The 72,089-nt window shown below is 36.3% G+C and overlaps 1 protein-coding gene and 1 pseudogene across 2 annotated transcripts; both read left to right on the forward strand.

Moving 5' to 3' along the window:
- Positions 1-42,641: 42,641 nt before the first annotated feature.
- On the forward strand, positions 42,642-45,082 carry LOC148192668 (uncharacterized; annotated as a pseudogene).
- A 2,550-nt stretch (positions 45,083-47,632) lies between these two features.
- LOC124821812 (uncharacterized) lies at positions 47,633-51,484 on the forward strand. Of its 2 annotated transcripts, none has more exons than XM_088098356.1 (5): positions 47,633-47,729; positions 48,532-48,671; positions 49,323-49,410; positions 51,025-51,091; positions 51,179-51,484. In XM_088098356.1, exons 2-5 carry the CDS (start codon positions 48,566-48,568, stop codon positions 51,230-51,232), a joined length of 315 nt encoding a protein of 104 aa, XP_087954482.1. In that variant the 5' UTR covers positions 47,633-47,729; positions 48,532-48,565; the 3' UTR covers positions 51,233-51,484. The 2 variants fall into 2 exon arrangements, with proteins under 2 accessions (XP_087954482.1, XP_087954483.1); XM_088098357.1 differs by having other exon boundaries at positions 47,640-47,729; positions 48,535-48,671.
- The last annotated feature ends 20,605 nt before the right edge of the window (positions 51,485-72,089 follow it).

Consider the following 72,089-nt stretch of genomic DNA (forward strand, 5'->3'; position numbering starts at 1 on the left):
TTAGACCATTAATTCCAGTTCTGTCCAGCCTCCATAACATCACCAAGATCTGATCCCAACCTTGTCTCAAGCATCAAAACCGAAAAATGCAAGAAAAGAGTTAAACCCACAACACCCACACATCATCTTAAGCTCTCTTCAACCTAAAACTACATAGAACTTCATTTTTATCATCCAACCATATAGAATGAGATAAAAACCGAGAGGAACAGCAGCAAAGGGAGAGGAAAACGAAATATAAAGTTACTCAAACCCAACATCCACCATGGAAATGCAAAGACAAGCTCCAAAACTCAAACTCCAAGCATCAAGAACAAGCAAATGGAAGTGGAAATGAATAGTTTTTCACCACCAATAAGCTAAGACAACCAAGAGTAAATTAAGAGAAGAAGAAAATCTGCATCTTGCTCATTGAAATGGCCAAAAACGAGACACCCAAGTCAAGCTCTCCATAAGAGTGTTCATACAAGAAACCCTAAGAGAGAAAAGCTCCAAAACGTAAAAAAAAATTAAGTGTGTAAGAGTCTTTTTGTGTGGTTGGCTAAGGCTCTCTAAAATGCCGAGAGTTTTTCTTCCAAATGGGGTCCACAATCAATTAAAAACCATAATCAAAAAGGCACATGTCCTACAAATGGGTCTTTTTACAAAATTGCCCCTAAAAGGGTCCAAAACACCTAATTCTAATTAAGGGCTTCTAGAAAACGAAATTACAATTTTAATTAGAATCTAAATGACTAAATGTTGAGCCTTTGAGTGTGTCACGCCATATCCCAATGCTCCAGATGATGTTTCCACAACTTTCCTACAACCAGAAATGCACTTAATCAGCTCAGAAAACCCAAATTAGCACAATTACGAATTTTCGACCAAATTAAGCAGAATTCAGAAAACGGGAAAATAATAGACAATTAAACACAATTCCCTAGTTTATTTAAGTGCAATAAACTAACTATAATTCAAGAGAACAATACTTGGTCTTACCAAGTATATTACTTGAAACGATTCGGTCACACTTGCCGATTGTTGAACAAGTTTGTGGCGCCGTATTTCGGTGTTCATAAATTTGTCATCACTCCTCTGCCCATCAACGCGTCTGGATGTCACATCTGCCAATCGTGTGACACCTCGACCACGTTTGGTCTGTCCCGATCCTGAGTCGAAGGCCGACATACCTGAAAAATTATACAAGGTTAGTAATAATTCAATTATGATGAACATAAATATAAAGTCAATACAAAAAATATCACAACCTATTAAGATATTGTTTTCTCCCAAATCCCTTCATTGTGATCATTACGAATTGTCTAGATGACATCGACAACGTCATCAACTGGGTCTTCAATGGGTCTAGATGCAACAGATGTTGTCTCAAGTATATCAAGAGAATCGTCATCGTCATGTCCATGCATGTTTTTTCCTTCTAAAACCACTGACTATTTTTTATTCGCTGGATCATTTACGTAAAATATTTGTCTTGCTTGACTAGCCATGATAAAAGGTTCATCAATGTAATTCATCTATTTCAAGTCTACCAATGTGAAACCAAAGTCATCTGTCATGACACCAGAATTTATATCAACCCATTTACACTTGAAAACTGGGACTCTAAAAGTGACATAATCAACTTCCCATTGATGCGGCTGTCGCGGCCCATCAAATTTGATGTGCATTAAAAATGCAGTATAGTGCTAGGAAGTGACTCCTAGATTGTCTCTCAAGGACCAAATGTGGTTCGAGAATCAGGTCAAACACGAAGTGGGGGAGGAGGGGGGCTTTGTGGAAGATTTTGTGAATGCAAATGACGATATTAAAAATGAAAATTAAACACAGCCGAATACAATTGAAGGCATTAAAATGCATGAAAACATTAAACTTAACATTGTAACAAATAAATATCCAAACACAATTCAAGTTATTCTAATGCAACACTTAAACTAGAACATTAAATGCACAATGTTGTAAGCTAAACATAAAAAGAAATATTCATCACAGAAATGACAAAAAGTAAACGCTTGAAGAGTTAATTTAAATAAGTGAGTAAACTGCTATAAAATAAAATTCGTTCTGAGCCATTTTTCCATCCGAGGCCGTGCCACAACTCATCCTCGTCCAACACGTCATTTCTCAAAGCAAAAATGAGATGAACTTCTAAAATAAATCTCCAACCATGTCGTGTCCTATCCAACTAATCTCAAAGCAAATGCATTTCTTCACTCTAAATGAAATCACGTGCCTTTCCTCCTCCCAAGACGTGACAACTGCCTTCTACTTTGCTTGATCGTGCCACTTCATCGAAATATCAATCTTTGTGTTCTCCTTTTACTGGACCTGGCAATGATGACTGTAACCTATGCTTAGAAAGAAAAATTAAAGCTTCTGTGCTGCCCTCTGGACGTGACAACACACCACTTTCTCCATGCCAAACCGTGACACCTACTCCTATTTAATCACCTAACGTGCTGCTGGTGCTCTCTAAATAAAATCAACCCTTCTACTTTCTAAAAGCAAAAACCAAATTCTCCATAAATTGAATCAGCTCCTTCTCTCCAAAGATGTGACAACGCTACTTCCACAAAACAAAATGAAAGTGCTTCCCATCACTCAAAACGTGACACCATTGTTGGATGTTAACCTCCGTGCTTCCCATCTATAGGTCGTAACATGTGTCCTCATAAATTGAAGGTAATGAGTGTTCCTCAATGCGTTGCAGCTAGCCCTTGTGTGAAGCCCTGCGTGTTGTGCTTTCTAAAAGCCAACAAAACCGTGCACTTCTCTCAAGGTGGCTGCTCCATCAGCTCCAGGCCTAGACACGTCTCCACCAACGTGCTATTGCCACTTTTTCTCCCAAATCAAAAACTGAGAATGTCTTCACAAGTCAGCGTGTGCACACCAAAGTTGGACATGAACCTCCAATTAAATGCCTCATGCCCCACCGTTTCTCCATCAATTAAACAACACTTTTAAAACAACCGTATGCATTATTTCAATCTCAAAAACAGCCAAATGAGTTCGGTGCAAGCTTGAAGCTAATAAAGAAAATAAAATCTTTGGATCTAACCCCTCATGAACGTGCAGCTGTGTGCTTATACATTTCTCCTATCAATCACCGTGCAACGTTGGACAATGCAAAGATAGACTTAAACATCAATAACAAGTGTATGAACCAAAAAAAATGAAAAGGCCAATGAGTAAATCATCCAAATTAAAGTGAAGCTCTTTCATTCATTTTCGTAACAACGTTCAAGGGCAAAGCAAATTGTATCCGTGTTTGATGTAGGAATGGCATCCTCTTCAGGGAAAAGAATGAAGACCATGGCATCCAAAAGAAAAGAAAAGGAACCAGAACAACCCCATTCTAGTAGGTTCCTATCTCGCAAACATGAGAAGCACTTTAAGGTGGTCCAAGATAGAAGACTCCTTATGGAGAGAAAGGTTGGAATGATACCTAACTTTGCTTCTCAATTTGGAGAGCAATTGTTAGGGAATGATTGGGGGAAGCTAGCCACATACCCTACACCTGCCAATATAGCTGTGGTGAAAGAATTCTACACTAATGCACGAAAGATTGGTGATTATCCAGCTGAGAACTACCAAGGCTATGTTAGAGGCCATGCTATTAGGTATGATCCTGATTCCATCAACAACTTCTTGGATACTATGTGGGCTAGTGAGCAGTGCTAGTTTGTTCTCTGTATGGAAAAAGGCACTGATTTTGATGATGTGGAGAGAGTTCTATGTGTACTTGGAGGACATTTTCAAAGGAATAGAACTGGCTCTTGCTGAACATTAGGAGGACTGAGTTGACTCCTCTTGCAAAGTATTGGATGGCGTTTTCTCATGCCAACATTCAGACATGTTCTCATGTGTCAGACATCACTCTTAGCAGGGCACTCCTCCTTTACTATGCAATCAAGAACTTGAATGTTAATATTGGGCAGGTAATAGCTGATGAGATCAGGGTGTGCGCTAACACAACAAACAATAAAGCACCCTTAGGACATCCTTCTTTAATCACACACCTCTACAAGATAGCTGGGGTGGATACTTCTGCTCCACCATTTGAAAGGCCAAGGAAAGCAATTGATGAGGCCTATTATAAACAATATTATGGAGGTGAGGAAGCAGCTCAGCCAGTTCCACCACGCCGTACTCGCAAAGAAAGAGGGCAAGCACAGAGTCGGGCATCTGTTGAGACACATGAAGCAGAACCTTTCCAAATGAGGGACATGTACATGTCTCTTATAGGTGCACAATTACAGTCTATCCATAGAGGGCAGGTGGCCACTACTGAGATGATTGTTGGAATGTATGATACACCTCCAGCTCACAAGTGGACTATGAAGGAGTTTCATAATGTGGTAGTTTAGCCAGAAGAGCAGGTACAAGGAGGCAGAGCTGAAGCAGCTAAAGCTTCAGCTATGGAGATGGATGAAGATGATGATGAAGATGATGCATTTGAGGATGCTGAAGATCAGGAAAAAGAGGAGGATACAGAGGACAGCTCATATTGAGGAGGATTTGAGATAACATTTACTGATGAATGCTATCATAACTAGAGCAAGACTTATACTTTTGTTTGGTTTAGTGTTCTGAACTTATTTACTTTTGTTTTTAGAATAGGGTTTGATGTACTCAATTGGAAACTTTGTTTGTTATGATGGTTTGCTTATGATTGTGATTGTTTAATAAGTAATGGTTGATGATGCTTTGAGATTGATTGATGTTGAGATGTGCACATTAAATGCTTATACAGGTGATTCACAAGCTTTGTTAACAAATGCATGATGTTGTGATTATGATTGTGATATTAAGCAGGATGTGTATGTCAAATGTGAATGAGCTTATATGTGAGGTTTTGAGATTGAATGCTATTACTTTGAAAGCATGAATGATTTTGCCCAAGTTTTCTATGATTGAATCAATTGCTTGTTTGCATCATATGATCAAGGCCATTTGTTAGTAACCCTTTTATTAGCCAAATTCATGAAGTTAGCCCACTAAAAGAGAACACTTTGTGTTCTATCCTTTGAACCCGTAGCCTTGAACATGATTTGAAAACACTTGTTGAAAAGATTTACCTTGAGTTAAGTAGAAAATATTTTGTGGTATTGACAAATGTTCAAGTTTGGGGTTGTTAGAAAATAGAAAGGGAAATTGAAAGCATTAAGCTAAGAGTTAAGAAATAAGTATGTGAAAAGAAAATGAAAAAGAGAAAGAAAAGAAAAGAAAAAGCAAAGCTCAATGCAAAGGAAAGTTGGGAATAAGTAAGAATGGTTGTGTTTATATGATTTTCTTAACTCAAGGGTTTTGTGATCTAGAAAAACCAATTTTCTTGTTAGCCCAGCCACATTATAAGCCAATGAAAAGTCCTTGTGATGATTCTTGCTTGTAAGTGTTTCTGATTGTGGTTAAATGAAAGACAAAGTTGATTCATGTGACATTGTGATAGTAGAGTGAATGAGTGAATACCTCTTATACACTTGTGTTTGAGTGAAACACTTTACCTAGTGAGGAAATATTCCATGACCACATGAACCTCTATGCTTAGTTGATTGATCATTCATGAAAAATAGCATTTGTTGGATATTAAGTGACTTTGTGAACACCAAAGCATGTGCATGTCTTGATTGAAATCTTTGTCATGAGTTGAATTGAAGTTTGTACTTATCTTGAAAAGAGAAATTTTGAATGGAGTGAACCATTGTATGGATTGGTAGAAGATTGAGTTACATCTTGTTTGCTTGAGGACAAGCAAAGTTCTAAGTTTAGGGTTGTGATAACAGTTGAAGAACTGTTATTTTCATGCTTAAAATTGATATTAAAAGCAACCTTTAATACTCAGAAACTAGCTTGAAATCATGCTTTTGGTTATATTTTCAGAAATAAGAGAGTTGGCCAGGTTTATGCTTGATTTCAGTGTTTTATGCAGGTTTTAAGGTGAATTTAGTGAAAGAAGTTCAGAAGGATAGAAATGGAATCAGAAAAGACATCAAAAAGTGCAAAAGGAGAAGTCGAAATTACCGCTCAGCGGTAGTTTACCGCTGAGCGGCACTCAGGCAATCATGGTGGATCCGCTGAGGGGTGAAAAGGCCGTTGAGGGGAAGAAAACAACTCACGCACAACATATTCATCCAACAACATACTCATCCATCTAATTCATTGAAGTGTTTGTATTCTATTTTTCTCCATTGATCAAATTCATGCATACATATTTAATTACTGTCTTTTGCATTTAAACCTACAATCAATTTGTTCTTAAGTCTTAAATAATCAACAAATCATATAGCTAAACTAGGTTGTGAGTCCTTTGGGAGAACGATACTTGGTCTTACCGAGTTTTATTACTTGATACGATTCGGTCACACTTGCCGATTGTTAAACAAGTTTTTGGCGTCGTTTTTCGGTGTTCATAAATTTGTCATCAATGGCATATAACTTGAACAAAATTCAATGGCTTCCTCTGCAACGTATCGCTCTATGATTGAAGCTTATGGTCTATACTGATTCTTCACATATCCCTTTAAGATCTTCATGTATCTTTCAACTGGGTACATCCATGTTAAGAAGATCGACCCACATATTCGAATTTATCTTACTAGATGAACAATCAAATGTACCATGATATCAAAAAAAGAAGGTGGAATATACATCTCCAATTGACATAGTAGTCTTATTCCTTCATTTTCCAATTCATCTAAACCTCGAGGGTCAACAACTTTCTTGCAAATGGCATTAAAGAACAAACTCAGGCGTGTCAGAATACCCCTAACAGAAGGAGGTAATATGCCTCGAATAACAACATGTAACAATTGTTGCATCAATACATGACAATCGTGAGACTTTAAACCAACTAACTTTAACTCTTGCATAGAAACAAGGTTACTAATATTTGAAGAATAACCTTGTGGAACCTTCAAACTTCTTAAACAGTTACAAAAACTTTGTTTTTCTTGTTTAGAAAGTGTGTGACAGGCTAGGGGCAGATAGGTGCGTCTTCCTATTATTTGTGGATGTAAATCAGATCGGATTCCCATGTCAGCCAAATCTTGTCGCGCTTTTATTCCGTCTTTGCTCTTCCCTTTGACGTTTAATAAAGTTCCGATGACATTGTCACAAAATTTTTTTTCAACATGCATCACATCAATACAATGTCTAACATGCATCACACAACCTCATCCTCAGCACTTCCATTAAATGTTTTTTTCAATCTTCGATAAGGGTGATTACAAGGAAGGAATTTTCGATGTCTTGTATACACCGTCTTCCGTCCATGCTTCAATTGAAGGTAACTAGTGTTTTCTTCACATATGGGACATGTAAAATGACCTTTAACACTATAATCGCTCAAGTTTCCATACGCTGGGAAATCATTTATAGTGCAAAACAACATTGCACGCAAACAGAACTGTTGTTGAACATGTGAATCAAACACGTCGACCCCTTCTTCCCATAACAATTTCAAATCATCAATTAAAGGTTTTAAGTAAACATCAATGTCATTTCCAGGTTGTCTAGGACCCGATATCATCATGGACAACATCACATATTTTCTCTTCATGCACAACATAGGAGAAAGATTGTAAATGATCAACATAATTGGCCATGAATTGTGTTTGGTACTTAATTTTCCATAAGGATTCATACCATCAGTTGCAAGTGCAAGTCTTAAGTTTCTTGGATCTGCACCAAATTATGGAAATTGTTCATCAATCTTTTTCCATTGGGGTGAATCAGCAAGGTGTCGAAGCAGATTATTGCACTTTCTTTCGTCAAAGTGCCATTTAAGGTTCTTTGCATCTTCTTTAACAGAAAACATACGTTTGAACATAGGTATTATAGGCAAATACCACATCACCTTAGCAAGTGCACCATCATTACCTTCATCAGCAGTGTTTCTGTCATATTTCTTTTTAAAACGGGATAAACCACATGTTGGACAATACTTTAGCGAAGCAAACTCCTTTGTGTACTGATAACAGTTGAAAAACTGTTATTTTTATGCCTAAAATTGATACTAAAAGCAACCTTTAAGACTTAGAAACTAGCTTGAACTCATATTTTTGCTTTAGTTTTGTGAATAAGAGAGTTAAAAGTGAATTTAATGGTTTTGTGCAAGATTCCCTTGATTTTGTAGGCTAATTGAATGATTTAAAAGAAGAATTGAAGTACCGAATGATTGGAATGCTAAAAAGTCAACTAGAAACCAGAAAAGTCAATCAGTCAACCAGAATGCTGAAAAGTCAACTAGAATACAAAAAAAGTTTCGTTGAGCGGTAAAATACCGCTGAGTGGCACTTTTCAGGTGCCAAAATCACCGTTGAGGGGCAAAAATAGCAGCTGGGGGCAAAATGGATCATGCGCTATTACCGCTCAGCGGTAAAATACCGTTGAGCGCCATTCTAAGTGGGCTTGGACCAGTTTTCTGTTACTTTTATGGGCTTGGGCCTAATTTTCTGTATTTTTAGAATAGTATATAAGCTTTAAGACGTCCTAGGCTTTGTATCTTTGGTTGGGAGGAAGCAGAAACACACTTTTCACCCCTTGGGGGTAGATTGGGAGATGGTGACGACTCTCCTCTTCTCTTTCTAGGGTTTTTCTATCTCTTCCATTCTTTCATTATTGTTCATCTAGTTTCACCATGAATATGGTGAACTAAACTTTGTATTGTTGTTGGAGAATCAATGTAGTCTTGTGAAACTCTAATATATGGAATTTGTGTTAACATCTTATTTTAAGATACATGCTTTCTTTCATCATTAGTTAGGGTTTTTCCTCTTTGCTTAAAGCTTGCATTGTTTAACTCATTCAATGTCATGATTATTGATTTTGTCGATATGGGAACGTACGGGGAAATCTAGATCCGGGGAATTTCTCCCGATAGCATATTGCCTAGACATAGGAATATGAGGGTTGGTTGCCGTTAAGCTTCTGCACTTAAGAATTAATTACTAGGAATGCTAGGAATTGTATGAACTCGTAATTAAGGATAGGCCGTCTTGCAAGGTGATTTAGATAGTGGCATTAGCATTGATGGAAAGAATGATGAATTCCTAAAAGTATACGAGAGTGGATAAGATGAAATTGATAACCCCAACAACATACTCATCCATCTAATTCATTAAAGTGTTTGTATTCCTCTTTTCCATTGATCAAATTCATGCATACATGTTTAATTATTGTCTCTTGCATTTAAAACCTACAATCAATTGTTAATAAGTCTTAAATAATCAACAAATCATATAACTAACTAGGTCGTGAGTCCTTTGGGAGAACGATACTTGGTCTTACCGAGTTTTATTACTTGATACGATTCGGTCACACTTGCTGATTGTTAAACAAGTTTTTGGCGCTGTTTTTCGGTGTTCATAAATTTGTCATCAAGTTTTTGGCGCCGTTGCGGGGGACTCGTGGTTTAACTAGTTTATTTGTGTGATTATTGATTATCTTTGACTTGAATTTTGAATTTTGAAATTTGAATTTTTGTTTTTATTTTCTGTTTTTATTTTTCGGTTTTTATTTTATTTTATTTTATTTTATTTTATTTTATTTTTTTATTTTTTTTTCGGTTATTATTTTATTTTATTTTTCTTTTTTTTTCTGTTTTCTCTTTTTATTTTTCTGTTTTTATTTTTATTTTTCTGTTTTTATTTTTTCATCTTATCTCTTATTTTATATCTTCTTCTATATCTTTTTGTGCTAACAAATTTTTCTAGGGTCTTGTTTTCTTGTGTATGCAGGAAGCAATTCAAACTAGAAGCAAGAAAACCTCGGAACCTCTTCTTGAAGGCTTAGACGAGAGTAGACGGAGGAGAAGAATCCGTACATCAGAATTCGTACATCTAGAGAGCTTTTCCCTCCTCCGGAAGATCTTTCACAACCTTCACCACAAGGTTCTCACCATAGCACTGAGGAGATGGAGAATAATAATGTTAGACGGACTCTTGCAGATTACACCAATGTGGTTGGCCCTCAACATTTTAACAGCATAGCAAGACCGAGGGTCAATGCAGCCAACATGGAGGTGAAACCGACGTTGATCCAGCTGGTTAAGAGTAATCAATTTAATGGGTTGTCTCATGAAAGCCCATATGAGCACCTCACAACATTTAATGAAATTTGCAATACAGTGAAGACAAATGGGGTGCCTGACGAAGCAATCAAACTTATCCTGTTTCCATTCTCATTAGGAGGCAATGCTAAGCTTTGGTTGAACTCTTTTCCAGAAGGGATCTTTATAGAGTGGGAAGTTGTGGTGACAAAGTTCTTGAACAAATACTTCCCACAATCCAAGGTAAACAAAGGAAAGCAAGAGATTTCATCTTTCAGGCAAGGCATGGAGGAATCACTAGGTAATGCATGGGACAAATACAAAAGCCTATTAAGAAAGACTCCCACGCATGGATTTGACGAAGTAGAAGTAGTCCTAATCTTCCTTGGAGGTCTTGATTCACAAACCAAGATGATGCTTGACGCCTCAGCTGAAGGCAATATCAAATGGAAAACTCCAGAGGAAGCCACAAAAATAATTGAAAACATGGTTACCAATGATAATTAGCTGAACAGTGAAAGAGGAGCTCCTATTCAACAAAAAGGAGTTCTACAATTGCAATCCAATGATGCCTTGCTAGCTCAGAACAAGATAGTAACTCAACAATTGGAGAATCTCACAAAGATACTTGCACAACTACCAAAAGAGTTAAAGACTGTTGCACAGGTTCAACCACAGATGTGTGAATTATGTGGCGGTGACCATATAAATGGTCAATGCGCCTTTCCAGCAGAAGCTTTAGAGGATGTTAACTTCATGGCCAATCAATTTTCATACTGTCAGGGGAATTTCAATCAAGGGTGGAAACCACACCCAAGCATTGGTCAAGGACAAAGTGGGCAAGCTGGACAGACTGGGCAATTTAACAAGCAACAACAACAACCAACCTTATGGCAACAAATTTCTATACTTAATGAAAGATCAACAAGGTTGGAAGAAACTCTTCAGAAATTTATACAGAAAACTGAATCTTCTCAAAAGAGTACTGAAGCTGCTATTAAGAACTTGGAGATTCAAATGGGTCAAATTACTAAGCAGTTGGAAGAAACGCTTGACAAGAATTGTGGGGCTAATACTGAGGTTAACCCTAGGGAAGAGTGTGAAGTGCTAGTGAGTGTAAATGTTGAAAAAGTTGAGTTGGAAAAAGAAGAGAGAGAAGAGAGAAAAGAAAGAAAAGAGAGAGAAGAGAAAGAAGAAGAGAAAATTTGTGTGAAGATTGAGAAAATAAGAAAAAAGAAAAAGAGCAAAAAGAAAGTGAGAGAAAAGAAAGAGAGGACGAGAGAAAAAAAGAAAGAATCATATGAAAAACCTCATCCTCATCCAAAGACGTATCATAGGAAGAAGGAATTTGAGCGCTTTATGGAAATCTTCAAGATATTGAAGATTAAAGTTCCTATGATTGAGACACTGCAACAGGTTCCTGGTTTTATTAAATTTCCGAAGAAGTTCAGTAGAAAGAAGAAAAAGAAGATGGAACATGACCTTTATTGGGTCAAGCTAGTGACGTTAAAAGAGCGCTTGCTGGGAGGCAACCCAATGATTTAAGAAATTTTAATTTTTGGTTTGGTGATGTATTTTTGAACTTTTGGGTATTTTTGTTTTTGTTATAATTTTGTTACAGGGTTTACATATACTAATGGATGTTAGGCGGAAGAGTATCTACTGAAGGATACTATGTTTGTATACACCTACTGATGGGTGTTGGTAAGAAAGATTTGCATCTAATGAAGGGTGCTGGAGGATTTTGGGTCAGGCTCGTGACATTAAACAAGCGCTACCTGGGAGGCAACCCCGTTGATTGATTATATTTTTTTGTTTGTCCTGCTTTAGTTGCATGATAGGGATTTGCATAAGTGATATGAGAATTTAATTGCAGGGAACCAGTGAGGGGCACGAGTAGGAGGCACGTAGGTTAAGCTAGGAAGAAGAAGAGCACTTCCCGAAAGTACTGCTGAGCGGCAAACTACCGCTGAGCGGTAGTGTCGCAGAATGGGCTTAGGTTGCCCCTTAGCGGAACTCGAGCCCATTGGGGTATTTTTATGCCCTAAGGCGCGCTTTGGCCTCTATTTTCAGATTCTTCTCTGCACACACACTCCTAAACACTTTTGCAAAGGTTCTCCATGTTTTTCCTTTCATTCCTCTTTAGAAAATCTCCCTTCCACTCACTTTCTCACTAGTTTTTCATTCCTCCACGTTTATCAATCACTTTTGTTTTTAGAATAGGATTTGATGTACTCAATTGGAAACTTTGTCTGTTATGATGGTTTGCTTATGATTGTTGTTTGATAAGTAATGCCTGATGATGCTTTGATATTGATTGATGTTGAGATGTGCACATTAGATGCTGATATAGGTGATTCACAAGCTTTGTGAACAAATGCATGATGTTGTGATTGTGATTATGATACTAAGCAGGATGTGTATATGTAGAATGTGAATGAGCTTATATGTGAGGTTTTGAGCTCCAGAGTTTTTGAGATTGAATGCTATTACTTTGAAAGCATGAATGATTTTGCCCAGGTTTTCTATGATTGAATCAATTGCTTGTTTGCATCATATGATCAAGGTCATTTGTTGGTAACCCTTTTATTAGCCAAATTCATGAATTTAGGCCACTAAAAGAGAGCACTTTGTGTTCCATCATTTGAACCCTTAGCCTTGAACATAATTTGAAAATGCTTGTGAAAAGCTTTACCTTGAGTTAAGTAGAAAATATTTTGTGGTATTGATAAATGTTCAAGTTTGGGGTTGTTGGGAAATTATGAAAGGGAAATTGAAAGCATTGAGCTAAGAGCTAAGAAATAAGAATGTGAAAAGAAAAAGAAAAAGAAAAGAAAAGGAAAAGCTCAATGCAAAAGAAAGTTGGGAATAAGTAAGAATGGTTGTGTTTATATGATTCTCTTAACTCAAGAGTTTTGTGATCTAAAAAAACCAATTTTCTTGTTAGCCCAGCCACGTTATAAGCCATTGAAAAGTCCGTGTGATGATGCATGCTTGTGAATGTTTTTAATTGTGGATAAATGAAAATTTAATTCATGTGACATTGTGATAGTAGAGTGAATGAGTGATTACCTCTTATACACTTGTGTTTGAGTGAAACATTTACCTAGTGAGGAAATATTCCATGACCACATGAACATCTATGCTTAGTTGATTGATCATTCATGAAAAATAGCATTTGTTGAATATTAAGTGACTTTGTGAACACCAAAGCATGTGCATGTCTTGATTGAAATCTTTGTCATGAGTTGAATTGATGTTTGTACTTATCTTGAAAAGAGAAATTTTGAATGGAATGAACCATTGTATGGATTGGTAGAAGATTGAGTTACATCTTGTTTGCTTGAGGACAAGCAAAGTTCTAAGTTTGGGGTTGTGATAACAGTTGAAAAACTGTTATTTTTATGCCTAAAATTGATACCAAAAGCAACCTTTAAGACTTAGAAACTAGCTTGAACTCATATTTTTGCTTTACTTTTGTGAATAAGAGAGTTAAAAGTGAATTTAATGGTTTTGTGCAAGATTCCCTTGATTTTGTAGGCTAATTGAATGATTTGAAAGACGAATTGAAATACCGAATGATTGGAATGCTGAAAAGTCAACCAGAAACCAGAAAGGTCAACCAGTCAACCAGAAAAGTCAATCAGTCAACTAGAATGCTGAAAAGTCAACCAGAATACAGAAAAACTTCCGTTGAGCGGTAAAATACTGCTGAGCGGCACTTTTCAGGTGCTTCCCCCAATCATTCCCTAATAATTGCTATCCAAATTGAGGAGCAAAGTTAGGTATCATTCCAACCTTTCTCTCCATAAGGAGTCTCCTATCTTGGACCACCTTGAAGTGCTTCTCATGTTTGCGAGATATGAACCTACTAGAATGGGGTTGTTCTGGTTCCTTTTCTTTTCTTTTGGATGTCATGGTCTTCAATCTTTTGCCTGAAGAGGATGTCATTCCTACAATCAAACACATATACAAAACCACAAAACATGTTGTTAATCATTAGTAGAACATAGAGAACACAGAAACCATATTTATCACTTCAGGCTCCGAAACAACATGTATAACATATAAATGAACCTCGCCATTAAGCCTACCTAAGTTAGCCATATGCATGGCACCAGTGTCATCCCTCTATTCTTCCAACCTATTTTTCAAAACTGAACCCCCTCCTACACAGTACCATAATTCTTTAAAGTTATCATATCCAAAACTTTTCACTACACTAACAACCACAAAATAACTCCAAACATCAGGGTTAAAGGACAAAGTTGTTGTCTCTCCTTCATACTTCAAGGTACCATCGGTAATCAACTTCCCCCCATGGTGGAAAACACAGTCAAAAACGTCGCCCATTATACTCACAACACAGTATCAATATATCTACACGCACAACACAGTATGACGAAAATAATTAATATATTAAAACGCACTCACAAAGACTCATATAACTTTAAACATACATGGGGGACCACCAAAATGCAATGAAGAACGCAGAGCAAACCATAGGGGACCACAATCGAATATTATACTTTCCTAACTATAAAAAGCAAGATAATAAACCACAAAAACTTACCTTGCTTCAGATTAACCTCCACTCCAGTCAACACCTGCTTCAGCGTCACGCTTCCAAGGACACAAGGTCTCACACTTCACCTCGTGCTTCAACCTTTTCCACACGCACATGCACCGGTAATTCACCCACCAACACTCGCGCATCTACTCGAACAATAACGTCTTTCTGATTCCTATCCCACTCGCGCATCCACTCGAACAACATCCACTTTTTCCCAACTCTAAGACGACACGAGCCCTGGAATAGAAAAATCCCTAACTTGATTTTGATTTCTCCCTTCCAAAGATGTTTCAGCAAAAAAAAATTAAGTTTTTCCAAATTTGCCCTCTGTTTAATTAATTTCAGCATGGATTATACTATATTTACTTCATTCAAAAATTCTGAGGATTAAAAAATTGCATTCACACACGCCATGTCACGCACTCCTTAACGTTGTTTTCTGAAATTGACGGAAAGGATTTATTTGCATCAAATTAACAAAAATAAGGATCTAATTAAGACTTCAAATATAACAGGGACCTATTTCAAATTTAGGACGAAAATAGGGACCTATTAAGACATTAAACCTAAAAATAACAAAAAACAGATCCAAACCAATAAAAATAATTGAAAACAACTCCAAGCCCACGTCCTCGGTGCTCAGCACCAAAATGGCGCTCAATGCCAAAATGGTGCTCAGTGGTAACTGCGGCACTGACGCCAAGCGCAACTTTGGTGCTCAGCGCAACTTTTTCTACACTCTCGTTGACTTTTTTTCACTCTGGTTGACTGGTTGACTTTTTTGCATTCTGGTTGACTTTTCTGCATTCCAACCATTCAGTACTTTAACTCGTGTTTCAAATCATTCCAATAGCCTACAAAATCAAGGTAATCTAGCACAAAACCATTAAATTCACCTTCAATTCTCTTATTCACAAAACTAAAGCAGAAACATGAGTTAAAGCAAGTTTCTAAGTTAAAAGGGTGTGTTTAGTATCAAAATTAAGTATAAAAATAACGATTTTTCAACCGTTATCACAACCCCAAACTTGAAACTTTGCTTGTCCTCAAGCAAAAAAAAACTTGGCTTAAATAACATAGTCAAACTACAATGGTCTAGCACACCAAAAAATATTTTTATCTAGAACAAGTAAATCACTCATGTTTGCTCATCACAGAAAGATTAGTCAAGATATAATGATGCTTTAGCCAATCAAGCTTCAACTATGGTGCTCACATAATCAAGACATACACAACAGATCCAAACCACATGATTAATCAACAACCAAGCAAGAATGTTATCATAAAGTGCATGGAACTATTGCTCACCAAAGATAGTGTTTCATTCAAGCACTCAAAAGTGTTTCACTCAAGCACACAAAAGTGTTTCACTCAAACCAAAGGTGTATAGTGAGGTGACACTCTTACACTCTACCATCACAATGTCACATGAATCAACTTTTCCTTTCATTTAACCACATATCAAACACACTCACAAGCAAGTTATCATCACAAGAACTTCTCAAGGCTTGTGTTGAGGCTGGGCTAAGAAGAAAATTGGTTTTTCTAAACAACAAAATTCCTTGAGTTAAGAGAGTGCACAATTCATTTATTCACATTAACAATAATCTCTCTTTATCCTTTTATGTGAGAAACCAAATCTTCAACTTATTCCCAACTTTCCTTTCATTGATTCGGTTTAGCTCATTCAACCAAACCTGAAATACAGAAACCAGTTTTCCAATTCATATATATTCACTGAATTAATTAATTTAAACCATGTTATCATCAATTCATCAATTCCAATTAAATAGTAAAACTAAAAGACGCTAATGCTATCATCAAAACTTTAAAGAACCCAGTTTTCCATTCATCTATTCACAATATTCATCTATTCACAATATTCATTTATTCACAGTATTCATCTATTCACAATAATCTATTAACAGTTTAAAAGCTGCACAAGTAAGCAAATGCTACTATCATCAAAGGAAAAACCTAAAGCTATAGCTATTTAAAATGTTTATTCAAATATCGTGCCCAATCCTCTCTTATCGTCGTTATTACTGAAGTGGACAATGGAGAGGTAGTGTTGAACCGCTGCATAATCAAGGAAACTTTACTATTATATTCATTTTAATGCAAAAGTTTAACGATATTTGTAAGATTTTCAAATGTAAATTTTTAACTCAGTCCATCCCCCTCTGATTTCTGCTCGGATGATTTCCTTCATCCATGACATAATGTAGTAGCCACATGCCCAGGAATCATTCTGCTTATTACACTAAACATAAGTTAATATATTAATATCATAATGAATTGATAAGAATGAATGTAATACTTACGTTTGTATCAAGGACTTCAACTCCGCTTTAATCTTCCTATGAAGAGAACAAAACCATACAACTTGTGCTTTTTTTGGAATGATCACCATGAGTTGCCAATGGCCCCTATCATGTTCCAACAACTAGTGAGTTAGTTTATTGATTAAAATTTGATAAAAGTTGACAATAATGGGAAACACATACGCATCAATATATGGCGCGATATATATCTCTCTATTAGACTCAGTCATCCATGTTTGAATATATGATTTTCTGAAATCTAATGTGTTTCCAGATGGTTGAATGGTCTGACGTTCAAGAAATCCATAAATTGATGCCCAACCTGATTCAACTATGATGGTGTCCATGTACCTGTAAGAATAAAGTTAAGTATATTTATTAAAAAGTAATAATACTAATATACAAATTGGAAAATAGCAAATTAAAAACTTACATGCACCATAGTTGTATGCATGAAATGTTGAGCATTTTTTCTCCACCAATGATCTCATAAGCATCATCGTAATTAATATACAATGGAACATGGCACTCAGGACCAAATGTTCTTAACTCCCACAACATCTTTACCTGTCCTTTTCTCAACTTATTTAATTTGGAGGTCAATATGGTTATAGCATCATGGTCTTCTGCTTCCTCACGAGCCCCGTTCACAAGTTGAGCAATTGGTTGTTTCTCAGGACGGTAGACCTACAACTCACATTTAAAAAAGTTAGGAATCGTTTAATTATAACTTGAAGATTTAAGATAATAAAAAGAAGAATATAATACCGCTGGTGGGCCAAAATATGGCATGATCATAGCCTTAGGCCAAGCTATAAATGTGCCTAAGGCCTCCTCCACGAATTGGATTTCAGATGTATGCAATGGCACTCGAGTCTAGGGGTCTCTTGGATCATCAATCATTACCCACGCGTGAGTGGGCAATAAAGGAGCACCATGAATGGTCTGGCCTCCTGCAATCTGTCGTCCCACGGCCACTACGCACCAAAAAACTCATATTGAATATTGTAATCAGTACGATCTGCAGTAGAGCATGAGCCTTTGGTGCTCACATGAGGTGTAGTAGGATCATCTGTAGGGGCGTCCTCCTGCTGTGACTGTTGTCGTTGCTCTTGTTGTTGCTCTTGTTGTTGTTGTTGCTCTTGTTGTTGTTGTTGTTATTGTTGTTGTTGCTATTATTGTTGTTGTTGCTGTTGTTGGGTGATTGATAACAGTTGAAAAACTGTTATTTTTATGCTTAAAATTTATACCAAAAGCAACCTTTAAGACTTAGAAACTAGCTTGAACTCATATTTTTGCTTTAGTTTTGTGAATAAGAGAGTTGAAAGTGAATTTAATGGTTTTGTGCAAGATTCCCTTGATTTTGTAGGCTAATTGAATGATTTGAAAGAAGAATTGAAGTACCGAATGATTGGAGTGCTGAAAAGTAAACCAGAAACCAGAAAAGTCAACCAGTCAACCAGAAAAGTCAACCAGTCAACCAAAATGTTGAAAAGTCAACCAGAATGCAGAAAAAAATGTGACCGAGTGGCGCTGAGCAGAAAATTGGCGCTGAGCGGTAGTTTTCAGGTGCCGAAATCACCGCTGAGGGGCAAAACAACAGCTGGGGGGCCAAATGGATCATGCGCTAGTACCGCTCAGCGGTAAAATACCGCTGAGCGCCATTCTAAATGGGCTTGGACCGGTTTTTTGGAACACTTATGGGCTTGGGCCTAAATTTTCTGTAATTTTAGAATAGTATATAAGCTTTAGGACGTCCTAGGGTTTGTATCTTTGGCAAAAACGAAGCAAACACTCTCTCTTCCACCCCTTTGAAGGAGGATCTTGGATGCTCAAGCTACCTCTTCACCTTTCTAGGGTTTTATCTTTCATTCTTCCATTATTATTCATCTAGTTTCACCATGAATATGGTGAACTAAACCTTGTATTGTTGTTGGGGAATCAATGTAGTCTTGTGAAACTCTCATATATGGAATTTGTGTTTACATCTTATATTTAAGACCTATGCTTTCTTTCATCATTAGTTAGGGTTTTTCCTCTTTGCTTAATGCTTGCTTTGTTTAACTCATTCAATGCATGATTATTGATTTTGTCGATACGGGAACGTACGGGGAAATCTAGATCCGGGGAATTTCTCCCAATAGTATATTGGTTGTCGTTAAGCTCCTGAACTTAAGAATTAATTACTGGGAATGCTAGGAATTGTATGAACTCGTAATTAAGGATAGGCCTTCTTGTCAAGGTGATTTAGAGAGTGACATTAACAATTGATGAAAAGAATGTTGAATTCCTAAAATATATAAGAGTGGATAAGATGAAATTGATAAACCCCAACAACATACTCATCCATATATTCCATTGAAGTGTTTGTATTTTGTTTTAGCCATCGATCAAAACTCATGCATACATGTTTATTTTCTGTTTTGCATATTAAACTCCACTTATTTTGTTCTTAAGTCTTAAATAATCAACGAATGACATAACTAAACTAGGCCGTGAGTCCTTTGGGAGAACGATACTTGGTCTTACCGAGTTTATTACTTGAAACGATTCGGTCACACTTGTCGATTGTTAAACAAGTTTGTGGCGCCGTATTTCGGTGTTCATAAATTTGTCATCAGGTTTTTGGCGCCGTTGCCGGGGACTCTGGTTTAACTAGTTCATTTGTGTGATTATTGATTATCTTTGACTTTAATTTTGAATTTCTGTTTTTATTTTTCTGTTTTTATTTTTTCTGTTTTTATTTTATTTTATTTTATTTTATTTTATTTTATTTTATTTTATTCTCTGAATCTTATATCTTCTCTTATATCTTTTTGTGTTAACAAATATTTTATAGAGTTTTGTGCCTAATGTTTGCAGGATGCAATTCGAACAAGAATTTAATAGGCACTCAATTCTACCAAGGTAATTTCAACCACTAGTGGGATCTCACTCAAGCATGGATAATGATCAATTTTGGCAAGCTGTCGAACAATTTGACAATCGACCACCACAACAATGGCAGCAAAAACCCTCTCTATCGGGAAGAAGGATAACGTTGGAGGAGGCAGTTCAACAGTACATACAGATACCTAATTATCATCACAAAAGCAATCAAGCTGCCGAAGAATTTGATAGGCCGCCACCACAACAATGGCAGCAACAACCCTCTCTATCAGTAAATTTGGATGACACCCTTCAAAGATTTTTGAAAAATTCCGACTCTATTTAGAAAAGCATTGAAGAATCATGTAAAAGGATGGAGATGCACCTTCTTTTCATTAGTCAGAAATTGAATGAAGTTAACCTTAAGGAGGAAGGTCAAGCCATTGTCACTGAAAGTGACAAGACTTTTGCTGAAGAAAAAAATAGAGAGAGATGAGGAAAAGGTATTTCGGTCACACTTGTCAATTGTTAAACAAGTTTGTGGCGCCGTATTTCGGTGTTCATAAATTTGTCATCAGGTTTTTGGCGCCGTTGCCGGGGACTCTGGTTTAACTAGTTCATTTGTGTGATTATTGATTATCTTTGACTTTAATTTTGAATTTATGTTTTTATTTTTCTGTTTTTATTTTTTCTGTTTTTATTTTATTTTATTTTATTTTATTTTATTTTATTTTATTCTCTGAATCTTATATCTTCTCTTATATCTTTTTGTGTTAACAAATATTTTATAGAGTTTTGTGCCTAATGTTTGCAGGATGCAATTCGAACAAGAATTTAATAGGCACTCAATTCTACCAAGGTAATTTCAACCACTAGTGGGATCTCACTCAAGCATGGATAATGATCAATTTTGGCAAGCTGTCGAACAATTTGACAATCGACCACCACAACAATGGCAGCAAAAACCCTCTCTATCGGGAAGAAGGATAACGTTGGAGGAGGCAGTTCAACAGTACATACAGATACCTAATTGTCATCACAAAAGCAATCAAGCTGCCGAAGAATTTGATAGGCCGCCACCACAACAATGGCAGCAACAACCCTCTCTATCAGTAAATTTGGATGACACCCTTCAAAGATTTTTGAAAAATTCCGACTCTATTTAGAAAAGCATTGAAGAATCATGTAAAAGGATGGAGATGCACCTTCTTTTCATTAGTCAGAAATTGAATGAAGTTAACCTTAAGGAGGAAGGTCAAGCCATTGTCACTGAAAGTGACAAGACTTTTGCTGAAGAAAAAAATAGAGAGAGATGAGGAAAAGGTAGAGAGAAAAGAAAAAGAAGAGTTGAGTGAGAAAGATAAAGATGAAGAAAAAGAAAACAAAGTGGTTGAGAGAGAAGAGAGAAAGAAAATGCGTGTGAAAATAAAGAAGTTGAGGAGAAAAAGAGAAGGGAAGAAAAAAATAAAAGAAAAGAAAAAGAGAAAATTTGGGGAGAGGAAAAGAAAGAAAAAGAAGATGAGAGGAAAGAAGAAGGAATCATATGAAAAATCCCATCCTCATCTAAAGAAGAATCATAGGAAGGAAAAGAAATTTAAGTGCTTTATAGAAATCTTCAAGAAATTGGAGAGTAAAGTTCCTATGATTGAGACACTGCAACAGGTTCCTGGTTTGATCAAATTTCTGAAGAAGTTCAGTAGAAAGAAGAAAAAGAAGAAGGAATTTGAACTTTACTGGGTCAAGCTAATGACGTTAAAAGAGCGCTTGCTGGGAGGCAAACCAGTGATTTAAGAATTTTTGAATTTATTTTTGATTTTGTAATTTTTAATTTTTGGACATTATTTTGTAAATATTTTGTGGATATAGCATCTACTGAAGGATGCTAGTTGGATATAGCATCTACTGAAAGATGCTAAGCTTGTAACACCTACTGATGAGTGTTGGTGAGAAAATTTTGCACGTACTGATGGGTGCTGGTAAGTTTGTAACACCTACTGAAGGGTGTTGGTAAGATTGTAACACCTACTGATGGGTGTTGGTGGATTTTGGGTCAGGCTCGTGACGTTAAACAAGCGCTACCTGGGAGGCAACCCAGTTGATTGATTGTTTTTGTTTGTTTCATTGTAGTAGTAATAGGGTTGTGCATAAGTAATCTGAGGATTGAATTTCAGGGAACCAGTGAGGGGCATGTCTAGGAGGCACGTAGGTTAAGAAAAGAAGGAGAAGAGCACATCACGAAAGTGTCACTGAGCGGCAACTTACCACTGAGCGGTACTCTCGCAGATTGGGCTTTGGTTGCCCCTTAGCGGGACCCGAGCCCATTAGGGTATTTTTATACCCTAAGCTGCACATAAGCTTCTATTTTCAGGCTCTTCTCTGCACACACACTCCTACATACCTTTTCCAAGGTTCTCCACATCTTTTCCCTCTTCCCTCTTGAGAAAATCTCCCTTCCACTCACGTTCTCACTAGTTTTCCATCTAAGTTTGGGGTTGGGAGAGAGCATCATTGAAGGGGTTGATTTCTTCATTGTGGTTTACTAATGCTTAACAATGTATCTTTTGGTTTTGTGAATTATGTTTGATGCAGGGATGGCCTCCTCATCATGCTAAAAGAATCAAGACTATAAGATCCAAGAAGAAGGAGAGGAAGAAGATACAGATGACAGCTCAGATTGATGAGGAGCTGAGATAGCATTTACTAATGAATGTTATCATGAACTTATGCTTTTGTTGGTTTAAGTGTTCTACACTTATTTATTTTTGTTTTAGATTAGGGATGATGTACTCTATTGGAAACCTGGTTTGTTATGATGGTTTGCTATTGACTGTGATTGTGTGATAAGTAATGCTTGATGATGCTTTGAGATTGATTGATGTGGAGATGTGCACATAAAATGCTTATACAGGTGATTCACAAGCTTTGTGAACAAATGCAGGATATTATAATTATGATTGTGAGATTAAGCAGGATGTGTATGTCAAATGTGAATGAGCTTATATGTGAGGTTTTGAGCTCCAGAGTTTTTATTGATTGAATGCTATTACTTTGAAAGCATGAATGACTTTGCCCAGGTTTTCTATGATTGAATCAATTGCTTGTTTTACATCATGTGATCAAGGCCATTTGTTGGAACCCTTTTTATTGGCCAAATTCATAAAGTTAGCCCACAAAAAGAGAACACATTGTGTTCTATCCTTTGAACCCTTAGCCTTGAACATAAATTGAAAAACCCTTGTTGAAAAGCTTTACCTTGAGTTAAGTAGAAAATCATGTGTGGTATTGTTAAATGTTCAAGTTTGGGGTTGTTGGGAAGTTATGAAAAGAAAAAGGAAAAGCATTGAGCTAAGAGCTAAGAATTAAGAATATGAAAAGAATGTTAAAAGAAAAAGAGAAAGAAAAGAAAAGAAAAAGCAAAGCTCAATGCAAAAGAAAGTTGGGAAAAATAAGAAAAATTGTGTTGTTATGATTCTCTTAACTCAAGGATTTTGTGATCCAGAAAAACCAATTTTCTTGTTAGCCCAGCCACGTTATAAGCCATTGAAAAGTCCTTGTGATGATGCATGCTTGTGAATGTTTTTGATTGTGGTTAAATGAAAGGCAAAGTTGATTCATGTGACATTGTGATAGTGGAGTGAATGAGTGATTACCTCTTATACACTTGTGTGTTGAGTGAAACACTTTACCTGGTGAGGAAATATTCCATGAGCAAATGAACATCCATGCTTAATTGATTGATGATTCATGAAAAATAGCATTTGGTGGATATTAACTGACTTTGTGAGCACTAAAGCATGTGCACATCTTGATTGAAATCTTGGTCATAACTTTGATTGAAGTCTTTACTTATCTTGAAAAGAAGATTTTTGACTGAGTGAACCATCATATGAATTGGTAGAAGATTGAGTTACATCTTGTTTGCTTGAGGACAAGCAAAGTTCTAAGTTTGGGATTGTGATAACAGTTGAAAAATTGTTATTTTTATGCTTAAAATTTATACCAAAAGCAACCTTTAAGACTTAGAAACTAGCTTGAACTCATATTTTTGCTTTAGTTTTGTGAATAAGAGAGTTGAAAGTGAATTTAATGGTTTTGTGCAAGATTCCCTTGATTTTGTAGGCTAATTGAATGATTTGAAAGAAGAATTGAAGTACCGAATGATTGGAGTGCTGAAAAGTAAACCAGAAACCAGAAAAGTCAACCAGTCAACCAGAAAAGTCAACCAGTCAACCAAAATGTTGAAAAGTCAACCAGAATGCAGAAAAAATGTGACCGAGTGGCGCTGAGCGGAAAATTGGCGCTGAGCGGCAGTTTTCAGGTGCTGAAATCACCGCGGAGGGGCAAAACAGCAGCTGGGGGGCCAAATGGATCATGAGCTAGTACCGCTCAGCGGTAAAATACCGCTGAGCGCCATTCTAAATGGGCTTGGACCGGTTTTTTGGAACACTCATGGGCTTGGGCCTAAATTTTCTGTAATTTTAGAATAGTATATAAGCTTTAGGACGTCCTAGGGTTTGTATCTTTGGCAAAAACGAAGCAAACACTCTCTCTTCCACCCCTTTGAAGGAGGATCTTGGATGCTCAGGCTACCTCTTCACCTTTCTAGGGTTTTATCTTTCATTCTTCCATTATTATTCATCTAGTTTCACCATGATTGTGGTGAACTAAACCTTGTATTGTTGTTGGGGAATCAATGTAGTCTTGTGAAACTCTCATATATGGAATTTGTGTTTACATCTTATATTTAAGACCTATGCTTTCTTTCATCATTAGTTAGGGTTTTTCCTCTTTGCTCAATGCTTGCTTTGTTTAACTCATTCAATGCATGATTATTGATTTTGTCGATACGGGAACATAGGGGTAATCTAGATCCGGGGAATTTCTCCCAATAGTATATTGGTTGTCGTTAAGCTCCTGAACTTAAGAATTAATTACTAGGAATGCTAGGAATTGTATGAACTCGTAATTAAGGATAGGCCTTCTTGTCAAGGTGATTTAGAGAGTGACATTAACAATTGATGAAAAGAATGTTGAATTCCTAAAATATATGAGAGTGGATAAGATGAAATTGATAAACCCCAACAACATACTCATCCATATATTCCATTGAAGTGTTTGTATTTTGTTTTAGCCATCGATCAAAACTCATGCATACATGTTTATTTTCTGTTTTGCATATTAAACTCCACTTATTTTGTTCTTAAGTCTTAAATAATCAACGAATCACATAACTAAACTAGGACGTGAGTCATTTGGGAGAACGATACTTGGTCTTACCGAGTTTATTACTTGAAACGATTCGGTCACACTTGCCAATTGTTAAACAAGTTTGTGGCGCCGTATTTCGGTGTTCATAAATTTGTCATCAGTGATCATCGCAAGTTTTTCTTCGAGCATTCTGAAGCGTTCACCCATGCTTTCCTTTAATTCAACTTGCACCTATTTCCTAATGCTACTAACCATTTCCTGAGTCACGGCTTCTGTGCTTCTTGGTTTAGGGCCAAAGTAGTCCCTCAATGCAATAAGTCCTCCAACACCACGCACACGACTAGGACGGTCTAGCCGACCTGTGGCTGCTACTAGGAGGTCCTCCCTACCTTGTGCCACAAATGTGCCTTGACTCTGTTGGTCAACCAAGTCATCCTGCATATCATAATGAAGCTAGACAAATTAAAAATTTTGTTACATAATTTTTTATGAACTCTACTAATCAGTTAAAAGTTTCCACTTGCAATTCTCTGGGATATCTCCTGAGCAGACTGGGATGTAATAGCTGCCGAAAGTAATTGTTTATGTAATAGCCGCCGAAAGTGATCACATCAGTGTTAGGTTCACAAGCTAGTCTCCATAGAGTTTCAGAAACATTCGGAGTCGCATAAATCTTTTTCTTAAACCAAGCTAAAAAGGATTTATTATGTTCATTAAGTGTCCACTTTTCACTCATACGTGGATGATGGAATCCTGCTTGACGTAGTCCTCCTTTTCTATTTTTACCTTTCATAGCTTAGCTCTTAAGGAGCATGGGTTACTATAAATACCCAGCTCCTCTCTTGTATTGAGACTTTTAAGCTTAATGAGAATTTGAATTTCTGACCTTCAGAAATAATTCTCTCTTGAAAGTCACATGCTAGAGAGTCCAAAGACTCCCTCTAGCCACCTTCAAAGCACCTCTCTAACTTTCATTTTCCAAATTTTACGGTGCTTCTTTTCTCCACGCTACCTCTCCTTTGCTGCCACCTCGCATGCGTCAGCGCTCTCCATTTCCTTCTTCAGCCCCGCGTCAGCTCCCTCATTTTTCTCTCGTGCATCAGACACGCACCACTTCATTTCGCATTTCACTCTCGCGTCTCCTTCCTCGCAAGTTGTTCCTCTCGAGGGTTCTTCATAGTAAGCCAGTTTTCTTCCTAGAATCTCCTTCTTCCTTCATTTCTTTGCTTCATCTCAGCCATTATAAACCTCTACACCGAACATCTTCATCCAAACTTAGGGTTCCTTCATCATTCTCACTTTACCTTTCGATTTCACCGATTGTTTTCTCTTTTCTACCGTTTAATCCACTTTCCACTGAACAATCTAGGTTTTCCACGGTTTAAACCTTAGATCTTAGGTTTTTCTTGAGTCTGTTCTTAGTTTAGTAGGTTTCCTTCGAGTTAGCTCTCGATTTAGAGCTTCGTCATCATTTTCCGATGCATTCATCTCTAGAGGAAGCTTTGAAGGAGCTCGTGACACGCACATTCGTCGTCTCCTTGGACGCTCGTCCATCAGTGAATGTGTTGACTTAATTTCATCAATGTGTTGTGAAATGTAAGGAATAACATCCTCTGTGTTGATTAACTTCTTTTCCACTAACACTTTCAATCCTTGCTCCTCGAACTCCCTTTCCTTCACGTATGTTTTCATGTCTTTTCTTTGGAAGTCGTATTGGGTCACAACTTGGCATATAACTTGAGCATAATTCAATGGCTTCCTCTCCAATATAGCGCTCTATAATCGAAGCTTCTGGTCTCAATTGATTCTTAACATATCCCTTTAAGATCTTCATGTATCTTTCAATAGGGTACATCCACCTCCAGAAAACCGGCCCACATATTCGAATCTCTCTCACTAGATGGACAATCAAAAGAACCATGATATCAAAAAATGAGGGTAGTGAATACATTTCCAATTGGCACAATAGTCTGATGGCCTCATTTTGGAAATCATCTAACTGTCGATGATCAACAACTTTCTTGCAAATGACATTGAAAAACAAACTCAAACATGTGAGAATACCTCTAACAGAGGCAGGTAATATGGCTTGAATAGGTACTATTAAGAGTTGTTGCATTAAGACATGACAATCGTGAGACTTTAAACCAACCAACTTCAAATCTTTCATAGAAACAAGGCTACTAATATTCGACGAATAACCTTGTGGAACCTTCACACTATGTAAACATTGACAAAAAATTTGTTTTCCTTTTTTTGAAAGAGTGTGACAAGTTGGAAGAAGATAGGTGTGTCTTCTTATGGATTGCGGATGTAACTCAGAACGGATTCCCATGTCAATCAAGTCTTGTCGTGCTTTCACTCCATCTTTTATCTTTCTTTTAACGTTTAGTAAAGTCCCAACAACACTATCACATACATTTTTTCAACATGCATCACGTCTATGCAATGTCCCACATCAAGTTTACACCAATATGGAAGATTGAAGAATATTGATCGCTTTTTCAAAATGTTTTTCTCAACGGTCTTCTTTTTATGTTTTCCGAAGACAACATCAATGTTCCTCACCTGGTCATATACTTCTTCCCCATTACATGGTTTGCATACTACATCATCCTCAAGACATCCATTAAAGGCTTTTTTCAATCTACGGTAAGGTTGATTTCGAGGAAGGAATCTTCGGTGTCTTGTGTACACAGTTTTGTACCCATGCTTCAGTTGAAGATAGCTAGTATTTTCTTCACAAATCAGACAAGCAAAATGATTTTTAACAATGTAACCACTCAAGTTCCCATATGCTGGGAAATCATTTATGGTGCAAAACAACATTACACGCAAACGAAAGTTTTCTTCTGAATATGAATCGAAGACCTCGACCCCCTCTTCCCACAACATTTTTAAATCGTCAATTAACGGTTTTAGATAAACATCAATGTCATTTACAGGTTGTCTAGGACCCGATTTCATCATAGACAACATCATGTATTTTCTCTTCATGCACAACATAGGAGATAAATTGTAAATCATCAAAATAATTGGCTATGAACTATGTTTGCTACTTAAGTTGCCATAAGGATTCATACCATCGATAGCAAGTGCAAGTCTTAAGTTTCTCGGCTCTGCACTAAATTCTTGAAATGTGCCATCAATGTTCTTCCATTGTGGGGAATCAGTTGGGTGTCGAAGAAGATTATCACATTTTCTTCCTTCAACGTGCCACATAAGATTCTTCGCATCTTCTTTAACAGAAAACAATCGTTTCAACCAAGGTACTATAGGTAAATACCACATGACCTTAGTCGGTGGACCTTCATTGTGTTCATCATTATTTCCATCAAGTTTCTTCTTAAATCGTGACGAACCACACGTCGAACACACCTTCATTGAAGCATACTGATCTCTATACAATACATAGTCATTGGGACTTACATGTATCTTTTGGTATTCCAAACCCATTAGACATAGCATTTTCTTCACATCGTAATTACGGATAGGTAATGTGTTATTTTCTGGTAGCATCTCCTTCAGCAACTCCAACAATTCCGTGAAACTTTTATCAGTCCATTCGTTTCTTGCTTTCAAACAAAATAATTTCAAAGTAGTCTATAACCTTGTAAAATTGATGCATCCGGGATATAACTCTTGCTCTGAATTGTTCTTAAGACTATCGTATAAATGAGCTCTTCCAAAATTTTCTTCGCCAACGTCACGTACCATTTCGTCTAAATGATCACTCATCCATTCGTCGACGTAATCCGAACCTCTTAAAGTTGTTGGCTTATATAACACTTCCCCATGCCAAGTCTGATACATCTTAGGAGATGTAGAGAAGATGAGCCGTGAGATTGGAGGCGCAGGGAGACTTGGAAGGCTGCTGAAACCAATGTAACAATAGCTGTAGCAGCTGCAGATTATTGTGCAGACTTGGAAATTCAGGATCAGATTGGCTAGGAGCTTTGGATGTGTAGCAGCGGATTGTTGGTGTTTATGGTGAATGGATATGAAGGCTAGCTTGGAGAGGTGATTCACAACTCAGAAGGCTTCCTAGAGTGGAAGAAAGTTGCAATGGAGATCAAGCTAAGAAGTGACTCTTGGAGAAGGAATTTGCTAAACATTTCAGCAGAAATTCTTTACTACAATCCAAAAGTAATCTACAAGCTTTGCCTATGAGATTTTATAGATCAATCTCAAGGCTTAAGCAAGCAATTTACACGTTTCAGATCTGAACCCATGTGCTAAATGTGTGGCTTCTAAAACACGTGACAAATGAGTTTTATGTGGAGAAAATAATTACTAATGCCGCCCCATAGAAGGATAAGCACACCCCTTCTTGTATAGAAATGTCTACTTTACCCTTCTCCATGTTTTGGCAGCTTTGGAATATCTTCTTGTTCTCCAATTTTCCATCCAAAGATAGCAAATAGTACTTGACCTTGGGGAGAATACTCATCTTGGAGCTTTTTGGCCATTCCTCTTGTGATGGGTCCTATGGTGTTAGACCTTCTTGTATCAAAGTCCAAAGTGTATAACTTCTCATTATTCCATAGATGAATAGATGATCACGGATGTTGTCCAAGTCTTCATATACTTGATTGAGACAACGAACACAAGGGCAAAAATATGCCCTGTTCACTGGTTTTGCGTGTTCTTTAACATATTATATGAAGTCAGAAACCCCTCGCTCATACTTTTCACTAATACGAAGCTGATGAATCCAGCTTCGATCCATACTACAACACTAAACGAAAAGAATCCACAAAAAAAAATAACTTACGTAGAGAAACAAAAATAAATACCTATCATATGTTAAAGGAAAAAAATAGAGTATCATAGTATACGTACACGAACACAAATATCTATCGTTATACATATATCATACGTCCAGAATCGACAAACACGAACACATATATCATACGTAAGAGATATTGATGGAAAAAAAACAAACTTGAAATGGTGTCACTAGAGAAGATGATGAAGTTCACTGACAACGAACGAACACAAATATCATACGTTGAAGGAGAAAAAAACTATCATAGTATCGTTATATATATAGATATCATACGTCCAGAATCAACAAACACAACACAAACATGAGCACATACATCATACGTAAGAGTATTTTAAGAAAAAAAACATACTTCAAACGGTGTCACTGGAGAAGATGACGAAGTTCGCTGACCCCGTATGAAAAATAGCCTAAAGATAAACGAAAAACAATTGGTCAACCTTAGGAATGAGAACCAAATGACATTACAAAGACAGAAGCGACTTAAAAATAATCTTCTTTCTTTATCGCATTCGTCCACCAAGAAGAAAGCTCAAGCAGAAATGGAACCGCAAAGAAACTGTGAGACTGTGTTTTGTTTTTACATTCAATAAAAAACTTTCACGTCGTATACAACAAAAATTTGATGTTATGTTTAAAAACAACATCGAAGTCCCAAACCATTCGACGTTTTCCCTTAAAACAACGTGCCATTTTTATTAATTTGTTCTTATAAATTGCAAAGGTTACATCAAATTTGAAGGGGCTTGGATACAAAACTAATGTCCACAAATTAAAAATTACAAAACCAAAATAAAATCAAAAGTTCTTAAATCACTGGGTTGCCTCCCAGCAAGCGCTCTTTTAACGTCATTAGCTTGACCCAATAAAGTTCAAGTTCCTTCTTCTTTTTCTTCTTCCTACTGAACTTCTTCAGAAATTTGATCAAACCAGGAACCTGCTGCAGTGTCTCAATCATAGGAACTTTAATCTCCAATTTCTTGAAGATTTCCATAAAGCACTTAAATTTCTTTTCCTTCCTATGATTCTTCTTTAGATGAGGTTGGGATTTTTCATATGATTCCTTCTTCTTTCCTCTCATCTTCTTTTTCTTATGCTTCCTCTCCCCAAATTTTCTCTTTTTCTTTTCTCTTATTTTTTTCTTCCCTTCTCTTTTTCTTCTCAACTTCTTTATTTTCACACAAATTTTCTTCCTCTCTTCTCTGTCAACCACTTCTTTTTCTTTTTCATCGTCTTTATCTTTCTCACTCAACTCTTCTTTTTCTTCTCTCTCTATCTTTTCCTCATCTCTCTCTATTTTTTTCTCACCAAAAATCTTGTCACTTTCAGTGACAATGGCTTGACCTTCCTCCTTAAGGTTAACTTCAGTATTAACTTTAACATTCAATTTTTGACTAATGAAACGAAGGTGCATCTCCATCCTTTTACATGATTCTTCAATGCTTTTTTGAGTAGAGTCGGAATTTTTCAAAAATCGTTGAAGGGTGTCATCCAAATTTACTGATGGAGAGGGTTGTTGCTGCCATTGTTGTGGTGGCGGCCTATCAAATTCTTCGGCAGCTTGAGTGGTTTTGTGATGACAATCAGGTATCTGTATGTACTGTTGAACTGCCTCCTCCAACGTTATCCTTCTTCCCGATAGAGAGGGTTTTTTCTGCCTTTGTTGTGGTGGTAGATTCTTAAATTGTTTGACAGCTTGCCAAAATTGATCATTATCCATGCTTGAGTGAGATCCCACCAGTGGTTGAAATTACCTTACTAGAATTGAGTGCCTATTAAATACTTGTTCGAAATGCATCCTGCAAACATTAGGGACAAAACCCTAAAAAATATTTGTTAGCACAAAAAGATATAAGAGAAGATATAAGATTCAGAGAATAAAATAAAATCAAATAAAATAAAATAAAATAAAAACCGAAAAATAAAAACAGAAAATAAAAACAGAAATTCAAAATTAAAGTCAAAGATAATCAATAATCACACAAATGAACTAGTTAAACCAGAGTCCCCGACAACGGCGCCAAAAACTTGATGCACCAATTTATGATCACCAAAATATGATGTCACAAACTTGTTTTACAATCGGCAAGTATGACCGAATCGTTTCAAGTAATAAACTTGGTAAGACCAAGTATCGTTCTCCCAAAGGACTCACGGCCCAGTTTAGTTGTGTGGTTCGTTGATTAGCTAAAACTTAAGAACTAAATCATTGAATTTTACTATGCAAAAGACGAAAATAAATATGTATGCATGAGGTTGATCAATGGCTAAAACAAAAGACAAGCACTTTCAATGAAATATATTGATGAATATGTTGTTGGGGGTCAATTTCATCTTATCCACTCTCATATATTTTAGGAATTCAACATTCAAGTCATCATTGTTAATGCCACTCTCTAAATTACCTTGTCAAGAATGCCTATCCCCAATTACGAGTTCATACAATTCCTAGCATTCCTAATAATTAGTTCTTTTAGCACAGGAGCTTAACGACAACCAATATACTATAGGGAGTAATTCCCCGGATCTAGACTTCCCCGTACGTTCCCGTATCGACAAAACCAATGATCATGCATTGAATGAGTTAAACAAAGCAAGCTTTGAGCAAAGAGGAAAAACCCTAACTAATGATGAAAGAAAGCATGAGTCTTAGATTAAGATGCAAGCACAAATTCCATATATGAGAGCTTCAAAAGATTACATTGATTCCCCAACAAACATACAAGGTTTAGTTTACCATATTCATGGTGAACCTAGATGAACAATAATGAAAGAATGAAGGATAAAACCCTAGAAAGGTGAAGAGGTAGCCTGAGCATCCAAGATCCTCCTTCAAAGGGGTGGAAGAGAGAGTGTTTGCTTCGTTTCTGCCAAAGATACAAACCCTAGGACGTCCTAAAGCTTATATACTATTCTAAAATTACAAAAAATTTAGGCCCAAGCCCATAACTGTGCCGCTCAGCGGTAAGTGCGTGAGTAGTTTCTTCCCCTCAGCGGCCATTTTGTCCCTCAGCGGACCTCCCATGAACTCCTGAGTGCCGCTCAGCGGTAAACTGCCGCTGAGCAGTAACTTCGGCTTCTCCTTTTGCACTTTTTGATGTCTTTTCTGATTCCATCTCTCTCCTTCTTCACTTCTTTCACCAAATTCACCCTAAAACCTACACAAAAACACTGAAATGAAGCATAAACCTGTCCAGCTCTCTTATTTCTAAAAATATGAATAAAAGCATGATTTCAAGCTAGTTTCTAAGTATAAAGGTTGCTTTTAGTATTAATTTTAAGCATGCAAATAACAGTTTTTCAACTGTTATCAAGTACCCTCGATGAAAAGACCTAGAGTTTATTCATTTTTCAAATCCATTTTATGTGATAATCGACGTCCTATACCCCCTTAAAAGTTAACATCTAAAATGAATCTAAAGATATTTATTACTTTTTCACTGAATAATGTTTTAACGTCAAATGCGGCTTGGAATTGACGTACATTTGGATCAAAATGTACATTTCGAAGAAGTGCATTTCCCAAGATATATCTTGTTTTCCCCCTCTCATAGAACGTCGAAGGCAGCGGGGCAGAAATACATTTCATTTCAATCAATCTAAAACCGAAAGAAATACATAAACCATAGGCGACTTACTAGCATGATTACAAAATAAAAAACAAAAAACATAGAAAAGTAGGGTCTAAAATAATTATTAAGAAGATTCAATTCAATCTTCATCCTTAGAATCTTCAGTATGATCTTGATCAAGAGTAGGTGGACTTCCAACAGTTTGCTCATCAATGAAGAACCATTCATTCATATCCTTTTTAAGCCCAATAGATGACAGACTTGGTATACCAATTTCTTCTGACCTTTTGCACACAATTCTTTCTTCTTCAGATACATCTACTCCTTGGAGTTCCAACACCTTGCTGATAAATACTCCATGTGGCAATTTGCGTGCATAATCATCTCCTGCAGCGATCATGTGGTGTTTTAGTACCGCAACCCAGTTGGTTGGGATTCTGGTCTTGATAGCATTCAATAGAAATACATCTTCTATTGACATTCTGTCCTCGTTCAATCTTCCAGGATGTAGTATCCAAGTCAGGACATAAGCAATCATTTTCCCCTCCTTGTTTAAGCCATCATGTAGGTATTGCTTATCAACCCTGTACCTTCTTGGATATCTAAATCAATTTATATATATATATATATATATATATATATATATATATATAGCTCTCTTTGTTAAAAATCTGTTTGACTCAGAATCACGGATATGAGAATCCAAACCTTCAGCGTTCAGTCTAGCAATATCTGACCAAACATTATTGTCAATAGTAATGTTAGCACCTTTGACCCTTGAGTGAATGACCCCATTTACAACCCTCAGGTTTGTGTAGAAAACCTTTACCAAATCTGGATAGCAATGTCCTTTCATCTGCATAAAATCAGTAAGCCCTTGATATACAATTCATTTTTGAAAGAGGAACCCTTCATTCTTGTCGCAACCGGAATCACGATGGGACGAGGATCCAAAAAAAGATGGTTTTGAAAAAGAGTTTTGGAGTCTCCACCATAGTTTATTCTAGAAAAGTACGGAAAAACCATAAAAGGATAAGGCATGGTCTAGGAAAAACTAGATTTTGAGTTCGGGAGTCAGTTACTTGTAGGGAAGGTATTACCACCCTACAACGCCTGCCTAAAGGCAGTATACCCTTAATTAAATACATGAATGTTATGTGTTTTTCAAAATGTTTAATTATCCTCAAAATAAAACTCTAAAGAAACAAAATATATTTTTTAGTTTTTTGAGCCCAATAAGGATTGACCTTGCTCCTACGTATTCTCATTCAAAATAAGAAATCAGGGTTACGTAGTTCTTTTAGAAACTGAAAAGCTTGTTTGAGAAATTGTTTAGAAAACTTGTTTGGAAATGCTGATGGATAATTTTGGATTTTTGGGAAGTGAACCTGACAAGGGCTAGCCTTGCTCCTACGTATCTCCACTCTTGATGGAGAATCAAGGATCACGTAGTTTTGGCTGAGAGATTGTTTGTTGTTTGAAAATGTGAATGTTTTTAGTTTTTGAAGATGTTAATTTTTGGTATTTTTGAGAAAACGAAAGTAATGAGTACTAGGTCAACGAGGACGGTCACATGAGTACTCATACTTTTAGAATGATATTTAAATATTTTTAATTATTTTTAAAAGAGAAATAACGGTATTAAGCATTAGGACGATGTGAATGATCACACGAGCACTTATACCGTTAATTACTTATTTAGCAAGACATGAGACTGTTGAATGCTAGGCTGATGCGAACGAGCACACGAGCACTCATACCATTATTTAAATTTTTTAGGATTGAGGATATTAAGTGCTAGGCTGATGCGGACGATCGCACGAGCACTCATACCATTATTTAATTTAGAAAGACTTAAGAGTATTGAGTGCTAGGCTGATGCAGACAATCGCACGAGCACTCATACCATTATTTAATTTTTTAAGGTTAAGGATATTATGTACTAGGCTGATGCGGACGATCGCACGAGTACTCATATCATTATTTAATTTTTTAGATCAAGAGTAATAAGTACTAGGCCAATGCAAACGATTACACGAGTACTCATACCTTTAAAGCATTATTTATATAATTATTTTTGTCTATCTTCTTTCTTTTTAGTATTTAGAGAGCGACAAATAAATCGAGCCCGATGAATAAAAATAAAACACAAAATATAGGAGTGGGGGTTATCATACAAGGGGCTATATACAATAAAAACTAATAAACAAACAAATGAAATAAAAGCAAGAGAAACGACCAAATAAGAATAGGGGTGCAGAGATAAAAACCAGAGATAGAGAGTAAAATTGAGGCTCTTTTGGTTTGCAGAAATGGAATGGGCTTCAGCCCAAATAGAAGGGGTGTGAATGGAAAATGCGTCTCAATAGGAAGAGAGTAGGCAGCCCATGCTAGGCCCAAAGCTTCTTTACTCAGAAACCCATTAGGGGTTTAATTGAATTCTCCCATTTTGCCATCAGCGTCCAAAACCCAGGGTCCCTTTCCTTCTCCACTTGAATCCAAAGGGAGTTGAGCTCCTCCACGCACACCCAACCCTCCACCCGACCGGCAGCCGCGAGCCACGATCCATGGCGTCGCCCGTGACGACGTTTGTTGTCAGAGCCGTCGCGAGTCGAGGTGAAAGCTCGCCTCTTCCACCGCTCGTCGTGCGCGAGTTAGACATGCCCAAGACTTCGCTGCCGGAAAACACCGTCAACGACCCCCAAATACGCATGACCTTCACTTTTCGCCACACTCGCCGTCAACGATGGGCTCTCCTATTTCTCCTTTATCTATTTTTAGTTTCGGTGTGGGATGAAGAATTTTGGAGAATATGATGATAGTGATAATGGAATGGTGATGGAGCTTTTTAGAAACTGGTTTCCTGATTCTTCCCCTCATCATGCCCTTGTGTTGCTCCCTTTTTCTATTGTTTTCTGTTGTAGGTGAGTGTTGGATGGTGCTAAAGGTGAGTGGGTTCTTTCTTGTTAGTGCTTTGGTTCTTTGTGTTTTGTGATGGAGGAGGTGGTGGCTCTGAATCATTAATGGGGTAATCAATGGACTAGAGCAATGAGGCGTGGCGAGCAAAAGGGAATTATGTCTGTTATGTGGTTTGGGAGAAAAATGGTTTTTGTTAAGTTTAATGGGGTGGATGATGTTTGGTGAGGGTCAAGAAGAGAGTCTCATTTTTCCTTAGATCGTGGTCGTAGTCTATGTGATGGTTGTGAGAAAGCATAGGGAAAGCCCAAGAACCTATCATTGATGATGGATGAATGGAAAACGAGGGTACAGAACAAGACAAAGTAGCATCCTAATATAATTACATGTTTAATCCAAAAACCAGTAGAGAAACCAAGCCAATCATCATCGAACCAAATGCAAGCCAATAACAATATTGTGATCCAAGATTGTAAACATTTACGCTGGTGAGCAGTGAAGCTTGAAGGATGAGGACTTACCTTTTACGTTTTCCCCCTGTAGTTCCTCGTACCTCTCCTCCTCTGATCAAATTTCTCTTCCTTCTACTCCCTCCGATTATACTTCTTCCTCTTAGTTGTCTGATCTTGTGTTTTCTCTCTTTTGTAAGTGATGAATCGTTGTAGGGCAAATGATTGTTTGTTTCGAAGATCATGCAGAAGTTCAGAGCTAGTGGTTAGGATGTGGTAGTGAGGTGGTTAGGTGTGAAGAAGGGTTGTCTAGGCTCTTGTGATAAGGTAGTAGAAGTATAGGTGAATATAGGTTGAGGATGGGAATGGAGAGAGCGATTAATTTGTTCAGTAAGAGTCGTGTGAGAGGTGTATGATGGATGATGAAGGAGTTCAGGTGGTTCCGAGTCAGATGAGCCAAAGGGGAGTCTCTTCTGCCTGATGTAGGAACGGTTTCGGAGGGATCTAATCTCGTGAGTGAATCCTGAAGTCCATGGTAGCATGATAGTAGTGCGTGTGTGAGGGAGGATGTTGTTGCCTCTGCCCGCTAGAGGAACGGTTTCTCCCCATCCTTCCTTGTCTCTTTTTTCCTAAGGTACTTAAACAACTTCCCCCTCTATCTCCTATACTATCAGATATTTTTAAAGTCCTAGGAATGCCCTGCCAAATGGTTGCTTCCTGCAACCCAGCCACCCTACTTTGTTGTATTTTCTTTTTCAGGTGAGTTAGCCAAAGATAGTGCAGATGCATGGCGCAGCAGAAGATTTGCATCAGAATGGGAGATGGCCTGATGGAATGAAAAAGCAAAACGCTCTAGTGTAGAAAGTTGGCTGACTGTGATATTTTTTGTTTTGTTCCTTTTCTCAATTTTTTTTATCTTTGACAAAATGAATTAAAGTAAAAGAACGTAAAAATGGAATAAAATAAAACAAACTAAAATAAAATAACTCTAAATAATAATAAAAAATTAGAATAACCAAGAATAAAATAAAATAAAAATAAATAAAATAAAACACAATATAATAAAAATAGAATAAAATAAAAATATAATAAAATACAATAACTCAACATAACAAAATAACATAAAAAAAATAAAAATAAAAATAACATAAAACATAACAACATAAAAAATAAATAAGATAAAATAAATTTCATTATTATTTATTTATTTATCCGGACGAAATTGGGTGTTGACAACTGATGACAAATTTATGAACACCGAAAAATAGCGCCAAAAACTTGTTTAACCCTCAGCAAGTGTGACCGAATCGTATCAAATAATAAACTCGGTAAGACCAAGTATCGTTCTCACAAAGGACTCACGACCTAGTTAGTTATATGATTTGTTGATTATTTAAGACTTGTTAACAATTGATTGTAGGTTTTAAATGCAAGAGACAATAATTAAACATGTATGCATGAATTTGATCAATGGAAAAGAGGAATACAAACACTTTAATGAATTAGATCTCCAGCTTCTTAAACAACTCCATGAATCTTTCCAACTGCCTTTCTTTCTCCTTCCTTGAATAACTCTTTGGATAAGGAAGTGGCTTTTCACCCTCTTTTTCTTTTTCTTTTTCCTCTCTCTCTTCTCTCTCTCTTTTTTCTCTCCTCTCATCTTCTTCTTTTTTTCTTTTTCTCTCTCTCAACTCTTTCTTTCCACTCACATGTTTCTTTTTCACTCTCACTCTCATTTTCTTTCTCCTCTCTTTCTTTTTTTCTCTCCTCTAACACTCTACCACTTCTGGTCACAACAGTTTTACACTCCTTCCTGAGATTATCATGTTTCATCTTGTCAGCTATTCGCTCAACATAGCTCTCCATATTTTTAACTGCAACATCCACATTCTGACAATAGGATGCATTCGTCTTCAAGAATCTTTGGAAAGTTTCGTCAAGTTTTGTTGTCTTCTCAGATGGAGTAGATTGCATTTGCCATTTTTGCTGTTACCCTTGAACCATTGAGACCTGTTGTATTTCTTGTGGTATTTGAGAAAGCTTCATAATTACTTCTTCCAACTGTTGAGAGATAATTCTACTTTGAATAAGCAAAGCATCATTTGATTGTAACAACTCCTTCTGATTCATATATCCTCTTTCAATGTTGAGTTCGTTGTCACTAGTAGCCATATTTTCAATAATTTATGTTGCTTCCTCTGGAGTTTTCCATTTAATGTTTCCTCCTGCTGAGGCATTAAGCATCATCTTGGTTTGTGAACCAAGACCTCCAAGGAAGGTTAGGACTACTTCCTCTTTTTTGAAGCCATGCGTGGGTGTTTTTCTTAGCAAGCTTTTGTATCTGTCTCATGCATGCCCTAGTGATTCTTCCATGCCTTGCCTAAATGAAGAAATCTCTTGCTTGCCTTTTGTCACCTTTGATTGTGGGAAGTACTTGTTTAGAAACTTTGTTACCACTGCTTCCCACTCTGTGAAACTTCCTTCTGGGAAAGAATTTAACCAAAGCTTAGCATTGCCTCCCAATGAGAAAGGAAACAAGCTAAGTTTGATCGCTTCATCTGGCACCCCATTGATCTTTACTGTGTTGCATATCACATTGAATGTAGTGAGGTGCTCATATGGGCTTTCATGAGATAACCCATTGAATTGGTTGCTTTTCACTAGTTGGATCAGTGTTGGTTTGACCTCCATATTAGCTGCATTGACTCTAGGTCTAGCTATACTGTTAAAGTGCTGAGGTCCAGCTATATTGGTGTAATCAGCAAGAGTTCTTCTGACATTGTTGTTCTCCATATTTTCTGTGCTGTGGTCAGAACCTTGTGGTGTTGTTGTAACAGAGTTTCCGGAGGAGGAAAAGTTCTCTAGATGTTCGGATTCTTCTCCTCCGTCTACTCTCGTCTAAACCTTCAAGAAGAGGATCTGCAGTTATCTTACTCCTTGTTCGAATTGCTTCCTGCATACACAAGAAAACAAAACCCCTAGAAAATTGGTTAGCACAAAAAAAATATAGGAGAAGATATAGATTCAGAGAATAAAATAAAATAAAATAAAATAAAATAAAATAAAAACTGAAAAAATAAAAACAGAAAAATAAAAACAGAAATTCAAAATTAAAGTCAAAGATAATCAATAATCACACAAATTAACCAGTTAAACCACGAGTCCCCGGCAACGGCACCAAAAACTTGATGCACAAATTTATGAACACCAAAATATGATGTCACAAACTTGTTTTACAATCGGCAAGTATGACCGAATCGTTTCAAGTAATAAACTTGGTAAGACCAAGTATCGTTCTCCCAAAGGACTCACGGCCTAGTTTAGTTATGTGATTTGTTGATTAGCTAAGACTTAAGAACAAAATAATTGGATTTTACTATGCAAAAGACGAAAATAAACATGTATGCATGAGGTTGATCAATGGCTAAAACAAAATACAAACACTTTCAATGAAATATATGGATGAATATGTTGTTGGGGATCAATTTCATCTTATCCACTCTCATATATTTTATGAATTCAACATTCAAATCATCATTGTTAATGTCACTCTCTAAATTACCTTGTCAAGAAGGCCTATCCCTAATTACGAGTTCATACAATTCCTAGCATTCCTAATAATTAGTTCTTTTAGCATAAGAGCTTAACGACAACCAATATACTATTGGGAGTAATTCCCCGGATCTAGACTTCCCCGTACGTTCCCGTATCGACAAAACCAATAATCATGCATTGAATGAGTTAAACAAAGCAAGCATTGAGCAAAGAGGAAAAACCCTAACTAATGATGAAAGAAAGCATAGGTCTTAGATTAAGATGTAAACACAAATTCCATATATGAGAGCTTCAAAGATTACATTGATTCCCCAACAAACATACAAGGTTTAGTTCACCATATTCATGGTGAACCTAGATGAACAATAATGAAAGAATGAAGGATAAAACCCTAGAAAGGTGAAGAGGTAGCTTGAGCATCCAAGATCCTCCTTCAAAGGGGTGGAAGAGAGAGTGTTTGCTTCGTTTCTGCCAAAGATACAAACCCTAGGACGTCCTAAAGCTTATATATTAATCTAAAATTACAGAAAATTCAGGCCCAAGCCCATAAGTGTGCCGCTCAGTGGTAAAGTGCCGCTCAGCAGTAAGTGCGTGAGTTATTTTCTCCCCTCAGCAGCCATTCTGCCCCTCAGCGGATCCAACGCGAGCTTCTGAGTGCCGCTCAGCGGTAAACTGCCGCTGAGCGGCAGTTGCGGCTTCTTCTTTTGCACTTTTTTTGTGTCTTTTCTGATTCCATCTCTCTCCTTCTTCACTTCTTTCACTAAATTCACCTTAAAACCTGCACAAAAACACTGAAATCAAGCATAAACCTGTCCAGCTCTCTTATTTTTGAAAATATGAATAAAAGCATGATTTCAAGCTAGTTTCTAAGTGTTAAAGGTTGCTTTTAGTATCAATTTTAAGCATGAAAATAACAGTTTTTCAACTGTTATCAAATACCACGGAACATTTGAGTTTAATTGCTTTTACATTTGAAACTTAAGTGGCTTGGAAAAATGATTTTCTAGAATTTCCAAGTCCACCATTAAACATTGTACTAGTCTAGTCTCCGTATCTTAGTGTGAAAGTGTGTTAAGTGGCTCCAAGTGTCACTTGCACTTTCACTTAGAGCCATGTCTCATTCTCCCTTTCCATTTGCATTCTTTCTTTAATTTTGCCTGACCATTTATTTCTATTTTACGTCTTCGTGATATATAGGTGTGCGCTCATATACATAAACCTTTCTTTGGGTTTCTGTCATGTCTCATTAAATGCACCACAGAGCCACCTGTTTGCTCTCATAAATGCACCCACGACCTCTGCTCAGTGCCATTAAAACGCACTCACACACTCTCTGCGCTAACGCCAAGTGTCACAATGGAAGGTTCGAAAGTCAGTCAGTTGAGTGCAGGTGTTAGCAGAAGAACGCACGACCGTTTGAACGTGGGACAGACAAAAATGATTTCTGGAAAATCTGCCCACACTCTTCTGCATGCACCTTCTCCTTCCTAACTTCAGACCTCCATTTTCTCCTCCTTCTCTCTAGAAACCTCTTCCTTCTCTCTACTGAAACTCACCTTTTTTCTTCTCCGTTCATCACTCAGAAACCATAGAAGTACTCCCGGCACCGTAAGCTTTAATTTGGACCGAACAGATCCAGGTTCTGAAACTGGTAAGTCTCGTTTCTGGTCGTTCGTTTTTGAGTCACATGCAAAACCCAGTTTTGGGTGCATGCAGTGGTACCATCTAAGTTCTTCTTATTTCTTATGGTTAGACTTAATCGTTGAGGGTAGAAAGCTGTAGTGGGCGAAAACAAAATCATACTCTTAGGACGTTCACCACTGATCCAGGTAAGGGAAGCTTATTCAATTTAATTTGTATGTGGTATTTGTGTTGTATTGACGTTTTTGTGTTGCATGAAGCATGATCTGAGTTATTTGATTCTTGATATTTGATCACAAGTATGAACTGGAGTATGGTGAATTTGTGATGCACTATGATATGATTATTTGAAAATATGAAATGTATATGCTGAAAAATGAGTAAATGGAATTGAATCTTCAAATATGAATTTTCTTATGATAACGTACGTTCGTCATTGAACGGTCCTTGAGCGTTCGGTGTTATTACCAAACTCCTTTGAAATTGAATTCTTTCATTTGGAAAGAATTCTAGTTGAGGACGAACGCCCTCTTATATTAGTACTACGTTTGAGCGTTCGGCCAAACGTAGATATCCTGAGTGTTGTGTGAGGAATTGAGAAGCTTGAAAATATACATTCGGACACTTAGTCATTCTGTTAAAAACATAACTTTACCATCTCGTCTTATATAAATTTCTATTTCTATTATTTCGAATCAGCGATGGGTATCGACCCAAAGCGTACGTTATGAGTGGCGCTCGGTCTTATACCGAACGCTCGTCCTTGCCTTTAATTACCAAACGGGAGTAAATAGCGTTCGTCCAAATAATTTAGTAAATGCGTCTTACTGCGTTCGGTCATTGACTGGCAGTCGGTCTCTCTAAATGAATTGTCCTCATAATAGTTAATTACTCATCTCGTTGTATCTCTATCTAGTTGGATTCGGCCTAGAGCCTTTGTACTTAATCTATTCTGAGTATTGATCGGATCGTTCTAGAGTCAGTTCATTCAACTGATTCGAGTAGTAATGACGTTCGTCATGTAATATATGTCGGTTTTGTTCTTTTCGGAAACGAGGATCTCTCGGTCTCGTTTTTAACGTTCGTCCTTGTTATGAAGAGGGCTGAACGCTCGTCCTTTTATGAAATTAGAATGGAAGATGAAAATGATAATAAAGTGGAAAATTATAAACAATGAACAGTATAAGAGATGAAATGATGATTGTGGATTTTGAACGAGCGTTCTAGGGAGGAACGACTCTTGGATGAAAGTTGGAATTGTAAAGTATGAATGTGGACAAAGCTTAGCTGGCGATTCATCCTGATGTTCCGTGAGTGCTCGTCCTCACGTAGAGGGGAATATGTCATGTGTGGGAACGGCAGGAGGTCCTAGTCCTTAGGGGTACTTTGGATGGAAGGGACTAACCTCGGGTGGCAGCTGATGATAAATGCCAGTTACTACACCACCTGGGTGCACGAACGTCGTAGCTACACAAAATTCATACAGTCCGGACAGTCAGTCTAGTATCAGGAATTGATTGATTTAAAGAGTTGTTGGAATTGTACGCTTGAATGTATTTGATATGATGTGTTATGAAATGCATATGTTTTACTTGAATTAAATTCAATAAGCTTACCCTGCATGTTTCCTTGTGTTGTCTCGTTTTGTACGTCCGTCCTTGTCTTTGCAATGATCATCCGTGTGGATGTGAGCAGATGGAGAGGCGTTGCTTGAGGAGACGCTGGAAGAAGGAATCTTGGAGGAAGCAAACCTCGTTGATGTTGAAGTGAAGGTCGAACAGTAGTACGTTCGGTTAGCTGATTAATTAGTTATATTAGCGTATTGTATTAGAGTGCCCCTTCCCTTCTGTTTAGTTTTGACCGTTCGGTATTTCTATTTTGTAAACCATTCGATTGTTTATGTTACTGAACATCTTTAGATATTTGTATAGTTATGTGAGGTCGTTCGGCCACGAGCGTGCTTTACTTCTTTTAATGTAAGACTGATTTGATAAATTAATATATGTGAATATTCTATTTGTATGGTTTATGACTGTATTTATGGAATGTTACAGTTTCTAGGTGCATTTCATCTTTGCATTCAAAAAAGTTTTGAAAGATTTCTACCTAGAAACTAAGGTAAGAAACGACCAAAGAAACTCTGGCTAAGGAAGGACAAGGTTCTTAAGCCTGTCCATTAGTGACTCACCTCTCCTTCCTGGAAGCTACTTGGTTCATTTTACCTCTAGAACCTTTCTAGAAATCCTTCACAAAAATCTAAAAAGTTTGATGTCTTGTTTGTTCATATAGGTCCTCTCGGTCTTCTAATTTTGATAAGCCACTTAGTTACAAAGACATTAAAAGAGAACATGACAAACCTAGAAGGAAGACTTGTTCATTTCATGAATTTGAGAGGATTGAGGATGATTTATATCATCAAGATAGGGCAAATATTCCATTCTTTGGTAAGGATATTGGTGCATTAACATACCTAGCTTGGGAAAGGGAAATTGATGACATGTATCCATTTATTGCTAGAAAAAGTAAACCTGAATCCTATTTCCATTCTAGTAATAGTGAATCTTATGTCCTTAGTCTCTACACATATAGATTTGAAATGCATGCAAGAGAGTGGTGGGATGAAAGACAATATCATGTTAGGATGGGTAGAAAGTTCCCCATTCGTGATTGGTATGAATTAAAATCTTGCATGAGAAAAGAGTTTGTGCCTTCAACTATTAAGAGAAACCTACAATTACTGAGAGATTACATTGAAGATGAAAAAACATTTCTTGAAAGCTTAAATGACAATGGTTTCCTTATTAGAGAACTAGAATTTGAGATTAACCTTAAGGAGCTGAAAGCTAAGAAAATAGAGTTGAAGGTTAAGAGACTACAAAAAGAGGTTGAGGAAAAGAGCAGAGAAGAAGAAGAGAGAAAGGAAGAAGAGAGATGAAAAAGAAAGAGAGAAGAAGAAGAGAGAAAAGAAGAAGATAAACGAAAAAAAGAGAGAGAAGAAGAGGAGAAAAAAGAAAAAGAGAGACAAGAAAGAGAGAGAAGAGAAGACAAAAAGAAAAGAGAAGAAGAAAAGAAAAAAGAAAAGGAAAATACAAAGAAAGAGGCTATTGCTACTAAAAAACGGCAACTCCTACTCTTACCATGACCATGGAACCTAAAAGGGAATGTTTCTCATTCTTTACTTCTTTTCCAATCAATATGCACTCTTCAATGATGCTCTCTCGTGCAAGTCAGCGCCGTGGCTAAGAGTACTACTCCTCACTAGCCAAGAGCGCCACCGCGGACCACCATCTTAGTCCTCTCTCGCGCAGAACCGACCACCGTGACGATCATCAAGCTTGGCCAGATATACTGGCTCCGTCCTTTGTGACAGTTCAACCTTTTCTGTGTTTCCCCTTTTGTGCGTGACAGAGGAGTTCAACAACTTCTATTCGAAGCTGAAAATTACTATCAAGGATTGCTTTTCTTCTTTTTCGGTGTTTCTCTATTTTGGTTGGGTTTGAATGTGCATGTAATTGTATGAGGATGATGGAGATTTGCTAAGGTATGAGTGAAGGTGGTGATACTAGGTGATGAATCTGAGTGTTATTGGGAGTGATGAATGAGGTTGATGAATCTGTTTGTGATGATATTGCTGATGACTACTTTTTTTGGTAGAGAAAATGAAAGAAGATGAAATGATGGAAGAATCAAGACCATGGTGCGTGAAGGGTGAATTACTTTCCACGTCAACCTATAATCATTAACTCATCCGCACAAATACACCTACAAAATAACACTTAACACTATCTTCTGTCATATCATCAATCCTTTAATTTCGTTTGTTTCTATTTAACAGAATGGACTTTGTTTATGCAAAATTTACGAAGTGAGGACGCATTTGACACTTGTTTCAAAGGTTGAACCTAATTGACAAATTTGAGCAAAACTAGGAACAAAATAAACTATTCAGCCTAAATAATAAAATTAGTAAGAATTTTGTGTACAATAATTCCTTTTACTAATTACTACATGGGTTTTCACTTTTCTTTTTAATAATAATAAAATATAATTATAAAAGTAAATATAAATAATTTTTATAATTTTATTGTAAATAATTTTTATTTTTTTGTATTTTTTATTAGAAGTAATTCTTTTAGTTTAAAAATATAATTAAATTAAAAAATGATTAAAATTTAAAATAATATTCATTTAAAATGTTAACTTGAAAATTAATTATTTTAGTCTAGAAAACGGTTATTTATTACAGAATAAAAACGAAAAGAAATGTATATAAATAAATCTCCTTCGTATAAAAAGAAATATAAAATTGTAATATAAAAACTAAAAATAAATAATTTTTACGGGATAGTTTTTATTTATTTTGTAGGTAATTTTTTTTATTGTAAATAGTTATTTTAAATTAACAAAATGGCTAAATTTTAAAAAAATTACAACTAAACAATAAAATTAGCAAAATAATTATTTTAATTTAAAAAAAAAACATTTACTTATTAAAGGTAAAAAAATGTGTAATGATGATATAAAAAAAACATTTACTTATTAAAGGTAAAATAATATTCATTTAAAATGTTAACTTGAAAATTAATTATTTTAGTCTAGAAAACGGTTATTTATTAAAGAATAAAAACGAAAAAAAATGTATATAAATAAATCTCCTTCGTATAAAAAGAAATATAAAATTGTAATATAAAAACTAAAAATAAATAACTTTTACTGGATAGTTTTTATTTATTTTGTAGGTAATTTTTTTTATTGTAAATAGTTATTTTAAATTAACAAAATGGCTAAATTTTAAAAAAAAATTACAACTAAACAATAAAATTAGCAAAATAATTATTTTAATTTAAAAAAATACATTTACTTATTAAAGGTAAAAAAATGTGTAATGATGATATAAATTAATGTTATAGGTTATTTGAAGTTACTAATTATTAATTACATTAATATTTAAGAATATAAAAAATTAATTTATCATTAAACAAACGTTACAAAAATTACAAAATATCCATAATTTAAATACCATAAATATAAACATAAATTTTTCATAAAGAAAAATCAGAATCTATTTAAGATTTAACTGATTAATTTGAAATATTTAAATACTGTAACTATTTAAGATAAATTTAAATACCAAATTTAAATTCTAAATTAATTATAATACTGTAATTGAAAAAGAGATTAGATCTAACGTGGATCAGGTTGCAACAATTTTTTATAATACATAATAAATATTGAAATATTTTCTCTTTATTTCTTCCTCTAAATCAAATATAATATCTACATTTACTAACAATTTATTGTTTGATTCAGTTACGTAATTTTCTTTTGTATTTTTATTTGATTTGATTTTAATCGAAGGAGCCCTAGACAAATAGTTTTATTAATAAAATTATTTGTAAGTTCTTTCAATTAAAAAATTCCATAATATTTTTTTAAAGAAAGTTTAATTAATTTATACATGAAAATATATTTGGCTTGAATAAAACAACAAAAGTCAAATTAATTTTTCTAACTATATTGAAAAAATAAATTAACGAACAAGTTAATTCCTTAGAAATTTAAGTCATTTACAACAATTAAATTATATATTAATGTTAAAAAAAAATAATCAAGGAAACTTTACTTAAAATAATTATATTAACTCTTTGAAGAAATAAATAAAATTAAACTTTATTTAGAAATTAAAACATGAAAGAAATGGCCAATAGGGTTTCAGTTCAACTTATTTATTTTCTTCCTCCTTTCTCTCTTAGTACAGGAATTTTCTGAAGGATCATCGTTCATCTTAGGTAAACTCCAAAAACTGTAAAATTATTGAAGATCAAATTGCACTGTGAATCTTAATTCGAATTGGTTACGTTGTTTATTTTGTGTAGAGTTTTTTCTGCTAGGGCTCTTATGCTTCAGCTTGGTGTTCAATTGTCAGTTAATTACTATTTTATTTTATGGTTACTTTAATCCGATGGAGAACATGGAGTCTGAATTCGATTATGCTTTGCTTCCAACCGAGAATTGATGAAATGAATCAACGATAGTAATTTTTTATTTTTTTTAATTTAATGAATAGGTTTTGGGCGTGTTTGTCTTGGTGTGTTGCATTTGTGTGAATAAGAGTTGAAAACTGAAATTTGTGAGAGCAAAGTGAAGGTGGATGTTATCCGTTTCTTTGATTATTTTCTTTTGTTTTTTAAGGTGTGTGTATTAGTCAAACCCATGTTTTATAATATAAAAGGAGGAGTTGTAACGATAGTTGTTCCTCAGTGATGCATTGTCTGTGCCAAATAGTGTTTCGTTTTCTTGTTTGGATTTGGTTATGCTTTTTATCTTAGAGAGAACTGGCGTTTTTCACGAATACTAAATAATTTAAACAATTATTTTGTTCTGTTTTCTTGAATATGCTAATTGTTTTGTTGTCTGAGTCTCAAACTGCATTCTTTGAAAATAACTTATTTTCCCAGGTGATGATTTCTTGTAGTGCTTCAACTGACATGTTTTTCAGTTCCCAATGATTGAATTGCCCTGCATTTTTCAATAGTGAAAGGATTTATCTGACAGCGCGCCTTCTACTTAATTTCTTTGCATGTGGATTAGTAGCCTAGAAGGCATGTTGATTGTCCCATAGAAGATGGAACTCAATGGTAGCAGTTCAAGTGCCCACCAGAAATGTTCTTCGGAGGGATCACGAGATGCCAGCAAAAAGTACACTGAGAAAGAAGTATTTGTTAACCATGGTATGCTCTTTTCTTACATTTTTTGTTATAATTTAGAAGACAAAAGCAGAGTTTACATGTGTTAGCATGCAAAATATGTCATGTGGTTTCAGCTATTTGTGTGCTTTTAAGTGTATATATTATACTGGTTTTATTACTAATATTCATAATTAATGTTGAAACATTTCTTTCTGGACTTTGTATTATTTTTTAACTTTAAATTAAAATATGTAGCATAGGATGAATGTTTTATTGGAATAATTTTACAGAATCCCCAAGAGCTGCTTTGTTTACCCTGATTTTTATATGTTATACTTTCTTAGTACGACATCATTTTTTGGGGTCTGGTTTCATTTTCTCCATGTAGTTTAAAGTACAAAATGTGAAAAAATTGTGGTAAATAATTGCTAGTGTTTTTAATTTAACTGTATGGAGTATTATTCTCAACTACAAACAAGGTAGTACATGCATGTAAAGTTTATATATAAAATTGACGTATGTAACCAAAGATTTTCGGAACCTATTTGGGATATTCTTACATACTCTAAAATCTTCAGAAAATTACTCTTGAATGTTGACGTTATGACTTGTGAGACTCTGTGTATTGATTGATTTTTTAACTTTAGTATCACTTGTTCAAAGTTCTCAAGTACATTTTATGTTTTCTTGCAGCTGAGATAGCTTGGCATCAAATGAGAAAAGAATGGGTTGGTAATCGATCCAAAAAATTGGAAAGACCTCCTAAAGATTCAATTGTGAGGTATATGCATACATCTGATTTCATCTGTTATAAAATGGGAGAGGAATGCTATTTAATGGTATAATAATGGTTTTTAGGATTTAATTTGTATCCCACGCTATAAAGAGTTTTACACTATCAATATACAAAGTGATATGTTTAACACTGTAATTAAACCGAGAGAGGAATGTTAGTTTAATGGTGTAATAATGTTTGTTAGGATTTAACTTGGATCCACAATATGAAGAGTTTTACACTATCAATACCATGTGATGCCACTTGACATGGTTAAAAACTTTGGGAAACATTTACTGAAACTTAAGTGTTCTACTTAATTCAATAATATGATGCTGCTTCAGATGATTGATTTTTTTTTTATTTGAACAAGCAATGCATGTATTTGATTAAGAAGGATCTTTTACACTTGATTTTATCTGTGTATATCTACGTGGGAAAGATCGTATCATCCATGTTGAATCTGTAAAGATGAGGTGGTTACACTATTGACTTCACTGAAGTTAAATGAGTAGAAAAGGCTGAAGGAAGGGGGAGAACTGCATTTTAATTTAGATTAGAGATGGGTTGAGCTTTAAATAAGATGGTGAGATATAAAAGAATGTTAAATTAAAGTTTTGGACAACTTCATCTTCATTAGAACTCTATTCCTAGTAAATGTGGGATATTATTCCACCATCTTGGGCAACCGTGTACTAAAAATATTTGATCTGAAAATGGAGTGGAACACCGGCATTATCATGGATTTTGTTATCATTAACCAATTGTATGAGTGGCCTCCTCCTGAAATATACAGTTCATATAGTGGTTGCTAAATAACTATTCTCATTGCCAAGTTACACAAATCGTGGAGATGTTTCAGTATTCCGGACAGTCTATAGCATCTGCTTGAAAATTTGATCACCCATGTAGACAAAAGTATATACATGTTATTTGTTCTCTGTCTGGATTATAACTAGTTCATTTAGACTGCTAATGTTTACCGTATGTGCTTTACTAATTTATTTTCATTACATGTAAAAATTTAATTTGAGATGATCAACCTCAAATTGAATTATCAATTGGATGATTGGGGAAACAACTTAGTGATTGGGCTAAAACATAGGGAATGGGCACTTTCGCTAGCCAGAAACTTTTGAACTCATAATAGGTAGATAAGTAATTATTATAATTTGAGGGAGAGTGACAACAGCCTTCTTTTCTCTGTTGAATTTTATTATGCAACAGAAATGCAGACACTAAATGAATAAACTACTGTCAAGATGAAGTTCTGCAGCAAATTTATTGACCCTTTGTTATTTTTATTACATGTTTTTACGAATGAAACGCGGGTTTCGTCACCATCTCTCTTAATATATAATTGAGGTGAAAATATTGTATTCAACTCTGAATGTTAGAGTGAGAACTGTTATTATAGTCTATGTATACCTGTAATTCCTATTTCATTTCAATAAATTTAACCAATAATTGGTCTTGAGGCCTTTCATACGAGCTTCTGCTTTTTGTAAAGTTGAGGTCTTAATGCACTTTTGTAGTTTCTGCCTTCTTGTGTCTGTGAAACCCTATGTACCTATGTACGCATGTTGTGTTTGCCAACAGTTACCTTGATATCTCTTGCAGCTTAACAACAAGTTATGAGGATCTACTTTTGTCCACAGCGCCTTTTCAACAGCCAATATCATTAACTGTAAGTTCCTAAGATATATACAGTTTTTGTTATCAAATTTGGGGATAACTTAGGTGAAAAATGATAGAATCTTATATCCTTGTGCAGGAGATGGTTGATTTTTTAGTAGATTTTTGGCACGAAGAAGGTCTCTATGATTAAATTTCATATTATTATTGTAAGCTTCGGTAAGAATCTTGCACGGTTTTGTTTGTAATTGTGCTGATTGTTGCTGAGGCAAACAAGTTTTGGACAAGTTCGTGGAAGATCCCCATACCATTGGATTGATTATTATGATAGTAAAGTTTATTCTCTTGATAACAAAAACTAGCTTTTTCGCAATTTAAATCTGAAATACCTTTAGATTTCGTAATCATTGTAGTGGCTTCTCTTACAAGGAAATCTTCCACTTCATTTTTTTTTGGTAGAATGTTTTTTTTTTCTTGGACAATCTAATACGAGTTGATTTACGAATGAAATATTGATGCACACCACATGATAGGCATAATATCAATCAACAGTAGAAATTGAAAGGAAAGAGGAACTTATTTACGCTAAGAACTATTAACACCAGATACGAGAATGAAATGTAGAGAAAAACACGTAGTTGAAGCTCCATGCTTAACCACAAACACATTGATCATTCAGATTGGATCACGAAGCACATAACATTCCTCACGCCACTTGACACACACTCGAGATGAGTGAAGACTCGAATGCAATGTTTCAAATCGTTCCAAGAGACCACGACTGGCCTCTTTTTTAGTTCAATGTGCAGTAAGTTTTATGCCATAGTTCTCGAAAACTAAAGAAGCTAGCTTTACACGTTGCGATTCTTCTACACTATATACATAGAAAATCTATCCTACTTTAGCTTCCCATGCTAAACATTGGGGTCATTTTCCCCATGGTAGCTTCAAATTGTAGTGCCTTGGAGCAATGTGTTGCAGCTGTAGGTCTTCATAATTGTGGAGGGTCCAAGCATCATCCTCTTCCTCATCCGAATGGCCATAATAGAAAGGAAGGCGTTGTCGAAGCCTCCTTGCGTCTCCGTTGGGTCCATGGCCTCTGCTGCCTTGAGCTTGTTCCAAACAATGCATCCTCTCCATAAGTTCATCTTCACGGCTGGCTAGCTGTCGTTTTATCACTTCTAACTCAACCATGAGTTGGGTTTTGTGAGGGGAAGGTGGACTGAATCTGACGTTGGCTGTAAAGTAAAAAAGTTTCCAGAAAAAAAAATAAAATAAAATATCCAAAACAAAGAGGTATTAAGAAGTCAAATATAAACCCAGCTCAAACCCTTCACTACGTGGTTGCTCGCGAGAGATTAGTGTAGATAAAGTTCACTCAACCACTTCACAACAGGCATCCAAAAGGCAGCGTGCCATTCATATAGCCAGTAAGGAATGGAAACAACAACTGGAGAACACTAAAGCACATGAATTATCGTTGTGTTCACATGAATAGATTTCACTGTTCATAAATTTGTATTCATTTTTCTAAAGAAAATACAATAATTGATTTGCAGGGAATTGCGGGATGGAGAAGTTTTCCATCTCCCACAAATGTGGTGAGATTTGGAGGGATGGAGGGTATAAAGTGTTGATATTGGTATCACGCAGTTAAACGTTTTAAAGAGCATGATAATGGTCAATAACCAAGAGGGAATGGGCGAATTGGTTCTTTTAAAAATTATGATTTTCTTTTAGAACTTTCTTCAAACAGTTTAAAAGCGAGAGTTATAGAGTTAAAGAAAATCACACAAAACATTTTATCCTGGTTCAAATCAACAGATCCTACGTCCAATCGTTAATCACTCAGTGAATCGTTAATCACTCAGTGAATCGTTAATCACTCAGTGATTAACCTTTTTCACTAAAATATTGTTTCAAATTACAAACAGATTATACAAAGATAAAAAGTAGAAAACACATTCCTTCGACACACGATGGAAGAATATAGTTCAATCAACTTGAAGATAACCGCTTCGATTTTAGACGCAATAAACGCAAGCTTCTCCTTTTCACAAAATGACTTGGTTATTTTTCTAAGGATTTAGGAAAGGGTATATATAGGCCAGGGGTCAGAAACTAAAAAATCTGCTCTCAATTGTTAGTGATAATCGATTATCATAAGTGATAATCGATTATTTAAGGCTGTTATGAGGTTTTTGAAAAAGTGTTAATTGATTAACCCCTGTGATAATCGATTATTTACGCAAGCAACCCGATTCTATTTTAGCTTGCAATAATGGATTATCCTATTAGATAATCGATTATTGCCGTGATGAAACTCTAGTTTGAGATGCTTATGAGCTCTTTACAATTACAAAATGAATCCTATACAATTGTTGCTACAAAGAATGCTTTTAACATTGATACAAAAGATTCTTCAAGTCTTTAGTAGTAACATCATCAAAATCACTTCAAGACACCAATGCTTTTTATTGGTAACAATCTCCCCTTTTTTGATGATGATAAAAAATCTCTTATTAAAAGCATTTCTTGTTTCTTGCATAGATTCAAACTTACAAACAACATAAAGATGTTAGTAATAACAACTCTTATTTAGAATGTTTTCTCCCCCTTTTTTTTTATCATAAACAAAAAGGTTCCAAGAGGGAAGCCTCCCCCTCAAATGTTGCTCCCCCTGATGAGTGCATATTTATGCCCACATTTATGCTTTAAAATTCAAATTTTTGATGAATTCATGTGCTTGAATGAGTGATTTAAAGAAGATTTGTTATGATTGGATATATTGTGTTTGGAAATAAAAGGGACTTAAAAAGTTATTTTAATTGCATAAATTATTCTTGGAAATTCTTACGTTTATTTGTGCAACTAAAATTATAAGTTTTACTGGTCCAAATGGCAATTCAAGGCCTAAAATAAGATTCTGTTGCAATTTTGGAGAATGCTGAAGGGACTAAAGTGCAGATAGAGAAAATTTCAGGGCATTTGTGCAATTTTGAAAAGTCAGAAAAATTAAAAGATAAAATTTAGTGTTGAAATAATTTAATTTGGGAATATCAACAGAAAATATCTTCCAAATAATTATCTAAATCTTTTATTTGGGAATATCAACAGAAAATATCTTCCAAATAATTATCTAATCTTTTAGTTATTTGGAGGATATAAGATAAAAAATTTTGTCAACTGAATATTCAGAGTCCAAGCCCAATCAAGCCCTATATAAAGAGACCTAGGGGGAACTTCACTTCAATTCATTCTCTGATACTCCTCTCACTTTTCTTTCATCTTGTATTCAACTCCATTCATGGAGAGCTAAACATCTAGGGCTATTCTGCTGTAATTCCATTATGAATTCTGAGGTTAGATTGAGTTAATGCAATTGTTTACTTTGATTATTGATTTAAGTTGTTCTCTCTATGTCTTTCATCTCTCTATCAAATTAAAAGCAAATATTTTTGCATCATAATGTGTTTGAATCTACATGCATATTGATTATATGAGTTCTAGGGTTTCTAGGTTTAATTGAGAATATACTTTGATTTAATTTAGGAACTTTCATATGATTAAATGTTTTTACTATCAATTGAGAATATACTTTGATTGGTAGTAATAATTTCAACTATAATCAATTGAGAATTTACTTTGATTGATTAACTTTTAACTTGATTAGGAGATTTAAGAATAGACATGATTAAACACAATAGAATTTAATTGAGAATGTTCTTTGGTTAAATTTATTGTGAATAATGTAGTAAGGTTTTGCATTTGATTGAGAATTTACTTTGGTTAAGTGCATGATCGCCCTCAAATTAATTAATAATGTACTTTAATTAATTTGAAACTTAAATTAATAATCAATTGAACAATTATCTGTGAATAACCGATGATGAATCTATCTTGGAATTAGCCTATTTTATCATAATTGTTTTTAAGTTTCTTATTTTTTCTTTAAACACTCTTCAACCATTACCTTTATTCATAAGCATTGCATAACATTCATAAGAGTCAGATATTCGAAAGCAATTCCGTGTTCGTTGGGAGACAACTCAGGGTTACGTTAACCCTATCTACTTTCTTAAATACTACTTGGTAATACTGAAGTTTCCTTGAAAAGTAGTATTAATTTGATAGCCTCAACGACAGCGTATCACCCCCTCAAACAAACTAAAGATGCAATTCAAATATAAGAAAATTTGAAATTTTATTCATAAATTCAAAGTCAATTACATCATTCGAAATAGAAGAAAAAAATCATTCAAACATAAAGATAATCAAATATTAGAAATTAGGACTAGGTGAATGGTCAAGGGGTTCAAGTTTGAGTTGATCCTTAATGTTGCCTAGCCTAATATCAAAATCCTCAAAGCACTCACACACATAATCATGGTGAGATTGATGCATCTCAATGAGTTCTTCAAACTTTGTTTGATGAACCAAACTCATCTCTTGCATTTGCCTTGAGAGATTGGCAAAATACTCTTCCATGGATAATGATGAGGAGGAAGGAATGGATGAAGGACCAACTGTAGATGGATCAATTTCACTTTCTGGTTCAGCCATGTGAGCATCAATGTCGTCATCTTCATCTTCTTGATTTTCCTCATCTTTGTGGAGAAAGACATTACCACGAGCTACGAAGCTCATTTGCCGCAAAGTGGTTTCCCCAATTTCTGAACCTACTACTTGAATAGATTGGGTATGTTCTCCTTCAACAATTACTCCTTTATATTCAAGAATACGAGATATGAGAAGGGCATAAGGAAGATGGTAGGCACGATACTTCTGGGCTTTCAATATGGTGTCAATGATGAGAGAAGGCCAATCAATGTGGATATGGTTTAAAAGACCATAAATAATCAAAAGATATTGCTCTGAGCATTGAGTATGATTTGTTGCACGAGGACATAGGATTGAAACTATTAAGTAATGGATCATCCTTTCTTCCATCTTGAAACCTCCCACCAATAGTTGTGGGTAGCGAGATTATTGTTGATGATTCCTAAGAAATGATTGGTTAGCAAGAAGACGATTAAACCCATCAACACCTAGATGAACCTTGACCGCATCATCACAAACCGTCATCATAGCTACATTTGTCCTCCCATACAAGACGTGTAATAGGGATATCAATACAATATCGTTTCAATAGATTGCTTACATACATTAGTGCAGAAAGGGCTTTAGACGTCCGTCCTTTTGGCCTTTTGACGTCCGACCTTCCCCCGATGTCTTTGTGGGTGACGTTACTCAGATCTCGGGGGGTCCACATCGGACGTGTATATAGACGTCCAATGTGTCAGGCCCGACGCCTATCAAGACGTCTGGTGTACACCCTCGGACGTCCATATAGACGTCCCCACGTGCCCGTCTGACGTCCCTATAGACATCTGTCTCCTCCCTCCCCCGACGTCTACACAGACGTCCGTGGTGTACCCCCGACGAGCACCAGCCTGAATTGTTTTGTGGTAGGGGTTGGGGTTGGACGTCCGTTTGTGCATTGCCAGACGTCTATAGACGTCCGACAGCGTACTAACCGACGTCTACTAGGCGTATTTTTTCAAAAAATTATTTTATTTTTGCAATAAAACCACACCTAAAAAGCAAAAAATTGTCCCAGAACAATTTTGCAATAATATAAATATGCGTTTCATATAAACGAAGTTCTACTTAATGTAAACTATAATCCACTACGAAAACGTTGTATGATAAAACTTAAACTAAAACTAAGCAATGTTCAACAACAAATAAAACTATTCCTAACTCCATCTTTGCAGAAGATAAGCGGTCCACTCCTGCCTTATCTGTTTAATTGTGTCCTCCGAAATAGGCGATGTACTCTTGAAGCGCTGCAAAATTCAAGAAAGATTCATTATGGTTTCATATATGTTTGAAGATGAATTTGATTTGTAATGTATTCAAGGTATACATCATTACCTCATTACAGTCATCTGTAATGACAGCTCGAATGATGGTCTTAATCCAACACATCACATAGAAGCCACATTCCCATGAATCTAGCTGCTAGTTACACTAAAATGACAAACTAAATAGTTAAGAATTTAGATCATTCAATAACATAGAAAATGAATTAGAACTATAAATGACTTACAACCTTTGGATACAAAATTTGAACCAGTTGACCACGAGATTTACCAATAACTTTGTACAGATTGAAAACACAAAGTATAATTAATATGACTATATTTATCATAAAAGTTGAAGGTGAACATCAAATTCAAAGTCATTTTTGGAGAAACACTTACCCTTGAAGCATGGTTCTTGATAACAGTTGAAAAACAATTATTTTCATTCTTAAAATTGATATTAAAAGCAACCTTTAACACTCAGAAACTAGCTTGAAATCATGCTTTTGGTCATATTTTCAGAAATAAGAGAGTTGGACAGGTTTATGCTTGATTTCATTGTTTTATGCAGGTTTTAAGGTGAATTTGGTGAAAGAAGTGAAGAAGGATAGAAATGAAATAAAAAAAGACATCAAAAAGTGCAAAAGGAGAAGTCGAAGTTACCGCTCAGCTGCAGTTTACCGCTGAGCGGCACTCAGAAACCCACGTTGGATCCGCTAAGGGGTGAAAATGCCGCTGAGGGGAAGAAAATAACTCACGCACTTACCGCTGAGCGGTAGTTTATCGTTGAGCGACACTTTTATGGGCTTGGGCCTAATTTTTCTGTATTTTTAGAATAGTATATAAGCTTTAGGACGTCCTAGGGTTTGTATCTTTGGGCAGAGACGAAGCAAACACTCTCTTTTCCACCCATTCGAAGGAAGATCTTGGATGCTCAGCCTACCTCATCCTCTTTCTAGGGTTTTATCCTTCATTCTTTCATTATTATTCATCTAGTTTCACCATGAATATGGTGAACTAAACCTTGTATTGTTGTTGGGGAATCAATGTAGTCTTGTGAAACTCTCATATATGGAATTTGTTTTAACATATTACTTTTAAGACTTATGCTTTCTTTCATCATTAGTTAGGGTTTTTCCTCTTTGCGTAATACTTGCTTTGTTTAACTCATTCATTGCCATGATAATTGATTTTGTCGATATGCGAACGTACGGGGAAATCTAGATCCGGGGAATTTCTCCCAATAGCATATTGGTTGCCGTTAAACTCCTGCACTTAAGAACTAATTAGTAGGAATGCTAGGAATTGTATGAACTGGTAATTAAGGAAAGACCTTCTTGCAAGGTGATTTAGAGAGTGGCATTAGCATTGATGAAACGATTGATGAATTCCTAAAAGTATATGAGAGTGGATAAGATGAAATTGATAACCCCAACAACATACTTATGCATCTAATTCATTGAAGTGTTTGTATTCTGTTCTTTTCCATTGATCAAATTCATGCATACATGTTTCATTATTGTCTCTTGCATTTAAAACCTACAAACAATTTGTTCTCAAGTCTTAAATAATCAACAAATCATATAACTAACTAGGCCGTGAGTCCTTTGGGAGAACGATACTTGGTCTTACCGAGTTTTATTACTTGATACGATTCGGTCATACTTGCCGTTTGTTAAACAAGTTTGTGGCGCCGTTTTTCGGTGTTCATAAATTTGTCATTAGTTCTCAAGTCATTTTTCATCCTCCTGTTGATAACAGTTGAAAAATTGTTATTTTCATGCTTAAAATTGATACTAAAAGCAACCTTTAACACTTAGAAACTAGCTTGAAATCATGCTTTTATTCATATTTTCATAAATAAGAGAGCTGGACAGGTTTATGCTTGATTTCAGTGTTTTTGTGCAGGTTTTAAGGTGACTTTAGTGAAAGAAGTGAAGAAGGAGAGAGATGGAATCAGAAAAGACACCAAAAAGTGCAAAAGGAGAAGCCGCAACTGCCGCTCAACGGTAGTTTACCGCCGAGCGACACTCAAGAGTTCACGGGAGATCCTCTAAGGGGCAAAATGGCCTCTGAGGGAAAAAAAAACCAACTCACGCACTTACCGCTGAGCGGCACTTTACCGCTGAGCGGCACACTTATGGGCTTGGGCCTAAATTTTCTGTAATTCTAGAATAGTATATAAACTTTAGGACGTCCTAGGGTTTGTATCTTTGGCAGAAACGAAGCAAACACTCTCTCTTCCACCCCTTTGAAGGAGGATCTTGGATGCTCAGGCTACCTCTTCACCTTTCTAGGGTTCTATCTTTCATTCTTTCATTATTGTTCATCTAGTTTCACCATGAATATGGTGAACTAAACCTTGTATTGTTGTTGGGGAATCAATGTAGTCTTGTGAAACTCTCATATATGGAATTTGTTTTTACATCTTACATTTAAGACCTATGCTTTCTTTCATCATTAGTTAGGGTTTTTCCTCTTTGCTCAATGCTTGCTTTGTTTAACTCATTCAATGCATGATTATTGATTTTGTCGATACGGGAACGTACGGGGAAGTCTAGATCCGGGGAATTTCTCCCAATAGTATGTTGGTTGTCGTTAAGCTCCTGTACTCGAAGAACTAATTATTAGGAATGCTAGGAATTGTATGAACTCGTAATTAAGGATAGACCTTCTTGCAAGGTAATTTAGAAAGTGACATTAACAATGATGAGATGAATGTTGAATTCCTAAAGTATATGAGAGTGGATAAGATGAAATTGATAAACCCCAACAACATACTCATCCATATATTCCATTGAAGTGTTTGTATTTAATTTTAGCCATTGATCAACCTCATGCATACATGTTTATTTTTTTCGTCTTTTGCATATTAAACTCCACTTATTTCGTTCTTAAGTCTTAAATAATCAACAAATCACATAACTAAACTAGGTCGTGAGTCCTTTGGGAGAACGATACTTGGTCTTACCGAGTTTATTACTTGAAACGATTCGGTCACAGTTGCAGATTGTTCAACAAGTTTGTGGCACCGTATTTCGGTGTTCATAAATTTGTCATCAAGTTTTTGGCGCCGCTGCCGGGGACTCGTGGTTTAACTGGTTAATTTGTGTGATTATTGATTATCTTTGACTTTAGTTTTGAATTTCTATTTTTATTTTCTGGTTTTTATTTTTCGGTTTTTATTTTTATTTTATTTTATTCTCTGAATCTTATATCTTCTCCTATATCTTTTTGTGCTAACCAAATATTCTAGGGTTTTGTTTTCTTGTGTATGCAGGAGGCAATTCGAACAAGGAGTAAGAAAACAGCAGAACCTCTTCTTGAAGGTTTAGACGAGAGTAGACGGAGGAGAAGAATCTGAACATCTAGATTACTTTTCCCTCCTCTGGAAACTCTGTTACAACCATCACCACAAGGTTCTGTTCATAGCACAGAAAATATGGAGAACAACAATATCAGAGGAACTCTTGCTGATTACACCAATATAGCTGGACCTCAGCACTTTAACAGTATAGCTAGACCTAGAGTCAATGCAGCTAATATGGAGGTCAAACCAGCATTGATCCAACTGGTGAAAAGCAACCAATTCAATGGGTTATCTCATGAAAGCCCATATGAGCACCTCACCACATTTAATGAGATTTGCAACACAGTAAAAATTAATGGGGTGCCAGATGAAGCGATCAAACTTAGCTTGTTTCCTTTCTCATTAGGAGGCAATGCTAAGCTTTGGTTAAATTCTTTCCCAGAAGGAAGTTTCACAGAGTGGGAAGCAGTGGTAACAAAGTTTTTAAACAAGTACTTCCCACAATCAAAGGTGATTAAAGGCAAGCAAGAGATTTCTTCATTTAGGCAAGGCATGGAAGAATCACTGGGTCATGCATGGGACAGGTATAAAAGCTTGTTACGTAAAACTCCCATGCATGGTTTTGAAGAAGAGGAAGTAGTCTTAACTTTCCTTGGAGGTCTTGGTTCACAAACCAAGATGATGCTTGATGCCTCAGCAGGAGGAAATATTAAATGTAAAACTCTAGAGGAAGCAACAGAAATTATAGAAAACATGGCTACTAGTGATAATGAGCTGAACAGTGAGAGAGGAGCTCCTATGCAACAAAAAGGAGTTCTCCAATTACAGACAAATGATGCCTTGCTAGCTCAAAATAAAATTCTAACTCAACAGTTGGAGACTCTTACTAAAACACTTGCACAATTGCCCAAAGAGTTGAAGACTGCTGCACAGGTACAATCTCAGTTGTGCGAATTATGTGGGGGCGACAATATCAATGGTAAATGTGCCTTGCCAACAGAAGCCGTAGAAGATGTGAATTACATGATCAATCAATACCGTCAAGGGAATTACAATCAAGGGTGGAAACCACACCCAAGCATTGGTCAAGGGCAAACTAGGCAAGCTGGTCAATTTAATAAGCAGCAGCAACAACCCACCTTATGGCAACAAATTTCTATGCTTAATGAAAGGTCCATGAGGATGGAAGGAACTCTTAATAATTTCATACAGAAAACTGAGTCTACCCAAAAGAGCACTAAAGCTACTATCAAAAATTTGGAGATTCAGATGGGGCAGATCACCAAGCAGGTGGAAGAAAGGCCAAATAGAAATTTTGGGGCTAATACTGAGGTTAACCCAGAAGAATGCAAGGTGGTGGAGAGTGCTGAAGATGAGATAGTTGAGTTAGAAACAGAAGAGAGAAGAGAAATAGAGAGCAAAAATACTTCTCCTTTTCCAATACATCAAGGGAAACAACTGGATTTCACAGAACTATTCAAGATTGTGGATAATGATGCACCTTGGGAGCAGATTCTACAACAAATCACAGTTCACACGAAATCTGATGAAGACATCTCTACAAAGAAAAGACGTAGAGATGATGAGGCAAAGAAGTGTAAAACTGTTAAAAAGGAGTCATTCCCTCCTAAAGCGACAGATCTAGGAGGCTTTTCTATCCCTTGTACCATAGGGAAGAAAAGGATTAAAAAAGCTCTTCTTGATTTAGGTTCAAGTGTTAACTTGATACCTTAGTCTTTACTGGAGCAAATCGGCAATGTTAATGTGAAACCTGTAAAGGTTAATCTAGTAATGGCCGATGGATCTTCAAAGGAACCATGTGGGATTGCAGAGGACATTATAGTTTGTGTGGGCAAACTCCAGTTCTTGGCAGACTTTGTGGTGATGAAGATGGAGACAGAGAAGATACCTATCATACTTGGAAGACCGTTTATGAAAACGGCCAGAGCTATCATTGATGTAAATGAAGGTATAGTGGTGCTCCAGGATCGAGAGGAGAGAGTGGTTGTAGATGTCTTTAAAGATGAGACGCAAACACAGGAGGAAGAAGCTAGTTATAAAGCTGCATTTCAAGATGCACACATGACTAGCCATAAAGATGAAAAGCCCAAGGTTGCAGGTAACAATTGTTTGTTGTTTCAGGTGCACAAGGAAGAAAAGATTGGAAGAGGAGGAGAAGTTCCTGATGACTGGAAGAAAGGAAGACCCCAACTTGGTACACCTGTGAGAATCAAAAACAAGTTGTGGGTAGTGAAAGGCTATAAAGAGAAGGAGATGATAGAGATAGAATCTCCACATTTTAGAAGAATCAAAACAGTGCATAGGAAACAACTGAGGAGTTGATGGGATAACAACATCAACTATGAAGAAGGAACTTGAGCTTTACTAGGTCAAGCTAATGACGTTAAAAGAGCGCTTGCTGGGAGGCCACCTAGTTGATTTAAGAACTTTTAATTTTATTTTGGTTTGTAATCTGTTGAACATTATTTTATAAATATTTTGTTGGAACTGGCATCTACTAAAGGATGCTAGTTGGACATAGCATCTACTGAAGGATGCTAAGTTTGTAACACCTACTAATGGGTGTTGGTGAGAAAATTTTGCACCTACTGATGGGTGTTGGTAAGTTTGTAACACCTACTGAAGGGTGTTGGTAAGATTGTAACACCTATTGATGGGTGTTGGTGGATTTTGGGTTAGGTGATAGCAGTTGAAAAATTGTTATTTTCATACTTAAAATTGATACTAAAAGCAACCTTTATACTTAGAAACTAGCTTGAAATCATGCTTTTATTCATATTTTCAGAAATAAGAGAGCTGGACAGGTTTATGCTTGATTTCAGTGTTTTTGTGCAGGTTTTAAGGTGAATTTAGTGAAAAAAGTGAAGAAGGAGAGAGATGGAATCAGAAAAGACATCAAAAAGTGCAAAAGGAGAAGCCGAAGTTACCGCTCAGCGGCAGTTTACCGCTGAGCGGCACTCAGGAGCTCACGGGAGATCCGCTGAGGGGCAAAATGGCCGCTGAGGGGAAGAAACTACTCACGCACTCACCGCTGAGCGACACACTTATGGGCTTGGGCCTAGATTTTCTGTAATTTTAGAATAGTATATAAACTTTAGGACGTCCTAGGGTTTGTATCTTTGGCAGAAACGAAGCAAGCACTCTCTCTTCCACCCCTTTGAAGGAGGATCTTGGATGCTCAGGCTACCTCTTCACCTTTCTAGGGTTCTATCTTTCATTCTTTCATTCTTTCAATATTGTTCATCTAGTTTCACCATGAATATGGTGAACTAAACCTTGTATTGTTATTGGGGAATCAATGTAGTCTTGTGAAACTCTCATATATGGAATTTGTTTTTACATCTTACATTTAAGACCTATGCTTTCTTTCATCATTAGTTAGGGTTTTTCCTCTTTGCTCAATGCTTGCTTTGTTTAACTCATTCAATGCATGATTATTGATTTTGTCGATACGGGAACGTACGGGGAAGTCTAGATCCGGGGAATTTCTCCCAATAGTATGTTGGTTGTCGTTAAGCTTCTGCACTCGAAGGACTAATTATTAGGAATGCTAGGAATTGTATGAACTCGTAATTAGGGATAGGCCTTCTTGCAAGGTAATTTAGAGAGTGGCATTAACAATGATGAGAAGAATGTTGAATTCCTAAAGTATATGAGAGTGGATAAGATGAAATTGATAAACCCCAACAACATACTCATCCATATATTCCATTGAAGTGTTTGTATTTTGTTTTAGCCATTGATCAACCTCATGCATACATGTTTATTTTTTTCGTCTTTTGCATATTAAATTCCACTTATTTCGTTCTTAAGTCTTAAATAATCAACAAATCACATAACTAAACTAGGCCGTGAGTCCTTTGGGAGAACGATACTTGGTCTTACCGAGTTTATTACTTGAAACGATTCGGTCACACTTGCCGATTGTTCAACAAGTTTGTGGCGCCGTATGTCGGTGTTCATAAATTTGTCATCACCTGTGCAACGAACAAAACCATATAATTTTACATTGTTTGGGAATGATGACCAGCAGCTGCCAGTGCGACCAATCACGAAGGACAAATAGTTATTTAACTAATTAAGGAAACTATAATAATGAACTGACCACATATAACCACACCTTCCCCTCAATGTATGGCACAAGGTATACATCTCTTTTTGACTCATCCATCCATGTTTGCAAATAATTTTGTTTGTTTTGAAGTGTGTTACTAGACGGTTGAATGGTCTGAGGTTCAACAAATCTGTACACGGAAGACCGACCTTGGTCATTTCCAGGTTGTCTAGGACCCGATATCATCATGGAGAATATCACATATTTTCTCTTCATGCATAACAAAGGAGAAAGATTGTAAATCATCAACATAACTGGCCACGAACTGTGTTTGCTACTTAAGTTTCCATAAGGATTCATACCATCAGTTGCAAGTGCAAGCCTTAAGTTTCTTGGATCTGCACCAAATTCAGGGAATTTGTCATCAATCTTTTTCCATTGTGGTGAATCAGCAGGGTGTCGAAAAAGGTTATCGCACTTTCTTTCGTCAAAGTGCCATTTAAGGTTCTTTGCATCTTCTTTAACAGAGAACAGATATTTGAACCTAGGTATTATAGGAAAATACCACATCACCTTAGCAGGTGCACCATCATTACCTTCATTACCAGTGACTCTGTCAGATTTCTTTTTAAAACGGGATAAACCACATGTTGGACAATACTTTAGTGAAGCAAACTCCTTTGTGTACAAAACACAATCATTAGGAAAAACATGTATCTTTTGATATTCAAGACCCATTGGACATAAAATTCTTTTGGCATCGTAATTACGAATAGGTAGAGTATTATTTTCTAGAAGCATCTCCTTCAACAACTCCAACAACTCGGTGAAACTTTTATCGGTCAATCCATTCCTTGCTTTTAAACTAAAAGTCGAGCATCCTGGGAACAACGGTTGCTCTGAATAATTAATAAGAGAATCATACAAATTAGCTCTTCCAAAATTATCTTCAATGACATCACGTATCATGTCCTTTAAATGGTCACTCATCCATTCTTCCACGTAATTCGTTCCTCGTGACGTGGTAGGCTGGTCCAGTACTTCTCCATGCCAAGTCCAAACGGTATAAGTCCTCATTATGCCGTACATGAATAGATGGTCACACACATTGCCTAAGTCTTACCGTATTTGATTAAGACAACGGACACAAGGACAAAAATATGTCCCGTTGACAGACTTAGCATTTTGTTCAATGTATTGCAAGAACTTCGAAACACCCTTATCATATTCTTCACTGATGCGACGTTCGTTCATCCAAGTTCGATCCATACTATGTTCGTAAAATCATCAGTTGAAGTTTTTTAACTCTCACAAGGTTAGGCCCTACCCATTCAAAAAAATTAATTTTCATAATTTGGTCAAACACGTGCATTGAAGTCTACATCATAAAATTGATAAGATTTCGGCAGCATTTCGCATTGGTCTCCGAAATACACGAAATGAGAGTAGTCAACGATGACCACAATCAAATATGCATCCGGAGAACAACACAAATACTGAACCAAAATGTTATCAATCTTATCCATAAACTCCAATTGACATGTTATTGCAAATTATGAAAATTAATTTTCTCAAACTGTCCAATCGGACAATTCAAAATTTAACACAAACGATTAAAACATTAATCGTTTGTGTTAAATTTCAAACGGGAACTAAGTGTCACTCAATGATTTGATACTTATATACTAACATATCACAATTATAATAACACAACTAATACATGCATGTTCAAAAGCCAATAACACATGCATACCTTAGAGTAAAAAACATGCATACACAAAACCCAATAACATGCATACAAAAATTTATCAACGAACAAGCTAACCTGAAAAGTAGATTCCAAATGAAAGGGAGGGAAATCGAGGAGGGAACGACCTAAAACGTAGCCCAAAAACAGTCAAAGAAGCTGCCCAAGAACACGCAAGAGACTGCACCAAAACGCACCGAAAACAATTTTTAATCGGTTCAAATCAAAGATATTTCATGACAGGGCAATGTAATCGGATTGAAAGTAAATTTAAACGGTCCAAAAGAGAGAAAACACTCCTGGAAAAGCAATGCCGCAGAGAGCATTCGCGGGGAAGACGATGAACAGTGAGCGCAATTGCTCGCGTGTTCGCGTATTAGTATTAATACTATTAGACGTCTGGTACTCTAGGGCCCCGACGTCTATAATATTATAGACGTCCGGGTCATCACTAATATGATGTCTTTGGGGATTTAAAATTGATATTCGCGGGGGGTTTTAGACGTCCGTGGAAGGGGCTTGGACGTCTATAATATTATAGACGTCCGTTCTCCCCCCAGGACGGACATCTAAGAGGCTGAAACAAATGAACGCTTCAACTCCCCTGTCATTCCATTAAAGGTCCGTTGGGGAGGGGGTCAGACGTCTAGAATATTATAGACGTTCGTCCCCCATATCGGACGTTTAGTGTGCTGACAGGGTGGTTGAAGAATTAATTGTGTTCAGCCCCTTAAACGTCCATTGTGGAGGGGGACGGACGTCTCTAATATTATAGACGTCCGACCCCCTCCACAACTGACGTTTAATGGGCTGACAGGGGGAGTTGAAGCGTTCATTTGTTTCAGCCTCTTAGACGTCCGAGCCCCTCCCACGGACGTCTATAATATTATAGACATCCGTCCCCCTCCTTAACGGACGTTTAATGGGCTGACAAGGGGAGTTGAGCGTTCATTTGTTCAGCCTCTTAGACGTCCGGGCCCCTCCCACGGACGTCTATAATATTATAGACGTCCGTCCCCCCTCCCCCATCCCCCCACAACAGACGTCTTTTTCACTTATTTATATACCACCGGTCAATTATTTACGTTGGGGCTTTTGTGGACGGACGTCTATGGGGGACGTTAAAAGTCAATTCTGCACTAGTGATACCTAACTGAAACAACTTCGTCATAAATTATAACAAATATATTTGTATCTTATTATGTTTGCACTTTTTTTGTGTAATGTAATATTCTAACTTTGGTTAATTATTTGTTTCTTCATAAATATTAAATTTCACTTCAATAATAAATAAAATCATATCACTTAGTAGTAAATTATATTATAAATATATGATATTTAAATTATTAATTTCATTTTACTAAACTACAATTTTTTTACATTTTTATAATTAATTTTAATAATTAATTTTTTATTTTTTTCTTTTTATAAACATTTTTACTCATAAATATATCATTAACCATTATCATTTTATATTAGGGTTAAATATGTTTTTAGTCCCTGAACTATCAAGCGATTTTGGTTTTAGTCCCTACTCAGAACTTTGATGGTTTTTAGTCCTTATTGTTTTGAAACTCTGAGTAATAGTCCTTAAAATTGGACGGTGTTAAGTTTCAGTGGATGTGGCAAACGGCGTTGCCATGTGATCACTGATCTGCTCTATTATCTGTCTGCCACGTTGGATGTTTCAATGTTTGAACTGAGATTAAGTTAATTAATTACGTTGTTTATTGAAATCAGACGTAGGGTTCACAAGTGAAATTAAATTTTTGAATTGGGGATTTACTTTCACTCTCCGACGCCGGCCTCTCCCCCTCGCAGCTCCAAAAGCTTCCCTCCATCACCGGAAAATACCTTCTCATGGCCTCCGAATGTGCTGTCTGCCTCGACGACATCGCCACCGACCAACCCGCTCGACTCGTTCCCGGTTGCAACCACGCCTTCCATGTGGAATGCGCTGACACCTGGCTCTCCAAGCACCCTCTCTGCCCTCTCTGCAAAGCCAAACTCGACCCCACGCTTTTCTCTTCCTCGGAAACTCTTCGCCACTGGACAGTTTCTCATCTCTCCTATGCAGCGCAAAATATTCTGGCATTGTTGGATGGTAGATCCGTTGGCTTTGATTTTTAATACGCACCGGAGTGGCAAACCACACTAAGCCTTTCTTTCTATCTTCTTCTTCTCTCTTTAATTATTACCAGTAATTTGTTAGTGGTGAAATTAAATCAGATATAGGGTTCAAGAGAACCACACGAACCTTGTGACCCCTCGGTATATTGAAGCACCCCTAGAAAATCCACTGCTTTTTCTGCAAAGCAAATAAATATTCTGTCATCATGATTATCACATAATAATTGCTAGCTTTTGCCCACATAATTGTTAATTATTCGATGTGTACCTTCGTAAATGTGCAAGTATTCCTGCCTGCTCATGCTCTTCATTTCTTCGAGTTGAACATGGTAATTTTCAATCTGCCAAAGCGAACCAAAAGAGAGTGTGATTCGAAGGAACAAAAGATTCGAATGAAGCAAGAACAGTTTCAAAATGTAATTAATCAACTTAATTAATCAGTTCAAACACTCAAACATCCAACGTGGCAGACAGAGAATAGAGCATATCAGTGATCACGTGGCAACGCCGTTTGCCACATCCACTGAAACTTAACACCGTCCAATTTTAAGGACTATTACTCAGAGTTTCAAAACAATAAGGACTAAAAACCATCAAAGTTCTGAGTAGGGACTAAAACCAAAATCGCTTGATAGTTCAGGGACTAAAAACATATTTAACCATTTATATTATTTTAATAATTAGAATTATTTTAGTAATCTTTAATTTCTACCCATTAAACTTTTTTTTATCTGTCACATTGATAAAGTTTTATAATAATTTATTTTACTTTTACATCTGTCAGAACCTGTTTAAAATACATCCGCGTCAGCTGTCTACTCTCATAAATGCACCCACGTCACTTGCTCAGAGGCATTAAAAACCCACTCCACGTTCCATGCATGCACGCCACTTGTCAAAATAGAAGCTTCTAAAGTCAGTAGTGGGGGTGCAGGTGTCGACAGGGGAGACGCTCGTCCGTTTGAAAGTGGGATTGAACAAAACTGATTTTTTTGAAAAACCCTTCCACTCTCCTACACGCCCCTTCTTCTTCCTAACTTCAGACCTCCATTTTTCTCCTCCATATCTCTAGAAATCTCTTCCTTCTCTCTACCGAAATTCACCCTTTTCCTTCTCCGTTCATCACTCAGATCCCATAGAAGAACTCCCGACACCTTAAACTTCAGTTTGGACCGAACAGTTTCAGAGTCTGAAGCCGGTAAGTACTCAACTCAAGTCGTTCGTTTTCTGGTTTCATGCAAAGCGTAGTTCTGGTGTTGCATGCAGTGGTACCATCTAAGTTCTTCTTTATTCTTATGGTTAGACTAAATCGTTGAGGGTAGAAAGCTGTAGTTGGGCGAAGCAAAAACCATACACTTAGAACGTTCAGCCCTGATCCAGGTAAGGGAAGCTTATTAAATTTAATTCCTATGTTGCACTGTACTGTATGCACGTTTTGTGTGTTGTATGAAGTATGAATTTGTGATATTTGATTTTTGGTATATGAATATGATCATGAATTGATGTATGAAAATGATGAAATGCACTATGGTATGAGTAAACTGAAATATGAAATGTATGATGAGATGAATATTTGAAAGTATATGCTGAGAAATGTGTTTAATGTAAATGAAACTTTGATTATGAAATTCTTATAATAATGAACGTTCGTCATTGAATGGTCTTTTACCGTTCGGTATTATTAGTAAATTTTTTATTTAAAAGAGAATTCTTTCATTCGGAAAGGATTCCAGTTGAGGACGAACGCCCTCTTGTATTAGAGCTACGTTTAAGCGATCGGCCGAACGTAGATATCCTGAGTATTTTGTGAGAAGTGAGAAGCTTATAAATAAACCTTTGGACTTTTAGTCATTTTGAATTCTAATTTCACTATCGTATAGTACCCTTACTACTTTTATTTATTATGAACTCAAATCAGCAAAGGGTCTCGACCCAAAGTGTACCTCTTAAGTGGCGCTCGGTCTTATACCGAACGCTCGTTCTTTCCCTTAATTACCAAACGGGTAGAAATAGCATTCGTCCAAAAGTTCAGTAACGTTCGTTCAAAACTTCAATAAATACATATTACCGCGTTCGGTCATTGACTGGCGGTTGTTCTCTTTAATTAAATCGTACTCGGTATAATTATCTGAACACCTTGTGGTGTCTCTATCCATTTGGATTCAACCTAGAGCTATTGTACTTAAATTATTTTGAGTATCATTCAAATTGTTCTAGAATCAGTTCATTTAACTGAGTCAAGTGGTCATAACGTTCGTCATCTGAAAAGTGTTCGTTTCTTTCTGTTCAGAAACGAGGATTCCTCTGTCTCGTGTTAACGTTCGTCCTCATTTTGAAGAGGGCTGAACGCTCGTCATTTTATGAAAGTGGAACGAAAGATGGAATTGAGATTAATGTGGAAAATTAAAATTAATGAACAGTATATGAGGTGAAATGATGGTGGTGAAATTTTAACGAGCGTTCCAGGGAGGAACGACTCTTGGATGAGTATGAGAATTGTAAAGTATGAATATGGTAAGCTTAGCTGGCGGTTCATCCTGATGTTCCGTGAGTGCTCGTCCTCATGTAGAGGGGAGTATGTCATGTGTGGGAACGACAGGAGGTCTTAGTCATAGACTGTACTTAAGACGGAACGGACTAACCTCGGGTGCCAGCTGATGAGAGCAGTTACTACACCACCTGGGTGCACGAACGTCGTAGCTACACAAAATTCATACAGTCCGAACAGTTAGTCTAGTATTAGGAATTGATTGAGTTAATGAATGGATTGAAGTATATGTTGTGAATTATTTGATCTGGTTGATATGTTATGAAATGTATGTTTTACTTGAACTAAATTCAATAAGTTTACCCTTTCGTTTTCATTGTGTTGTCTTGTATCTGTACGTTCGTCTTGTCTTTGCAATGATCATCCGTATGGATGTGAGCAGATGGAGATGCATTATTGGAAGAAACGCTTGAGGAAAGAATCCTGGCTGAAGAGAATCTAGTGGAGGTAGAAGTGAAGGCCGAACAGTAGGACGTTCGGTTATATGTTAGTTTAGTTAAGTTAGCGGGCTGTTTTAGAACGAGCGCCCTTTTTCCTTCTGCCAAATTTTGGAACGTTCGGTATTTTCCATTTTGTAAACCGTTCGTTCGTGTTGTTTATAGAACGCTCCTAAAATTGTATATAGTTATGTAAGGCCGTTCGGCCAAGAGCGTACGTTATTTCCTTAATGTAAAACTGATTTGATATATTAATATATGTGAATATTCTATTATATAGTTGATGACTGTATATTTTGGGATGTTACATTATTGGTATCAGAGCAGTTTTGTTCTCTTAAGGACGCTGTAGGTTATGAGTGCACTGTGTTTTTGCTGTGTGCTTAATGGGTGTTTAATGAGTTTTTTTACAACTCTTTGAACATGACTAACGTTCGTTTTTCTTTGTTTCCCAGAGAACAAATGGCGCCTAGACTCCCCCCTCTACCACAGCCTAATGAACCTGATGCGCCCAACAACACTAGGTTGTTGGAGTCAATGATTGATAGACTACAACAACAAAACACTACACTAATGGAGTAAAATGCAGCTGCCCTGCAGAGTTTGGAGGCCGCTCGCGCCAACTCTGAAGCTACACAGAGACAGCTGATGGAAATCATTGCAGCCACTAGGAATACCTCGGGAGCGTCCTCTTTCATAATAGTTGAAAAACTGTTATTTTCATGCTTAAAATTGACACAAAAAGCAACCTTTACACTTAGAAACTAGCTTGAAATCATGCTTTTATCCGTATTTTCAGAAATAAGAGAGCTGGACAGGTTTATGCTTGATTTCAGTGTTTTTGTGCAGGTTTTAAGGTGAATTTAGTGAAAGAAGTGAAGAAGGAGAGAGATGAAATCAGAAAAGACACCAAAAAGTGCAAAATAAGAAGCCGCA

Source organism: Vigna umbellata, chromosome 9, assembly GCF_029865625.1.
Source record: "Vigna umbellata cultivar VRB3 chromosome 9, Vumbellata_1.0, whole genome shotgun sequence".
Classification (NCBI taxonomy): Eukaryota; Viridiplantae; Streptophyta; class Magnoliopsida; order Fabales; family Fabaceae; genus Vigna; species Vigna umbellata.

Excerpts from the sequence above, each read along its gene's own strand:
- LOC124821812 (XM_088098356.1), top strand. The coding sequence starts at position 48,566 with ATGGAACTCAATGGTAGCAGTTCAAGTGCCCACCAGAAATGTTCTTCG. Across the intron at positions 48,672-49,322 it reads AGAAGTATTTGTTAACCATG|CTGAGATAGCTTGGCATCAA; the intron begins GTATGCTCTTTT and ends GTTTTCTTGCAG. Across the intron at positions 49,411-51,024 it reads CCTAAAGATTCAATTGTGAG|CTTAACAACAAGTTATGAGG; the intron begins GTATATGCATAC and ends TATCTCTTGCAG.